The 71,117-nt window shown below is 49.7% G+C and overlaps 1 long non-coding RNA gene across 7 annotated transcripts; it reads left to right on the top strand.

The window, feature by feature from the left end:
• The first annotated feature begins 32,276 nt into the window (after positions 1-32,276).
• Positions 32,277-58,443, top strand: LOC147577755 (uncharacterized). 7 transcript variants are annotated; one of them, XR_015254442.1, is made up of 5 exons: positions 32,277-33,163; positions 35,446-35,534; positions 47,175-47,305; positions 47,995-49,427; positions 49,669-50,084. It is a non-coding gene; the product is annotated as an uncharacterized LOC147577755 (long non-coding RNA). The 7 variants fall into 7 exon arrangements; XR_015254437.1 differs by having other exon boundaries at positions 32,311-33,163; positions 47,995-50,084; XR_015254441.1 differs by lacking the exons at positions 47,175-47,305; positions 47,995-49,427; positions 49,669-50,084 and adding exons at positions 50,687-50,768; positions 54,072-54,779 and having other exon boundaries at positions 32,324-33,163.
• The last annotated feature ends 12,674 nt before the right edge of the window (positions 58,444-71,117 follow it).

A 71,117-nucleotide genomic window follows, 5' to 3' on the forward strand; every position in this document is an offset into this window, starting at 1 on the left:
TATGTCAAAACTTTTCTAATCGTGCACTTCTAAAATGTGCAGTATATCTTATGTTTGTTTTACTTTATGTCTCAATAAGGCTGTTTTCAAAAAACAATTATGGCGTACAATAATGCTAAAACCAGTTCTGTAGTTGGTAGCTGTGTCAACCTGGTGTTGGATTTTTTGTTTGGACTTGGAAATGGCTTGGGCCGGTCATTTATTTCCACCTGCTCTCGCTAGGACATGGGTGGCCTCAAGGATTTTAACCGCCTTAGATGAATTGTTTTTGTGGGGGCTGGTAATTAACCCACAGGGCTCCGTTGTGTGTGTTTAAATAGTCCTCGCATGCATTTGTTAGGGAAGAAAAACTTTTCCTCTACCCTCTTTTGTTCAGTCCCGAGGGCCTGCAAATTAAACTAAAAAAAAATTTCAAAAGACGGTTTTCTGCAAACCTGTTTTGGTGTCGCTGTCTGGTGATAAGGGCTCTCTCGTCTTCCTGGTATGGGGGTAGAGGAGGGATGGGATTTGGCAAGAGTTTGGGGTGGGGGGCAGGAGACACCTTCACAAAGGGAAATTTATGCCCTGCTTTTAGACAGTGGACCGGAGAGGAGAGATCTCTCCCTGCACTTGTTGAGTCTCGGTTGCCTTCTACTCAGAATAATCCTTATGCCAACGAAGCGTATGTGGGGGTGGTGTCTTCTGATCCCCTTCCCAGGGAAAACCAGCAGCAATTGAACATTTTAGAAGATGTTGTGCCTTTGCTCCCCACCCAACTGCCCAACCATTTTACTGTCAATTTCTTGTGGGACAAAGAGGTATGAGGACCTGGGGTCAGTCTGCCTGGAGGACTGAGCTGACTCTCCTCTAGGGGCTGGTGTTTTGCAGTCTGAATACCTCCTCATTATGTCTGCCAGCCCGCATGCACCTCCCTCTCTCTTGCCTTGGGCACCCCTCAGGTCAGCTGACTCTCCCACTTCCTCCCTCCCTGCTCTCTTATCCTGAGAGAGGGCACTCAGAATACCTTTTATCTCTTTTAAAACATCATGCAGTATTTTTCTTCTTTGACTTTGTTTCTGTTGGGTTTACGTGTTGTCTGGATTTGCTGACCTTAACACAGTTCATGAACACTGATCCTTTATTTTTCTAATACGAAATATTCCCTTCTGCTCACTATTGGCCATACAACGTTCCTCTACGTAAATAATCCCTTTAGAAAACAATTCCCATTTTAAGTAATCCTCACTGTCTTAAAAGACAGAGTTTGGCTCAAAAGCCTGAAGAAGCTGTGTGGCCACCAGCTGAAATCCTAAACTGACCCCAAAAGTGGAGCTGGGTGGGGAGTAGTATAAAATAAATCCTTTTCCAAGAAGCTTAGCCTTGGAGGAGAACATCGGCGCACAGAAGCACGGGCCCCGCCCCCTGCCACCTTCCCCGCTGTTGTACTGGCCGCACTCGGTCCTACACCATCATCTTCTGTCCTGGCCAAAACAATGCCTGAGAGAACGAGGATTTGTTTTAAGTTTATTTATTTATTTTGAGAGAGTGAGAGAGTGCACACAAGGATCCGAAGAGGGGTAGAGAGAGAGGGAGAGAGAGAATCCCAAGCAGGTTCCAAACTGCCATCAAGGAGCCCGATGTGGGGCTCGAACTCGCAAACCGTGAGATCATGACCTGAGCCGAAGTCGGACGCTTAACCTACCGAGCCACCCAGGCGCCCCAAGAATGAGGATTTTTACAGTTTTCCTATAAAAAAAAGTTCTATGTCTCAATTATATAGTTTAAAATGTCAATTTTGAAGGCACCTTTTAAAAAGTGCATATGTATGTCTGAAACCCTGTCCTCCAAACATCATTTTAAAAAGACCCAATAGGGGCGCCTGGGTGGCGCAGTCGGTTGAGCGTCCGACTTCAGCCAGGTCACGATCTCGCGGTCCGTGAGTTCGAGCCCCGCGTCAGGCTCTGGGCTGATGGCTCGGAGCCTGGAGCCTGTTTCAGATTCTGTGTCTCCCTCTCTCTCTGCCCCTCCCCCGTTCATGCTCTGTCTCTCTCTGTCCCAAAAATAAATAAAAAACGTTGAAAAAAAAATTTAAAAAGACCCAACAGCCTCTCAAATATAAACAAACATTAAAAAATTTAAAAAAAAAAACAAAAAACAACAACAACCAACAGCTCCCACCCAACTCAGGATCCCAAGGTCGCGGATTCTCTCCCCTTGTGGGTAAGCACACCAGGACCTGCTCACAAACGTTAAAATGTCTCACTCTGGGCTAAAAGTAATAGTGACACTTCATTGGTTCTCTTTCTTCTTCTGGGTGTGAGCGTGTTAATCAGGCTCCTGTCACCTCTAGACCTTCCTCCCTGTTTTTAGCCCACATGCTCTGGGAGCACTGAAGCACTGTCCTGTCTTCCTTCCTTCCCCTTATCTCACCTTGGGGCAGTTGTGCAATTTTGCCTGGTGCTCAATGGAGGCGGGGGTTTCTTGAGGGAGTCCTGAGGATCTTTGCATTTCCTCAACTGGCTCTTGCCTCCACCCTTTGCTTCTCGAACCCACACAAATGTGGCATCGCAGACACGTAGGGCATCTGGGGCAGTGGCCCTCCCCGTGCCCCCCTCCCAGCCTTCCCAACCCTTCCCATGCTCCATGCTGTTCAGGCATATCCTACAAAACCCAGCCTTTGTTTGTTTTTAAGCACTCCTTTACAGCCAGTCCTAGAACATTATTTTACCCATAAGTACTTCACTTTGTACCTATAACAGATGGAGACTTTCTCTCTTTTCTTTCTGAAAAAAATTTTTTTCTCCTTTTATTTATCTTAGAGAGCAGGTGCATGTGTGATCAGAGGAAGGGCAGAGAGAGAGGGAGAGAAAATCCCAAGCAGGCTCCACACTCAGAACAGAGCCCGACGCGGGGCTCGATCCCACAACTCTGGGTCATGTCCTGGGCTGAAATCAAGAGTTGGATGCTCAACCCGCTGAGCCACCCAGGTGCCCTGGGACCTTCTCTTTTTTCTGAGGGCAACGCCATCATCAACCTAACACAGTTCACAAAAATCCTTCCATAATGACCGCTTGGGTCACCATGGACCTGGGCCAAGCATCTGGGGATTGGCTCAGGGCTGCAGCTGGTCAGCAGAGCTGGTGGTCAGGGAGAAGGGCTGGGTGGGGACACACGGGAAGGAGGACAAGCTGGAACTCATCAACCCCTCTGTGTCTGTCTGTCCTGCCATAACACTCTTGGGAGAGTAACTGCCGTCTGCCCCCATCCCAATTCCTACGGGTCTTCCTCTCCTGGCTGCTGCTAGCTTAGAGTGACCCCGGGAAAGGGGTTTCGGGGAATCTAGCTCCAGCTTAGCCAAGATGACAAGACCACCATGATCATGTGATGCCAGCGCATGCTCAAATATTCCCCCAGTGCCTTGATGATGGGTTTGTGCAGCTGGTTCGTTCAAACCGGGGTCCTGAAAAGATCCACATGCTACATTTGACTGTTACTTCCCTTGAATCTCTTCTAATTTATAAGTGTCCCTTCCTTCTCTCTCTTTCTCTTTTTAATGACATTTATTTACTTCCATGACAAATCAACCCGGCTGTTGGCGGGTAGAAATTCCCCACATTCTGCATCTGGCCCTTTCTATCTTCCTGGTATAGTGGAAATTCCCTCCAGAGACTGGAGACGATTCCCGGTTTTGCTGTTGTTGCTTGTTTGCTTTGTTTTGGCAAGAACACCTGAGGGTCCTTAGCTCTTAACTCCCTCCCAGCCGCTGCTGAACCGAGGTCCCCACTCCTTAGGCTGATGGGGTTGGGAGGGAGGCAGAGAACAGCCTTTGGGCTAAGCCACCCTCACCTCACCTTTCTTAATCAGCGACGTGAATGTTTCAGGCAGGGAAACTGGATGGATTCCACTGATGCAACGCCTTCTAACCCCTGGCCTCACGCCAAGGGCTAGTCTGTGTCTCTCTCAGCAATACTTAGTTCGCTGCTTCTTCTTCCAGCTTACCGAGTATTGTAAGGACGGTAACGCCAATCTCACGTTTGACAACAGCTGTACTATGTCAGTTGGATAAACGACTAATCGGAAGAAGCCATACACCCCCCTCGCTGTAAGATTAAATTCCCTATTTATTTAGGCAAGGGTACCGAAACTTATAGGAGTAGGAAGAGGCATATAGGAAACAGATGCAACGCATCTCAGTGCAGCTCCCCCTGGACCAGCACTGGCCACCCCCCTGGCTTCCCCACCAGGGCTGATCATCACCATCCACGAGTATTGCTATGCCCTTGAACTTTTATATTCTGCATTTACGATCACAATTCAACAAGAGGAATTTGCTCGAGCAATCAATGGCTTTCGTTCAAGAGAATGTTTACCAGCATTGGGTTCTCCTGTTTCTTGAACCAAACTCAGCTTCAGCAAGGGCAGTTCCTTAGGGGGGAGAGAAATGGAAAATCTGGGCTTCCCTGAGCCCCATCTCTGCCTCCAGATCCCTACTGTTCTGGAAAGTCAATGTCCCTGCAATTGTCCCTCCAACTCTGCGTCAGTATCCATTAATATGAATGTTTTACCTAGAGTGCTGTGAGCACCATCATCCCCCCGGAAGATGATTGTGTTAATCCTTTGAAGTTTTTCATCGAAAAGAAAACCTGTAAAACACTGTTGTAAAGAACTCGTGGATCCTTGAGAATGCATCTACGGGCCAGAGTTCCACCAAGTCTGAGAAACTAGTCTGCACGTAACACATGTGTTTTGACCAAAGAATATACATTTGAGATACAACAAGGTCCTGCCCAGGAGGCTGGTTTGGAGCAGATGGGGTGGGCTCCTGTGACAGACACGAGGATTCTCAGGTAGAGTCTAGGTTAAGCAAAAGGGACTATATTGGAAGGGTTTCGGGAGCTCCTAGAAGAGATGTGAGGTTGAGGCACTCATGGGGTTTGGAAGCGGAAATAATCTGGCTCCGAAGAGCCTCTTCCACACCCCCCCAGTGGGAGGAGCATGCTGGGATTTTCATTCCATCAGATTTCCCCAAAGGGGAAGAGCTAATCCCATAAAAGGAAATTCAGGTGCTATCAGCCTGGAAGAATGGTCACAGGACAGCTGAAACCCAACACCCACCCCCAGTCTCTTTATGTAAAGGAAGAGGAACTTCCTCTCACTAACGAATTTACAGTTTCTCATTTAGAAAGTAAATAGGCCTAAAACCTCAAACCTAGAGGAATTCGTTTCGTAAAATCTAGCTCCGTGAACAATACTGTGGAAAGCCAGAAGGAAAGTTATCAGCTTGGGGTATTTGTGTTACGTTTCTCAATTTACCACATTCCAAGAGCAGGATTGATAGTCATTTGTAGGGAATGTTTGGGAGAACACCCCGGGTCAGGGAAATGTGGTCATTTGCGTTTTGAAACACAGAGCCGAATGTTTCTACAGCTGCCGACTTACCAGCTCCCCGGGGACGACGGCAGGCTTAGTTCATCTTGACCGAGGGCCAGCATGGCTGGATGCTTCTCTCTGGTCAGAAGTGACCGCTTTCCTTGCTCCGGACGTCTGACCCAGAGTTCAGCTGGGGAAGAGTCAGTCAGCTAGAAAGGATGACCCCTCAACTTGGGGATCTGAAGGATTAGTCAACAAAGACTTGGGGCAGAACGAAGTTTGTCAAAGTGGACCAAAGAGTTCGTATCATCGAAGCCAGAGAAGTGCTCCTGATTCCATTTTGTTTAAAGTAAAACAACTCTTAAAGTCTCTTAACCTTGAAGGTGGAGCGGTTAGTGGTGCTGAGCCCTCGGGCCCTCAAGCTGGATCTTCCGATCGCCCCTAGAGCAGCTAAGATACGCTGTGAAGCCATTTCCAGTTTAAAATTCATACCCATAATGCATCTCAGATTAAAGGCAAACTTAAGGAACATGATTATGCAAATAAGGGCTAGAGTGCCTGGGTGGCTCAGTCAGTTAAGTGTCTGACTGCAGCTCAGGTCATGATCTCACGGCTCATGAGTTCAAGCCCCGCGTCGGGCTCTGTGCTGACAGCTCGGAGCCTGGAACCTGCTTCTTCTGTGTCTCCCTCTCTCTCTCTCTGCCCCTCCCCCACTCATTCTCTGTCTCTCTCTCTCTCTGTCTCTCAAAAATAAAACGTTAAACAAATTTTTTTAATAAAAAAAAAAAGAAAAAGGAAGGGACTGACAAAGAGAACAGAATGATAAAATTTCTACAAATCGGCCATAACATGAATTTTCCCAGCTTTCTTAGTCTTTTTCATTGGATCAGCATTAAATTTGTCCAATATGAGAAGCTAAAAATGTAATGACTATGACGTCTAGCTTTGCTTGTCATCTGTTAGGAATAAAGATTACTCATGCCCACGTATATTTTGCTGAGGCGCTCTTACCACAAGCAGTCTGGAACCTTCTGTCTTAACCTTCTACCTTTCCTTCTACTTTTCACGTAGAAGCAAAATATGAGATCTATGTGTATAAAAAAGCCTCAGTTATTAAAACTCATTTTTTTAAGTTTATTCATTTATTTCGAGAGAAGGAGAGAAAGAGAGAGACAGACAGACAGACAGAGTTGGGAGGGAGGGGTAGAGAGAGAGAGAATTCCAAGCAGACTCCACAGTCAGCATCGAGTCGGATGTGGGGCTCAAACTCAGGAACCGTAAGATCATGACCTGAGCTTAAGTCAGATGCTTAGCCGACTGAGTCACTCAGGCACCCCCAAAACTGATTTTTCAAAGTGTAAAAATTCCAAGCAGTTCCTAGAATCAGTTTTTTTTTAATGTTGTATTACGTGCGTGACTTCTAATCCACATTTGAGCCTACATTTATCACAAAATATATCGCGTTAAAATTTGTTGGTAATTGGGGTGCCTGGGTGGCGCAGTCGGTTAAGCGTCCGACTTCAGCCAGGTCACAATCTCGCGGTCTGTGAGATCGAGCCCCGCGTCGGGCTCTGGGCTGATGGCTCAGAGCCTGGAGCCTGTTTCCGATTCTGTGTCTCCCTCTCTCTCTGCCCCTCCCCCGTTCATGCTCTGTCTCTCTCTGTCCCAAAAATAAATAAACGTTGAAAAAAAAATAAAATAAAATTTGTTGGTAAGTCATACTTTTCCTAACGTGATTAATTTTAAGTAAAACGGTATATGTCTCCCCTTAGATATGATAAAGTTGAAATAAATAATTGTTACATAAGTTGGGTTTGGGGGCTGCCGTAGAGATTGGCCAATCACAGCAGTAATGGACGGAGTGGGAATAGGACTTTGGTTCCTGACCCACACTCACCCTCGGACGACTCAAATAATCCATAATCTGAAAATGCCAGCACCTTGCTGTGCAAATCCTGCCGGAATACTGCCCCTTGGGCCCGTGGCGTGGAAAATTCGTGGCTGCCACTAAAACCAGCGCTGGCCGAGGAAAGAACAAAAGACCGTGTCAGGTGATCCTGAGGGACGGAAGAAGCCCAGTCACAGGTCTCAGCACAGCTCTGGCGATCTGGCAACTCAAAAGTTGCCAAATTACCTCCTAGAACAACTTCGGGAGCTTTGTTGTGTTTTGGTCCATTTGCCTCTTCCTTCTGTGGCTGCTCTAAGCAGGGCTCTCCGATGATCTCTTCTTGGCGGTCCGAGCCTTATCCCAGTTTCCACATATGGGTTGATCAGAACTTTGACCTTCTGGTAGCTTCTGGTGTGGACATAGTCACCCGGGCATGATTAATGGGCCATTCTGTCTCTTGTGTGACCCATTAGGCCTGAGACCAAGCCTTCCTAGGAGTCACTGCTCTTGACGTTTGTGTGTGGGAGGCACTGTTACTTGCCTACTTGAGAAACATTTTCCCCTTTTCCCTAATTATTAGAAGCCCAATTTTGTTCAGGGTAGCACCAGTGCCCACAAAAATACCTACATTTCCCAAGGCCTCTGCAGCTAGGGCTGGCCAGGTGACATGGCTCTGAGTTGTGTGGGGAATGTGCCAGAAATTTCTGGAAATTTCTTTGCTCTCATAAGCACCACCTTATCTTCCTTCCCTTTGTCTTCCTCTTCCTGTTTGGAATATGGACCTAAGGATGAGTCTGGAGCTGGAGCAGCCATCTTGAGGCCATGAGGTAAAAAACATGAGCTAAAAGTCTTATGCTCAGAGTAATGGAGCAGAAAGACAGAAAGAGCCTGAAATTTCATGTTGTAGTGGGTAGGCCTGCCCTGACCTTTGTGGGGCTTAAGCGAGAGTACAGGTGGAGGCCTCCACGTCGTGTCCAAGTTCAAAAAATTAACCATGCTAATGACCTTGTACCTTGACAACACACTCCACAATGATAAAATTTAAAAAGTATACATAAAGCCATTGTTTTTATATGACTTAAAGTTAGCAAACTATCAACGACAGCTAAATATTTTAGTGTATTTTTTCTGTATTCTACTGCGCAGTAGTCAATCGTGAATTATGATCCAGGATTTTACTGTTCCTTGGAATCAGCGTTAGTTTTGAGCATTAATTAGCACCGTGGGGGGGGGGGGTGTCGACAGAAAGAGGTTGGACGAGGCCTACTGAAGGAATAACCCAACTAACACCAGGACATAATCTGGATGTTTTGGTTGAAAGTCAATCTCAAATGAGCATGTTTCATTATGATTTATGTCCTTTTCAAGAAAAAAAAAATTACAGTACCTTTTTATTCTTGTGGGTTTGGAAGATATTTTTGGCCTGATCCTAGAGGATTACGGGTTTCCTCCGTTCGTACATCTTGTATACTGTTCCGGAAACCGAGCTCAACTAAATAATTACGAACACAGTTTCACAACATAAAGGTTAAAGAAGTTCTTTATGAAGACACACGATGGATGATAGCTTTCTCTTCTTAAATGGCAGTCCCACAGGTCAGGCGGAAGGCAGACTTAATAGGTAGCTATCATGTCAAACCGCAGAGAACTCTGAATTCTGTGGTGGCAGATTCTCTGACCTCACCACCAACACACAGAGCCTTCAATCCTCATGTGGTTTCAGAGTCAGAAAAGCGGTCTTTCTGTAGCCCTTTCTGACAGGCTTTCAAAGGGAAATGCTTCCAGAATCCTCGAATGAGGACAGCTATGCTGTAGGATCGCGGTTGAGAGTTTACGAGGGTTCAAACTCTACCCGAGAGCATTCATGTGCAGACAGCAGAGAGTGGGGCTCTTAGGAGACAGTGCTTACTGATGATGCCCCAGAGTCTAGAAAGCTCTCCAAGCCTGTGAGACCAGCCTGGCCTCAATCCATAGTCTTAATTATGCGAATTCCCGGTCATTTCGACTTCTGGTTTAGACTAGGCTTTTGTCTTAGCCCCAGAACATTATGATCTTCTAGCACTGCTCGTCCAGGGAGACGGAACTGATGTGTGGAAGGAGGCTGACTGCTGTGGCCCGAATTGTGTACCGCCCCCCCACCACGGCCCCCAAATTCCTTTGCTGAAGCCCTAACCCCCAGTGTGACTGTATGTGGAGACAGCCCTTTTAAGGAGGTGAAATGAGGTCATGAGGGTGGGGACCTGATCTGATAGGACTGGTGTCCTTGTAAGACACCACAGCTCACCTCTCTCCATCATGCGAGCACAGCCAGAAGGCGGCCTTCCGCAAGCCAGGAAGAGAGATCACACCAGAGCCTGACCACGCTTGATCTTGGACCTTCAGCTTCCAGAACGGAGATAATAAATCTCTGCTGTTGTGTGTGGTATTTCATCATGGCGGTCCCGGGCAGACTACCGCACAGTGGTTTACCCCCAGTTCATGTCTCACTGAAATCTAGTCCGTGCTTCCCCAAACTCTTCCTTCCCGAAATAGGTATAAGAATTTAGCTGCACAACTGGTTTAAATATACAGGGTATTTCATGTTTCATCTTTACGTTTTGTTTTCTCCTTACCCTGATGATTGTATTTGAATGTGAAAGTAGAGAAGACCCTCTCCCCCTCCTCTCCCCCTCCTCTCCCCCTCCTCTGTCCCTCCTCCCCCTCCTCTCCCTCCTCCATTCCCTCCACCCTCTCTCTCCTCCTCCCCTCCCCCTCCCCCTTCCTCATTTGGTCATGCAGAAGCATACACTCTGTGGGGAAACTGGCAGAGAGTTGAGATGACCTGTTTGGCCTGAAGGAAAAAATATTGGGCGGATTTTTCTAATGGCAACACCTCTGATTAACGCCTCCCAGTCCACAAACACACATTCATGTGTGATCACCTTGGTGCCTCTGGTCAGATGCCTCAGCCCAGGGGAGTGTCAGAGTCAGGACTCCCCTGCTCACATGGGGAATGGGAGGATGGTCATGCTGTGCGGTGCTGTGTAAAGGGGATATTTTTGGAAATTGCTGTAATAAACGGAATTATATCAAACGATTTAAAGAGGAGAGTGTCTGTTGGTGCCCCCCGCCTCCACCGCACCCACCCCATGTCTGCATGGGCAGGTCTGGGTCCCCCGGGGTCACGTGTGGGCTGAAGGCCATCTACACTTTGCCCTGGACTCCCATGACCCTTTATCTGTAACTCCTTTTTTCAAACAACAAATGTTTCCATAGAAAGAGACCCACTTGTTATCTCTCTGGGTCATTTCTCAAATGTTTAAGCAAAACGCTTGGTAAAAAAGACCATTCAGTTTGGCTTTGCTCAGTAGTTTGCTTCCGAGATGACAGAGGACACCTTTTTACCGCCAACTCTTGGAAATCCCTCTCACAACAAGAAGAACAAGAGACGGAAACACAAGCTCAGTCCTGGATGAAACTGGACAGAATCACACAACTGAACTGTCGCTGATGAGGAAGCAGGGCAGTGGAGGCAGGGAAGCATCCTACAGCCTGTGGAGCCGAGTGAGCGGGGCGAGGGGAGGGCTGACGACTGAGGGGATCTCATAAGCAGCCCTAGATCCTGCCTTCTCGTTTCTCTTGCTTACGCCCGATTCGCGGCCAGCTTCTTGCCCTAGCTGCATCGAATCACCTGAGCACCTTGAAAAATGCTGATGTTCAGACCAGCCCAAACCCCTCCATGCTGTGACTTGTGTGGCCGGGGACGTCGAGAAGGACCTGGGCTCCACCTCTGTGCCCTTCCTCCTCTGCTCTTTGGGCTCTGCTGGCCTGCAGAGAGCAGGTGTCCCGCCACTTGTGCCCATTGGGGAGGCTGCCATGTTCCGGCACAGCTGAGTGGGTGCATTTAATTCTAGGGTGCAGTGGGAGGACGCTTCCTTGGCCAGCGGACAAGAAGCCGCCTTCTCCAAACAGCCTCAGTGGTGAGAAAGCTGGTGTTTTGATCCCCATCTCTCTGGCTCCAACACCCATCTTTCGGCTAGCTCTGCATACTTTCTTAGGAAGCTACTGGAAGATGTGGTCCATCGGGATGCGGAGGGAACCAACAATAGCCAAGAACAAGGAAGACAGGAAATCCCAGAAAGGAGGGATTCAAGGCGCCCAGGGAATTTCCAGGGTGGTGGTGATGGAAAGTCCAAGGGCTAATTTATACAGCCGCGAAGAGTACAGACTAGCTGGGATGCGGGAGCCCAGCGCCCAAGAAAGAGTCTCTTGGAAACGAAAATGGAACCGACTGATTATCAGATAGGTTTAGCCCTGTAGCATGAGAAGGTGTTAAGGGGTGTGGGGAGACAGCACAGGTGCAAATAAAAGAAAGTAAGTCCAACTATAAGGCAACTATTAACTTTGGGACAAAAAAATGTTGTAAAAGAAAGGAAATATAATCATGGTTTATCGCTTGATTCGGCAACGGAGAGCATTTACATGCCTCTAATAGCATAAATCCTGAACACCGATCTAACCAAAAGTAATGCTGTGACTATGTTCGGAGGCAAGAGCACTAAATCCTGCGCTATCGTAATAGATGATTCTGAAATGGATTAATCCAGACAGAGTGGTATGGCTGTGCTTAAACATACGGAAGTAACAATCAGAACAAAGTGCGGAGCGTTAAATGTACCCAAAGAGGGGCGCCTGGGTGGCGCAGTCGGTTAAGCGTCCGACTTCAGCCAGGTCACGATCTCACAGTCTGTGAGTTCGAGCCCCGCGTCAGGCTCTGGGCTGATGGCTCAGAGCCTGGAGCCTGTTTCCGATTCTGTGTCTCCCTCTCTCTCTGCCCCTCCCCCGTTCATGCTCTGTCTCTCTCTGTCCCAAAAATAAATAAAAAAGTTGAAGAAAAGAAAAAAAAATTAAAAAAAAAAAAAAAAAAAGGTACCCAAAGAAATTGAGCCGGGCAATCGACGGCTCTTTTGTTCCGTTTCTCCTTTGTAAGAAGCCTTTTAATACTACTTGATAAAACAAGCATACAAAACCCCCCAAAGAACCAGGCACTCATGCTTTGCCTGGATAAAAATTAAAATTATAAAACCAGTTTGGGCTTGTACTCAACTCCCAACTGGGGCTCCGATCTTGCAGACGCAAGCCTAACCCAGTGTATGCCCCATGGAGATGTTCTGCTCTTTCTGTTTCTGGCATATTACCCAGGCTGTGCACACGCTAAGTGCCTAGTGCGGACATTTTGCTATTAAATGAAGATAATTAGTTACAGGCTAAGAATCTTGTAGTGTCGTTAATAGCAGGAAGTGCAGTTTTATCTGCTTGTTTCTGATAAACAACAATTTCAGTGATAGTCCAGCGAGGTAGCGAGAGAGAGTTCTGGCGTCGGAAATTTTCAGACGTCTTGAGGTCCCCCCCGAGGTCTTTTGTGCTCGGTCCACATCAGACTCAGCACAAGGGACGCCACGGTCTTCACACATGGTCAGTTCTCTTAGCCACGTCCGTGGGGAACTTGATTCAAATTAGCTGGCTTTCAAGAGGTATGATTTTAATAGATACATACATGTGAATGTGAATACATAGAAATATGTCATGTGAACCGCCTTTGAAGCACGTCGCACTCCTGATTTATACTCCCATCTACATCCATAAGGGCTTTGAGGTGGCTTACAATAAAATAATAGCAATGAAAATCAGTTGGTGCATAATTGCCAAAAATTAGAAGCAATCGAGATGTTCTTTGGTGGGGGAATAGACAAACATACCATGGCACATCTGTACAACACAATTATTCTGTGATAAAACGAAGTGAGGGGCACCTGGGTGGCTCAGCCGGTTAAGCATCCGACTTCGGCTCAGGTCATGATCTCGTGGTGCGTGGGTTCGAGCCCCACGTCGGGCTCTGTGCTGACAGCTCGGAGCCTGGAGCCCGCTTCGGATTCTGTGTTTCCCTCTCTCTCTGCCCCTCCCCTACTCACACTCTGTCTCTCTCCCAAAAATAAAATAAAAACATAAAAACATAAAAACATAAAAAAAAGAAGTGAGCTAGCAAGTCACAAAAACGACACAGAGGACACTCAGACGCATATTGGTCAGTGAAAGAGGCCAGGCTGAAAAGGCTACAAACATCCTGTTTGATTCCAGCTCCATGACATTCTGGAAAAGGCAAGAACTATGCAGGCAGCAGAAAGATCAGGGGTGCCTGGAGTTATGGGGGAGGGAGGGGAGATTTTTAGGGCACGGTCACTATTCTGGAGGATACTGAAATGGTGGGCACGTGGCACTATGTTTGTTAAAACACAACACCAAGAGTGAACCTGATGTAAACCATGGGCTTTTGTTAATAATAACGCATCAATGCTGGCTCATAACTAATCAGTGCACCTCACTAGTGCAAGATGTTAATAACCGGGGACACAATATACAAGAAGAAGGGAAATATGGGAAGTCTCTACTTCCTGTTCCATTTTTCTGTAAGTCTGCTTGATTGAATGACTGAAAGAAATAACTCATTTGAAACAATTCAGGGCCTCAGTAAAACCAAAAACCATGAAATCAAGAATGAAGTGTCAGGTACAATTACCGTGGAGAGAGCTCAAGGTAAGAAAAGGTACTCAGCGAAACCAGATCTTTGTTCTGAAATTCTCCGACAGGCAGGCCCGGGGAGGGATGGGTTACACAGAGCACATTGTCTGCGAAAGGAAACAGATCAGTTTTCACCAGGAGACACAGGCCAACTCAGAGATGAACTTGTCCCAAACTTTTCATTGAGAAGGGACAAACAGCATAATGGGTGATGGCCGGATTGGACTTCCACTAGACATTCTAGGATTACCATTTCTTTTCTGTTTTTTATTGTTTTATTTATTTTTTGAGAGAGAGAGAGAGAGAGAGAGAGAGAGAGAGAGCCCAAGTGGGGGAGGGGCAGAGAGAGGGGGTACAGAGCATCCGAAGCAGGCTCCATGATGACAGGCCGACAGCAGCGAGCCCAATGTGGGGCTTGAACCCACCAACCACGAGATCATGACCTGAGCTGACATCGGATGTTCAACTGACTGAGCCACCCAGGCACCCCTAGGTATCGCCATTTCTTAGCAATCCCCTGACTTAAAAAATCTGGGAAGGACGGACGGTACTTTGTGGTTAATAAAGACAGACCTGTGGGGGTAGAGCGGATGATGGAGACATCCCTTCTCTGGATGAGTGCTTGCCGTGGTCAGATTTTATGGATTTTGCTTTGTCCTTCAGCTTCCAAGCTGAGCCAAGGCTGGGCCAGATGTGTCTTGTATGTTTCTTTATCTCCTTATCTGTTCCATTTTTTTTTAAAGGGGTGCTTTATGGGGCACCTGGGTGGCTCAGTCGGTTAAACGTCCTCCTCTTGACTTTGGCTCAGGTCACGATTTCACTGTTTGTGAGATCGAGTCCCATGTCAGGCTCTGTGCTGACAGCTCGGCGCCTGCTTGGGCTTCTCTCTCTCTCCCTCTCCCTCTGCACCTCTCTCTCAAATTAAATAACTAAAACTTAAAAAATAAAAAAAATGAAAAGGGCTGCTTTAGAAATCAAAGCACAGTGTTCTTATTATGACTGATTCCGAGTTTTAGAGTATAATCTTCTCGCTCCTGTCTTTGCATCAGCAAAGGAAATCACGATACCATAGATGTGGGAATCGAAGGGACTTTGCAGGTCAGGGGACCAGACAGATGTGCAGGGTTTGCTTGTGGGCATATGGCTTGTTAACACCAGAGCTGGTTTTAGGACTCGGGGTGGTATCGGTTAAGTGCCTGACTCTTACGCCAGCATAAAATTACTGCCTTGGGTCAGGCCCACCAGCGGGTCGGGTCAAGGGCAGCACCCAGAAGTCTGTGCCGTCCTGCCCGCCACGGATCCTGCCCGGCTCCCAGAAGGACAAGTCCTATCTGGGCCCACAGGGTTTCAAGCAGCCCCGTAGGAAGAGTTTTTGCACGAGGCCAGCAGAACTACACGTGGACCGACCGGTGCGGGGCCACAGACGGCTCAGTGAAAAGGACCGGGAAATTCTGGTCTCCTGATGACCTTGACGCCCTCGACCTCCCAGCCAACACAGCCACGGCAGCTTTCTGTAAGGCAGCCTAAAAGGAGAATCTAGTCACGCTTCCGGCCGGTGTGAGTGCTGAGGGTCATGAGTGTGCGTTGAGGACCCGCCATGGCTTTGTCAGCAGAATCCTGGATGCCGAGGGCAGCTCTCGGGTAAACGAACACCCGGGCTTTCTTCATCCCTCGAGGACAAAGAGCTTGTTCATGAGCATCCCACCCCCCCCCCCCACTCCTCGGCTGCTGGCGGGCCGAGCTGCCCGAACGACGGGTGACTGGTGGCCCTGCGACAACTCACACGCCATCTCTGCCACCGCCTCCCTGTGGACTCAGTGGTCGGGGATCGCTGCTGGGGGCTTGCCCGCCCTCCGGACAGAGGGCCCGGGGTGAAGCAAGCCTCACATCAACACAAATGTCATCGTGAAAAGTACATCCACGCTAGGTGCGAAGTAATCCCGTTGCCAGAAGTCAGAAATGTAAATTGTATTTTAAAGGTATTTACTTACTTACTTACTTATTTACTTACTTAGAGTGAAAGTCGGGGAGGGGCAGAGAGAGAGAGAGAGAGAGGAAAGAGAATCCCAAGCAGGCTCCTCACTGTCAGCTCAGAGCTCGACACAGAGCTCGATCCCACCACCCTGGGATCATGACCCTAGCTGAAATCAAGAGTGAGACGCTCAACCAGCTGAGCCACCCAGGTGCCCCTAGATCTCCCACTTCTTTAGAGGAGGAAGGAAAACATTTCTTTGTGCTACATCTTGGAAAAAGATAAGTCTTCTTAAAAGAGAAGATGTAGGCTATATGCAAAGGGTTTCCCCCCCCCCCAAATTATAGATTTATGGAAAAATAGAAATGTTTTTGAAATAATAGTAAGTAAAAGAAAAAAAGGAACATAGAGTAAAAAGGGAAAAAGTAATGAAATGACATAATCCTTGGTTTTCAGAAAGAGGGAAACCATATCCTCTGACCCTGATCCCAGGACAACAAGGGTAAGAGAAATCTGCCACCCAGGCACTGACGAGGATCAAAGGGTCCTCAATGCAATTCAACGTATCATGTATGTATGTACTCATTCTCATTCCAATGATCTTAAAGAGCCCACCCAGGCATCCCCCAGTGGAACTTATTATGTTCAGGTGGTTTAAAAAAAAAAAATGTGAAAGTAATGTGGTTTCTGCAATGAGATTTACGAGTAATTAACTCATGAGTCGCTTCTTTTGTGTTCTGCTCTGCCTCTGCTCTGTTCACCCAGCCAGGCCTTTGTGGTTTCTGGAAGACCCTGAAGAACCAGAAGCTGGAGGCCAAGACCCTACTTTGCCCAGTCCCGGCAGGAAAAATTGGTTTCAGTCTCCGCCTCCCTGGGAACGCGGTTTGTGGAGGAGGAGGGGGGAGGCGGGCGGGCTCTGAAGCACCACAAGGCAGTGCAGTCGGGTTCTCAGGAGCTGGAGGGCCTGAGGCCTGGGCTGCCCCCACACGTCCCTCCTGGCTGGCCCTACCGCGGCCCTGATCCCTTACGCCCAGGCCTCCAACCACGACCATTGATGTTGATTTATTTTGCTCTAAACACGTCAACTACGTTGTGAAAAAACTCTCAGGGGTGGGGTGGGGGGGGCGGTTAATACTTGAGGAATCTTCTCAGGGGGTTGGGTTCATCTCGTCTCTAGTGAAAGGGGGCTCCTTCTCTTATTCCACCCCCATGATGCTCTCCCATGGGTCCCATACCTACATCCCGTTGGATGACTGGGTTAGATTTTGCTGTTGGCCAAGGAGGTGTTGACCGCTTAACACAAATATGCAGTATTATATACTTGGTGTGGTACCGCGGGAAATAAATCTTCGGCCTTTGTCCGTTCCTGGTGCACAGCTCCCACAACCCTTGGAATCTCTGGAGTGATGAGGGTCTTTTATATGTTAATGAGAGGCCCGATGGCTGGGGAGCCCAAAGACAGCTCTCAGAATTGAGGCTGGTCACCAAGAAGACCGAGGCGGGGATTAGAGGGCTGGGGATCGAGCTAATAGCCATCGGCCGAAGATGTCATCCGTCACCCCTGTGTACTGAAACCTCCATAAAACCCCCCAGATCAAGGGGCTGGGGGAGCTTTGGGGGTTGACGGCCATATCCCGGTGCCATAAGGTGACGTGAGAAGGCACAGAAGCTCCATGCCCTCTCAACCTACTTTGCCCTATCCATCTCTTCCGTTTCGCTGTTCCTGAGTCGGTCCCCTTTGTAGGGAACCAGTAATAGCCGTAAGTGAAGGTCTTTCTTCGGTTCTGTGAGCTGCAAGTTGTCCAACCTGAGGACGGGGGTGTGGGAACCCCTGATTCATGGCCACTGGAGCAGAAGTGCCGGTGATCCAGGCATCTGAAGTGAGGATGGTCGTGCACACTGAGCCCTTCACCTGTGGGCTTGGCTCTAACCCGGGGTAAGGTCAGAACCGAACTGAACTCGTGGACGCCCAGCTGGTGTCGGTGTGGGGTAACAAACTCACGCACCTGATGTCGGAGGGGGTGTGAATAAAAACAGTTCACGTTGCGGCGCCTGGGTGGCTCAGTCTGTTAAGCGTCCGACTTCGGCTCAGGTCACGATCTCGCGGTCCGTGAGTTCGAGCCCCGCGTCGGGCTCTGGGCTGATGGCTCAGAGCCTGGAGCCTGCTTCCGATTCTGTGTCTCCCTCTCTCTCTGCCCCTCCCCCGTTCATGCTCTGTCTCTCTCTGTCTCAAAAATAAATAAAAAACAATAAAAAAAAATTAAAAAAAAAAACAGTTCACGTGACAGCATCAGTATAGTCATTCCGGTTTGGTAATTTGTAATTTGTTTTCTGTGAGTGATATTCATGGGAATCTAGAAAAGGACTTTCTGAGCGCACGCGGGCCGCATCCCGGGACCCTTGAGCTCTCCCCAGGGGACGCCAGATGATGCCCACCCTGCAACAGCTGACAGCTCCCCCCTATCCTTCTCCCTGTTACGTTGGGGTGGAAATCAAGACACAAGACAATTAAGGAATTTGCCCCAAATCATGTAGGGTTATGGTACCGCTGAGATGAACACCCAGGTCCCTGATTTGTTAATTCTATGCTGTTTGCCCGCGTTGTTTCTCAAAACAAAGCTCTCGGGAGAGGCCAGAAAGGACAGAAGGTCAAGGACGTCTCTGTCTGTGACATTCAGGTGCCGGGTAAAACTCCCCTGAATCCAGGTGCCACCCAGGATAAGGACAGAAGAAGGGGGTGAGGGTGGGGAACAGCCCAAACTGACCAGAGTAGCTGCTTATGAACTTAAACTAGGAACCCAACTGATTTTGAATTGCAATGTTAGATTTTGGGGGGTTACCAAAGTGCTAAAAGGTTTAGTTCACCTGTAAACTGGACAACGTTATTGGGACGGTCGGGGTTCTCCCGAAGCAATCTCATAGATACAGGAAGAAATGCATTTCCAGGCACTGGCTCACGTGGGGGCTGGCAAGTCCGAGATCCAGAGGGCAGGCCGGTAGGATGGAAACATTTAAAAAATGGAGATGTAATTCACATCCATGGAATTCACACTCCGAGTATACAACTCAGTGCATTTTAGCGTATTTACACGGAGCTGTGCAACCGTCCTAATTCGGGAACATTTTTATCGCCCCAGAAAGAAACTCTGTACCCACTACCAGTCATTCCCCATTTTCTCCCCCAACCACTGATCTATTTTCTGTCTCTGTGGATTTGCCTGTTTGGGACATTTCGTATCAACGGAGCCCGACAGCAGGGGGTTTCCCGCATCGGGCTTCTTTAACTTTGCGTGTTTTCAAAGTTTTCCGCGTTGTAGCGTGTCAACCCTTCAACCCTTTGCGTTGCCGGGTAATATCCCATCGTGCAGATGGAACACGTCTCACCCGCCCGTTCACCAGCTGATGGACATTTGGGCTGTTTCTGCTCTTAGGCTGTCACGAATAATGTGGCGTGAGCATTCGGGTACAAGTTGGCTGTGGACATAGGTTTTCAGTTTTTCGGGTCTTTTCCTTGGAGTGGAATCACTGAGTCACGCAGTGGGTGACTCTGTGTCTAACCTGGTATTTTTCTAAAGTTTATTTAATTATTTAGAGAGAGAGAAACAGAGAGATGGGCAGAGACACACAGAAAGAGAGAGAGAGAGAGAGAGAGAGAGACTCTCAAGCAGGCTTCTCGCATGCAGTCAGCACACAGAGCCCAACGCGGGGCTCGAACCCACGAACCGTGAGATCGTGACCTGAGCCGAAGTCGGATGCTCAACCGACTGAGCCACCCGGGCGCCCTTATGCTTAACCTTTTGAGGAAGTGCCACCCTGTTTTCCATGGTGGCCACGCCACTGTGTGCCCTGACCAGCGCTGTATGAGGCTCCCATTTCTCCACATCCTCGTCGATACTTGTCATTATCTGTCTTTTCGATTGTAAGCCTTCTATCTTAGTGGGTGTGCCCTGGCCTGTTTGTGTTTGTGTGCAAGCTGCAAGCTAAGAATAGCTTCTAGGGGCGCCTGGGTGGCGCAGTCGGTTAAGCGTCCGACTTCAGCCAGGTCACGATCTCGCGGTCCGGGAGTTCGAGCCCCGCGTCGGGCTCTGGGCTGATGGCTCGGAGCCTGGAGCCTGTTTCCGATTCTGTGTCTCCCTCTCTCTCTGCCCCTCCCCCGTTCATGCTCTGTCTCTCTCTGTCCCAAAAATAAAAAAAAAAAAAAAAAAAAAAGAATAGCTTTTATATTTTTAAAGCGTTATAAAACACACACACACACACACACACACACACACACACACACACAGAAAATGTGGCTCACAAAGCCTAGAACATTCACTCTCCGCCCTTGGAGTTTGGCTGGCCACCCCGGCGGCCATCCCTAACCCTTCCGATGGGGAGAAAAAGCACTTCTGGCTCTCTGTGTTCTTCCTCACTGGTCTCTCGGGAGAAGACAGAACCCTGTCCTGGCCCCTTCTTGCTCCCACGTGCACCTGCCCGGGGCCCTGTGAAGACGTCTGTGGCGTGGGATCACCGCATTCAGCACGTCGATCACGTGTTTCACAGTAGGGTCTGTCTGAGACCCTCGAAGACAGAGACTGGGCTTTGTTTCCTCTTCCTATTCTGAGTCTAGTGCCCAGCACATGCTACCGAATCAACGAAGGCACAGAGGATAAGACAAGCCCCTGTCCTCAGGAAGCCGAAGGCGTAAGAGGGGTGGCACGTCTTGTATCCCAGGACCGTGCTGAGCCCAGAGGCACCGGTTACCGTGCTGGGTCGGCGGAGCAGCCCCCGGCACAGGCCCTGGGCAGGCAGCTGGGGCCCAACCACCCCGAGAACGAGGCCTTTGTTCTCATGCAGAACTGGACACTCTGCATGGATCTGATAGCCTGGGCTGGCCAAGTGGGCCTCCCCTGCCTCCGGCCTGGGGCTCTTTGCTATGACATTTGCACAGACGTGGACCCCTGTGCCAAGCTGGCACCTCATGTGGTGATCTGGGCCCCGTGGAAGTCACTAGAGTTCTTTACCAGACCTTCGTGGCTCTTCCTTTCCGGGGTCCTGTACGAGGGCACTGCCCATCCACTCTGTGGCCATTTGACTCAGTGGAACCTCGAAAGGTCAGTGTGCATTTTGCCCTGTTTCCTTCTGCACGTGCCCTGACCTCAGGTACACGTGACCGATGGAGCCCACGTCCATTTGGGTGACTCTGACGACCGGAGCCTTAGAGGCCAGGTAGGACGTGCCATGTAGGATCTGAGGTCGTACAGGGTCGTGGCCTGACCTGGATTGTCCTAACCTATACATCCCACGTCCCATGGGAGTTCACCCAAGGGAGGGGCTGGGTGGCCGCTGTAGGAGGCAGGGTTGACCCAGGCCCTCAAGGATGGGAACGGCAGTGGTGGGCAGAGGGCCAGGGGAGCGAGAATTCTGGAAAAGACCCACGTGGGGGGTGTGCTGCCCCCCGACACATTTCAACGGCCCTTTGCAAAGGCCACGTTCCTGCTCTGATTTTCTCCCAGGGCTGAAGCTGCTTCTGGATATACCTTCTGAGGAAGAGTTTCCGTGACTGAGCATCGTACTGTAGGTAGTTCCCGGGTGAACACGTCTTGATCGCTCATTCTGCGGCTTATTTTATTCTGCAGTGGATCCAGCAGTAAAACAGGTTCTGCTTTCTTCGGATTATAAAATTATCCAGCCCGGCTATGCAGAGAAGGGAAAAGGAAAACAGCGCAGCCCCAGGGCAGCAGTGGTCGGGGGGGGGCCTCGCAAAGCGAATCACGCTCTTGCCCAAAGAGCCACCCCTGGGCCGGGGTGAGAGCAGTGCATGCTCTGTTCTGTGCATGAAGCCAAGGGCTCCCCGGGGAAGCCGGGGCTGGAATTCTTACCCCAAGCTTAAAGGGGTATTTCATGTTCCTTTCCTGGTACAGGTCACAGGCCACCGTTTTCTCTTTTATTAGCTTGATCCTTTAGGAATAATGACAGGGGCGCCTGGGTGGCTCAGTTTGTTGAGCGTCTGTCTCTTGGTTTCAGCTCAGGTCACGATCTCATGGTCTGTGAGTTTGAGCCCCACGTCAGTGCAGAGCCTACTTGGGATTCTCTGTCTCCCTCTCTCTCTCTCTCTCTGCCCACTCGTGCTCTCTTTTCTCTCTCAAAAATAAATATATAACTAAACTTTAAAGAAAAAAAGAAATAAGGACACAAATTATTTTGGTGCCGGTATGGGTCCATCTACCAAAACTGAGATTGCACAGAGGCGTTGATGGATTTCAGGAAAAGCCCGTGGTCAGCATCACTCGCTGCTTGTCCAGCCTGACACATTCGGCAGAGGAGCACGTATCCCCTCAGGGTCCCCTGCCGCTGTCCACTCCTGGAGTGGGGTTGCTTTCCTTCAACGACAAAGGGACAGGAGGAACAATGGTTGCACTTGACTCACGAAGTGACTAACGACCTTCTGGGCCAAGAAGTGCAGGTGCACATGTTTTCTCGGCAGGGAGTATGCGAGCTGGGTTTTATGGGCTGCAAACTCCTATCAGAAGTTGATAAGAGAGGTTCTGGGTTATTGGTTCTCTGCTGATTGGAAAAGTATTTCATAAGCTCCAAGTGTGAAACACCTAAGGATGAATCATCCACATGGGCCACGTTCCCCACAAAACAATCTATCTGTTGGCATAAACACACACGCACACACGCACACACATGAATACAAACACATGCACACAAACCTTAAACCTTATCATCTGGGCCCCTGAGGAAGTGGTGAAATCAGACAGCGCGTCTCACCCCTCCCCCCCCAATTACAGCCAGAAAGTGAAATCTGCTCCAAGAGCAGGGAAAGAGCGGCCCCGAGGGAGTTGTTGTCATAAGGAAGAAGCCAAGAGACCCAGGGATATGTGCACAAGGAGTCATTGTTGACAGGTGCATCGTTGGGATTCCATGCCTATGAGCATCCCAGGCTTTTAAATGCCAGTGGGTTGGGCCATCTTCTGGTATCCTCCCCACAGACTCCCCGGTGCTCTGGGCACCTGGTCCCTTCGGAAGGGCACTCCCGGAGCTTCTCTCCTTATCGCACAGTGTCACACAGCGACTGAAGCAGAGTTGCTCAGGGCAGACAGACTTTGGAGTGTCCAAGTTCTGAATGTTTTACGGATACTATTTTGTGGCCGTACAACCGTCACACAAATCCCAGGTTCCTCGAGGTCAGTGGTGGGGTCTCAGTCATGGCTGCATTCCCTACACCTACACCTGCGTGTGGGAAGCGACATGCAGAGCAACCTGGCCCCTCTCTCTCTCTCTCTCTCTTTCTCTCTCTCTCTGGGTTCAAGAGCCATGGAGCTTCCCATAAGAGGGTCAAAAGCTGTGCTTCTGTTACTTTTTCCCTTTTTAAAGTTTATTTATTTATTTTGAGAGAGAGAGAGAGAGACCATGCACAGGAGAGGCAGAGATAAAGCATGAGAGCAGGGGAGGGGCAGAGGGAGGGAGAGAGAGAGAATCCCAAGCAGGCTCCGCACTGTCAGTGCAGAGCCCGTTGCGGGGTTCGAACTCACAAACCCGTGAGATCACAACCTGAGCCGAAATCAAGAGACGGACGCCTAACCGACTGAGCCGCCCAGGCGCCCCTGCTTTTTCTCTTTGAGGGCCAGTCTTCGTTGAAAGGAATAAAGCTCTTAAAAACTACCCCACTGCAGCCTCTTCAGGGATCGAATCCAGCTGTCGTGTAAGAAGAGCTTATTGTCCTGAGTGTTGTAGGTAAAGATGAGTCGGTGACGCTCCGCGGTGAGGGCAGAGGGCAGCTGCAGCCTCTGCTGCCCCAGGGTTGTAAGCGGATTTCTCTGCAGCCTGGGTGGGCAGCACGGCCCTCCAGTGTCCGCCGTGGGCTCTCCCCCTGTTGTCCGAGCTTGTCTGCACCTCATCTGTCCGCACTGGCACCTATCAGAGGTCAGGCCCGAAAACTGCAACAGGAAAGGGGCAGGTGGGTGGCTGGGGTAATAATACAAATTCTGCCCACCAATCTGGGGTCAACAGCTGATCTTAAAATGGGTGAGATAGGGCGCCTGGGTGGCGCAGTCGGTTAAGCGTCCGACTTCAGCCAGGTCACGATCTCGCGGTCCGTGAGTTTGAGCCCCGCGTCAGGCTCTGGGCTGATGGCTCGGAGCCTGGAGCCTGTTTCCGATTCTGTGTCTCCCTCTCTCTCTGCCCCTCCCCCGTTCATGCTCTGTCTCTCTCTGTCCCAAAAATAAATAAAAACGTTGAAAAGAAAAAAATAAAAAATAAAATGGGTGAGATAGAGGGGGAAGGTGGGGAAGAAGGAGGAAGGGAGGAGAGAGAAGGAAGGAAGGAAGGGAGGGAGGGAGCGAGGAGAGGAAGAAAGAAAGAAAGAAAGGGAAAAGAAAAAAGAAGGAAGGAGTAAAGAAAGAAAAGAAGGAAGGAAGGAATAAAGGAAGGGAAGGGAAAGGAAGAGAAGAGAAGAGCAGAAAAGAAAAAAATAAAAAGAAAAGAAAAGAAAAAAGAGAGGAGAGGGGAGGGGAGGGAAGGGGAGGAGAGGGGAGGGGAGGCAGAGAGAAGACTTTCTGGCACTCTTCCCAAGCATTTCACTCACAAACTGGTTTAGGCCAGTGAGACAGGATGTTCTGCAGAGCAAAGATCATGTGACCGCACAGTGTGAACAAACAGATGGTGTATCATTAACAAAATGCAAGGCTGCTTTTCAGAGTCTCTGCAGGGTGTCGGTGACCCAAGCGATTTAATTAAAAACATTAAAAAAAAAAAAAAGTGGCCGAGGCCAAAGTTTCATCCGGTTCAGCCTCTGTTCAGGCTCAGAGGGGCTGCGCCTGAGCGCAGGTCACGTATCTGCCCCTAGGTGAAGTGTGACCGATTGGTGGCCCTCCGTGGTGTCATCCCGTCTGGGGTCTTGCGGCCCACGGTGGGCGGGGGGGAAGCTCCAGCAGGGAGACCATCCCCCCTCCCTTCCTCACGAGGAAAAAGCAGAGGGAGTTTAGGGGCCGTGAGGACCAGGCCCTCGCACAGAGAGTCCTGAGCGTGCACCAACAGGTGGCCGGTGTCGCCTTGGTCCTAAGGAGGCCCCTGCCGGGGCTGCGGGGAGCCCCGGCGGGAGCGAGAGCTCCAATGACACAGGGGCCACCCGGAGCCCCGCTCTGCTATCAACAGCATAAGACGATGGTCAGGGCTGTGCGCTTGGGCCTCAAAGGCCTTTATCCGAACCCCTGTCTCCCCATCCCCCGGGCGTAGACACCTACTGAAGTCGGCCTTGGTGTCCCCGCCCGGAGGCTCATGACAGCGCTTCCCTCTTGGGAGGAAGCCATGGTGAGGGGAGGTAAAGGCAGCGACCACCGACGGGGCCTGTAATGCAGGTGACCGCTCTTGCTGCCCTGAACCGGGCTCCTTCCCCAGGACACCCCCGCCTCACTGGAGGGGCTGCTGGGCCACAGATCACAGCAGAAAAGGAAGGAAAGGGACCAGCGCAGGGTGGGGGGGGTGGGGAGGGAAACAGCCCAAGAGCAGGGGCAATGAGGCGGTGGTGGCACAGTGGGGCGGGGGCGGGGGGGGCGTCAGGGCTGGCTGGCAGAGCACCGTGACATCCAGGGATGTCACCACCTGCAGAGAGGGGCCCCTGGAATATCAAGCAGGGAACCGATCTCAGGAGATACTTGGTTTCAAAGGCTCCTCGGCCGTGGTGTGGATGGAAGGGGCTGCGGAGGGAGGGTTTGCACCAGGCAAGACGGACCCTGGGGAGCGAGGGTGGGGAGGTTGAAGGGAGTTGGGGATAGTGCCAGGATCTGTGAAGAAGCATACAGAGGACGCGGGGTTTTTGCCTGCTTATTCTATTTAGGAATTTATAGACTCACGGGCGTTTGAGCCCAGAGCGGAGAGAATCCTCGTTAACCCTAAGCATCACGCGTGAGAATCGAGAGGACTTTTTTGCACTCCAACGTCCGTGGACAGCGGCAGCGTCCTTGACTCTGGAAATCCTAAATAAAGTGTACCTCGGCGAGCGATGCGTCTAGCAGACGCCCAAATCCGGCGTCGCAGGCTTTCGAGAGACGTGTGCATCCCGGACCCGGAAGGCTTTTTTGATCAGCTGGGAAGGAGAGCGGCGCGTCTATGTGTTGCTCCAGCGACACGAGCGGCGACCGGCCCCTCTAAGGCGACTTTCCTGTCGACGCGTGTTCATCATTGGCTAGTGGTACTTGAGGCCCCACTGCGTGCTGCGCTCCCGACGCAGGGAGGATGGAAAGGACCCTGTGGCCCCTGCCCCGTTAGTTTCTAGTGGGGGAGGCAGACAGAAATGCTCATAGCTACATTGTGTCGGGTCTAGTTACTTTATTTATTAAAAAAATTTTTTTTAATGTTTATTTATTTTTGACAGAGAAAGAGAGAGAGAGAGAGACAGAGCATGAGCAGGGGAGGGGCAGAGAGAGAAGGAGACACAGAATCGGAAGCAGGCTCCAGGCTCCAAGCTGTCGCACAGAGCCCGACGCGGGGCTCGAACCCACAGACCGCGAGATCGTGACCTGAGCTGAAGTCGGACGCTCAACCGACTGAACCACCCAGGCGCCCCCCCTCGTTACTTTAGATTAGACCGGCAGAAGGTTCTCTGTGTTGTTTCAACTGTGATCTGAATGACAAGAAGAATCCAGCTCCGCAGAGTTGAGGAGAGCCTTCTAGGCAGGCAGGAACAGCTTGTGCAAAGGGCCTGAGGTGGAAACAAACCTTGGTGTATTTCGGGGAAAAAGGTCAACGTGGCCGAGTGTGGGGAGCAGCCGTTCTGGGAACCATGTGATGAGTGGCGAGGGAGGTTGAAAGGAGCTGGGTCAGACAGGGCTTTTAACCCTGCATAGAGGGTCTGACTTTTCCTCCAGGTTCATGAGGGGTTGGAGCAGGGAAGCAGTGGAATCCGATTTGTGCTTGAAGAGAGCGCCCTGGGTACTGGGGGAGAAAGGCCTGTGGCTGTGGGTGGAGGCAGTGAGACCAGGGAGGGGGCTACTGTGGAATCCGGTCATGAGACCCTGGGGACTCCGACTGGAGCGTGGTCAAGGAGATGGACAGCAGTGGCTGGCCTCGGTCACACTCTGGGGACAGGACTCCATATCAAGGAGGGAGAGGAATCAGGGACGATTTCCAGGTGGGTGGCACATTGGAGCAGAAAGAAGGCTGAGTGTGCCTGGGAGTGATTCCGGGCGCGGCAAGGAAGGTTCACTTCTGGTTTTGTTTTTTGTTTTTTTCAGCGAAGTAAGAGGAACTGAAAGGGACAGAGAGTTCGGAGCGGAGAACAGTGGTTCCCAAACGCGAGCATGCGTCAGGATCATGAGGAGATTGTGTTAAATTACACAGCTGGGCCCCACCTCCTTCTGAATCAGCAGGTCTGGGGTGCGGCCTGAGGATGTGTGTTTCTAGAACGGTCGCAGGTGATGCTGGGCTGCTTTCCAGGGCTCCCGTGTGGAGAGGCCCGGGTGTTCACGACTAAGGAGAGGGTGGGAAGGAAAGCAAACATGTGATAACCAGGTGACGCGGACTTTCCAGACATGCTGAGTGCCACTGGAGATGTATGGCTGTCGTGGACCCCTGTGGACGACGTGGCCTTGGGGACCCGCGCAAAACCCACCTCCCCTCCAGTCAGCAGACCTGCGTGTGAAAGTACTCGGTTTAAGTGGTAATAACACGTGTAGGGGGTCTCTATTTCACTTTTCTTTCATTCTTTTTTTTAATAGTTTTTTTCTTTTAGTGTTTATTTTTGAGAGAGAGAGAGAGAGAGAGAGAGACAGAGCATGAGTGGGGGAGGGGCAGAGAGAGAGGGAGACGCAGCATCCGAAGCGGGCTCCAGGCTCCGAGCTGTCAGCACAGAGCCCGACGCGGGGCTCGAACTCACGAACCGCGGGATCATGACCTGAGCCGAAGTCGGACGCTTAAATGACTGAGCCACCAGACACCCCGGTCCATTTCACTTTCCATGATCACTTGCTTTGACCCAAATTTTCGATTAGCCAACCAATCGAAGGTCCTACTCACTTTAGATTCTGGGATTTCTACTGTTCTTGACTATTTTGTAGCAAATCACAACAGCTTTCAGTAATTCCACGTGCTCATCAAAAGAAGCAGTATTCTTTGAGCCAATACCGTGTGCCCGACACACGCGAGCATACGCACGTGCGCACAAACATCACTGAAAACGCTACCTCATCAACTTGGCAAAATAAGTTTAATTCACTAATAACCCGAGGGGCGCCTGGGTGGCTCGGTTGGCTAAGCATCTGACTCATTCTTGATTTCGGCTCGTCATTATCTCATGGTTGGTAGGATCGAGCCCCACGTGGGGCTCTGTGCTGACAATTCAGAGCCTGCTTGGGATCCTCTCTCTTACTCTTTCTCTGTCCCTCCCCTGCTCACACACACTCTCTCTCCAAAAATAAATAAATAAACTTAAAACAAAAAACGGAGAAAGAAAGTACCTAAAGTTTTAGCATTTTGTTAACCGATTGCAGACTCTGGTCAGATACCACACACATTTATTAAACAACTACTTACTATGTAAATGTCTGACTCTTTGAGAGATGCTAAAAAATAATACATTACCTGGTCCATATGCTCAATGAAGTTCTTCTTGTTGGTGACATAAGACCTCTGTTCTAGAAGTTAGAACAATGTAAAATAGTCTATAGTCAAGTGCTCTAGTCATTCAAAAAGAACTTGCTCTGTATTACCTCTGTGAGCTTCCCAATTCAAAACTTGGCATTCTAGGGGTGCCTGGGTGGCTCAGTTGGTTAAGTGTCTGACTTTGACTCAGATCATGATCTTGTGGTTCGTGAGTTCAAGCCCCGCGTCTGGCTCTGTGCTGACAGCTCGGAGTCTGGAGCCTGCTTCGGATTCTGTGTCTCCCTCTCTCTGCCTCTCCCCTGCTCATGCTCTGTCTCTGTCTCCCAATAACAAATAAACATTAAAAAAAAATTAAGGGAATATCTCAAACATTTTTGTATTTATACTCTTTGTTTATAGTCTTTGTCAGGTTAAGGAAATTTTATTCTAATCCTAGTTTGCTAACAGTTTTTTTTTTTAATCGAAACGAAGAGGAATTTTATCAGGTTTTTTTTTTTTTTTTTTTTTGCACCCATTGAAATTATCAAGTTTTTTCTCACTCAGTCTGTTACTGTGGAGGATGGTAACCCAGAGTTGTCCAAACTCAAGGTGAAGGGCACAGTCCTCCAGACTGTCAAGTTGTCAAGTCTGCCCAAGACTTATGATGCCAGGTGCAAGTTCAGGAGTCCTCAACGTCCCTGTGTCCCAGACCAGCTGGCTACACAGTTGGGGGTCTGGATTCCCTTGGTTCACTACAATGATTCACACACTCAAGAAAGTGCTATACTTATTACTACAGTCTTATCTTAGCAAAAAGATACAAAACAGAGCCCGCCAAGGGAAGAGTTACCTAAGGCAGAATTTGTAACTGGGAGAGTTTCAGACACAAAGCTTTTGTGTCCTCAGGGAGGCATTACCTTCCCAGCATCAAAGTGTGGCAATAAGTAAAGTTTGCCAACCCAGGAAGCTTTGGTGTCCAGACTTGTGCTCAAGATTTCATTACATAGGTATGATTGACTGAATTATTTTCAATCAATGTGGATTTGACTTCCGTTTCCAGCAACACCCCTGCTCCCCACCCCACCCAAGGCAGGCTGATTTTAAGTGGCCCAAAGCCCCAGCTCTCTGATCACATAACTGGTCTTTCTGGCACAGGCAGTCCCCACCCTGAGTCATCTTATCAGGATAAACTCTGAAGGGTGGTCCAGGGGGCCCATCATGAATAACAAAAACGCTCCTCTTACTCAGGAAATTTCAAGAATTTGGAGGATACCTCCCAGGAGCTGGAACAAAGACCAGATCTCTCTTTGGATAAAGTGAATTCTTCATGATGCAATGCCACTCATAGGTCTCCTGAGGTCAACCCAACCTTGCACTCCTGGAGAAATATAACATGATCTTTTAAGAACCTGAATACATCTGGGGCACCTGGTGGCACAGGTGGTTGAGCATCCGACTCTTGATTTCAGCTCAGATCAGGATCCCAGGTCATGGCATGGGATCAAGCCCTGTGTTGGACTCTGTGCTGAGTGTGGAGTCTGCTTGGGATTCTCTCTCTCTCTCCCTCTAACCCTCTCTCCTGCTCATGCTCTCTCTCTCTCTCTCTCAAAAAAAATGACTATTTTACTAATTTTTAAAAGAATTCTGCACCAATATTTATATGATTATAATTTTCATTCTCTTCCTGACCTAGTCTGCTTTTGTAAATTAAGATTACACTGAGCTCATAGAATGAGTTAGAGAGTGTTGTCTTTGTTCGTGAATCCAAGAAGAATCTTCGTTGGATTGGAATGATAGGTTCCATGAAAATGTGGGGGCACTTACCTGTGAAACTATCCGAACCTGGTGTTTTACTTTGGCAGGTCTTTTAAGACCGTTTCAATTATTAAAATAATTATAGGACTATTCAAACTTTCTATTTCTTCTTGAGTCAGCATTGAGAAATTGCACTTTTCTTTAAAACATTTTTTAATGTTTATTTATTAAACAAAAATTTTATTAATGTTTATTCATTTTTTTGAGAGAGAGAGAGTGGGGGAGGGGCAGAGAGGGAGGGAGACACAGTATCTGAAGCAGGCTCCAGGCCCTGAGCTGTCAGCACAGAGCCTGACTTGGGGCTCAAACCCACAAACCGGGAGATCATGACCTGAGCCTAAGTTAGATGGTTAACCAACTGAGTCACCCAGGCACCCCAATGTTTATTTATTTTTAAGAGAGAGAGAGAGAGAGGGAGGGAGGCACAGAACGTGCATGGGGGAGGGGCAGAGAGGGAGGGAGACACAGAATCCGAAGCAGGCTCCAGGCTCTGAACTGTCAGCACAGAGCCTGATGTGGGGCTTGAACTCCCGAACTGTGAGATCATGACCTGAGCCAAAGTCAATGCTTAACTGATTGAGCCACCCAGGCACCCCTCGAGTCTCTATTCTTTGCAAATGCAGTAAAACCTTGGATTGCGAGTAACTTGTTCTGAGAGTGTCCTGCAAGACGAGCAAACATTTCTAATAGATTTTAACTTGATAAACGAGCGATGTCTTGCAGGATGAGTCCTATGTGACGCGGAATGTCACATGATCGCAACTGAGCCAACGGTTCTTGAAATTCGCTTTGATATACAAGTGCTCTGGATTACAAGCATGTTTCTGGAATGAATTATGCTCACAAACTAAGGTTTTACCGTGTAAGTATTTAGGACCACGCATTTGCCTCTGAGTAGCCCTTTTGCCATGACACACAAGTGTGTTTTTTTCATTATTGTTCTAAGTATTTCTAAATTTTCGTAATAATTTCTTTTTGGAGTCATCAATTACCTAGAATTCTATTTTTTAAATTCCAATATATGAAAACTTCCTATCTTTTTGTTATTGACCTCTATTTAATTATATTGTGTTTAAAGAATGTGATGGATGCGATACTTATTTTTTGAAATTTGTTGAGATGGACTCATGATCTAGTATGTGACTAATTGCTCTAACCCTTCCGTGTATGTTTAAGGAAAATGGATATTCTCCAATAGTTACATTTAGGATGTTACACATGGCCACTAGATCAAAACTGTCCAGATATATTTGTTGAGTATTTTTTGCTGCTTGACTGAGCAATAATCGCGAGAGAACTATTGGTAGATATGTTAATTTCTCCCTATATTTCTATCAATTTTTTATTTATATGGAGTGAGACTCTTTTATTGGGTGCGTATACACCTGGAATTCTTACGTCTCCCTGGTGAGTTGAAAATTACATCATGACATAGTAACATATTCTGTCTTAGAGTGTATTTTTTTGTGATAGTGATACAGTTATGCTGATTCTCCTCTGATTAATATTTTCCTGGTACATCTTTTTCCATGTGTTTTTGCTTAGGTGTATCCCAAACAGGATTTCTCCCCATATAGTAATGTCTGCCTTTTAACAGATAGATTCAATCCATTTATATTTGGGTGGGGATCATGAATACTGTGATATAGCTGTTAATGAGGCAACACTGGAGAATATGAGTCCCAAGATGACATATCTTTGCCAGTAATGAAAGCCAGTGATCTGAAACTCAGGCATGTTGACTGTCTTTGGCTTTTCCTCCATGGTGCTTCCATTAAGTTGTGCATCTTAAGAAAATGTCATTTTCTGCTTAGGTGTAGGGTTGAAACCAAATCTTTGGGAAATGAATGAAGCCACATAATGTCTCAAAGTTTCTCTCAGGAAACTCTAAGGGGCAGCAGAATGCTTGTGCGAATGCATGGGCTTTAGCGCTGGGCAGAACCGTCCCCTAACCTTTGCTCTGCCACTTTCTAGCTATGGGATCTGGGGTGCGTTCCTTAATCTCTCTGAGTCTGTTTCTTCATCTAGAAATCAAGAATAACCATACCTGCCTCCCCATGATATTTACCAGGCAAATGGAACAGCCTGGCTTACGGCAGGTGCTCAGTGAATGTCCACACTTTTTCTTCCTCCCTCCCCTCTCAGGCCCACGGCCTTGATGATGTCAAGAACGTTTTGTAAATATTACAAATATGATGCGTCACTGTGATTATTACTTATTAAAATCACTTTGTTTCCTGATTTGGGTGATTCATCTCAACCAAAAGAAAGATTTGTGCTGTTCTGGCTAACAAAAACTTTGCAAAACAACGAGTGCTTCATTTCTGCAGCCTATTGTGTGCCGGTCATGATGTCTGTCTACACTGGCATCAATTTCAGGTAATCACTGAGCTTTCTGAAACGTTTTTGTTTACGTATTTGTTTTAGGGCAGATCGAGTGTGACTTAGGTAATATGATTGCATTCTCAGGAATTCACAGAGATGAAAACACAGATCTGAGATCGTGCCAGAACGAATAAGAAGTTCCCAATGCATAAGAGTAGAGCACGAGAACGCTAAAACGTTCAGTCTGCATCTTGTGTCGATGAGGAACTCAGAAGTGTTCTCCTTTCTGGGCTTTTTGACCCAATCAAGACGATAAAGCAGGTTCTCAATCATCTCTCCCCGATCTTATCTTGCTTCTTTTGCCTCCTTTTTATCATCACCAAATACTTTGAGCAGCTGTAGGTGTTATGGGTTAAATAGTTTCTGGGTGGTTGGCCATTTGGCCAGAGGGCATCTGAGCATCACCTGTGGTCAGCACTTTTTGGCTCATGCGCGTTAGCAGTTTGGGACGTCATAGGGCATCTCCGAGGACAGATGAGGTGGGGGAAGAGGCCATACATTTGGGCTTTCGTGCATGTCATGGTGGGGCTAAGTTGGAAACGTGGTAATGAGGGAAGATTTCCTAGAGAGACCGATAGTGCCCAGGATCCTGTGCCGGCAATGGCTGCCACTTTCTGGCTGTGTGATCATGGGTAAGTGGCTTCAGCTCTCTGTGCTTCAGTGTTTTTGACTGTGAATAGAGGATGATGGTGCCTTCTTTGCAGGGGAATTGTAAGGATTAAGTAAGTCAGTATATATCAAGCACTAACTGCAGCGAACAGCTTCCCAACCGTCATGCAAGGCACACAGGCTTCCCATGGCTGATAGACCTGTTGACTCTGGGCACCTGGCTGCCAGCATCCCCATCTGCTCACCCTTAAATGTGCCTAAAACATTTTCTAAGGAGGCCGGGATATGACCAAGTCTGAAGGGCGCTATGGGGACCGGTTCCCTAGGCCGGAGGGTGTGGGTGACTTGGCAGATGAATGCATTGATGCAGCCAGATGAGGCCACCATTAAGAGTCTGTGTTTGGTCCATTGACATCGGAGTGTTTTGAGCTTTTGTTTGATCTGCGGGCCGCAGAAGTATTTGACACTTGTGAGCACACCTAAGACCAAAATCAGCTGAAGTGATTTGAGCCTCTTCTATTATCAAGAGTTGGAACAGAATGTGAATCAACAGTGTGAAAAATGATTCTTTAGCGTAAACACTTGGACCAGGGGCTAAATTCCTACTCCCTCCTTCCTTCCATCTCTCAGATAAGTTAAAAGCCATCACACCTTAGATGGTGTGATTTTGTGGAACAGCTGGCTCCGCGCTGCCCTGTCTGGCACGCGACCAGTGATGCTAGGGATTTGGGGATTCTGATCAAATGCGCCCAGTGAAACAGGAAGCCGGGGGGTCACTCATCGTGGAAGTTGGGGGTGGGCACATGTGGTTCCTTACACTGATCTATCTTCGCGTAGGTTTGACAGTTCCCATAATTAAGTTATTAAACATTTGTTCAGTTAACTAAAAACCCTTATATAGGGTAAAGGATGAGAGAGAATTGTGATGAACTCTGTTATTTATACTCTTACAAAATTTTCCAAATGACACAGAAGGTCTCTGTGCTCCAGTCACTTGTTTCTTGTTGCCTGATTTCTCTCTTTTCTTTCCTTTTGAGAATAGTTTACCGGAGGCAACAAATCATGAGTTAAGGTTCACTGATACCAGTTAGTAATAAGAACGGCAGCAGCGAATACTTATACGCTTACACTAACTATATGACAGGCACTCTTTCAAGCACCACAATCTATTATCCCCGTTTTATGGATGGGGAGACAGAGGAACTCATCCAAGTCCACACCGCCGGTAAGTGGCAGAATCAGGAGGCAAACCCAGGCCATCTGTTTCCACAGTCCACACTCTTTGACGATACAGGGTTGCACCAAAATTTAGCGTTGGCTCTAGTATTTGCCCCAAATCTGCACTGTGGCTTTGACTTTGACAGGGGAGCCACACGCCTGCCCTCCACACATCATTTCTGACATCCCTGACCTTGTGTGTAATCACAAAGGTGGCCACCGTAACCCATGAGCTTAATGTCAGGAATATAAGTAAAATAATTAGAATGCTGTGTTAGTATTGATACACTCCCTTTCAAAATATGCGTATTTTTAAAAAAATTTTTTAACGTTTTTTATTTATTTTTGAGACAGGGAGAGACAGAGCATGAACAGGGGAGGGTCAGAGAGAGGGAGACACAGAATCCAAAACAGGCTCCAGGCTCTGAGCTGTCAGCACAGAGCCCGACACGGGGCTCGAACTCACGGACCGCGAGATCATGACCTGAGCCGAAGTCGGCTGCTTAACCGACTGAGCCACCCAGGCGCCCCAAAACATGCGTATTTTAGATGCTCCTTGGGGAAAATATCTTCTAGGTGCTCTTTATCTTAAAATTCTGTCAGCTGAACCATCAATGCATAATGGTTATTGCAAGAAAAAGATGCTGTAGTAATTGATGACGTGAGATGTTAATTTTATGCGCAAAAATGATGACACTCGAAAAATAAAAAAATAGGGAGGTAGGTCGACACTGAACGTGAACAGGAGACGTGTGTTGGCTAGATAACTTTAAAAAGAGCATTGTGGCAACAAGGTCTATAAAAACGTAAATAACTGTACAAAACAGAGCAAGAGAGATTAGATTGTTTTGCGATTCTCATCGTGGGATCGCTTTGGTGACTTGCATTCATAACATTAAGCAAAATATTTAAGGACCATAATTTACAGTAAAATCCATCTAGGTGATGAGGCTTTCAAGAGAAGCCCCACTTGGGAAGTCTCCACGTCTTGTAGAGTGAATTACCAACGTAACAGCCAAGTTTCACCAGGAGAAAAAGTCTCTAAACTCATGTATAATATATTAATGATAACTTATCTTCTCTCCAGGCATAGCTGAGAATATAAAAAGTGTGAATAAATGAACACAGTGTTGGAGAGAAGAGAAACATTATGTGCTATTCCATCGGCATCGGGAGGTGAGCACTTTATTTATTTATTTATTTATTCATTTATTTATTTATTTATATTTGACAGAGAGAGAGAGAGAACACACATGAGCAGGGGAGAAGGGCAGAAGGAGAAAGAGAGAATCCCAAGCAGGCTCCACGTCCAATGCAGAGCTCAGTGTGGGGCTTGATCCCGTGAACCCGGGACCATGACGCGAGCTGAAACCAAAAGTCAGAGGCTCGACCGACTGAGCCACCCAAGCACCCGTGAGCACCTTTTTTAATATTGTGACTGTGCCTATGAGAGAGATACCGTTGGCATCCCTGAGAGACTTTTCCACACTGTAATGTTAAACCTTTAAAATATGGCTATCAAATTTTAAAAGCTCTCATTCTTGAATGTTTGAAGTAAAGTTTCAGATATTCTGTTATATCCTCGAAGTTTATTTTATGGAAGTTATTTATGCCAGGTCAAATATTGGTTTTAATGACCGGACCCTCAAGATCTGGCCAAATTGTATTCACTGAACCTTTAGGAGCAAACATTTCTGTAAAACAAGAATGAGATTTAACATTATCTTAAAAATTATGAAACTTAGTGGAGAATTGCAAGACAAAAGTTATAGAAGAAAATGTACTCATTAAAATAGCAAATAGGGAATAACTAAATCCAAGGTACGAAGGTAAAGAGCATGGGCCCATGGATGACCACAACATGAGTAACAGTTGACATTACAAACAGTAACAACCAGTATGATTTGGAGAGTAATCGTATTACCCGTGTATTGCGTCAAACACTTATGAAATGTGATACCCAGCGAGAGTTGACAATGACATATAGACACTGGGCAGAGTGTAGATTGACCATAGATTTTTTTTTCTTTTCTTTTCTTCCTTTTTTTTTTTTTTTTTTTTTGTGAGTAGTTAAGCGAACCAGAGTGGTTTCATTAATAAAACAGTTGACTAAGAGGCATCTTGATTACTTTATCAAGAATGTGAAGGGTTTTTAATGGAAGAATGCAAACATATGACCTCCATATCTATGGAGGTCTGAAAAAGAAGAAAGACTTTTGAGTAAAATTATGCTTCTTGGGGCGCCTGGGTGGCTCAGTCAGTTAAGCATTCCAACCTTGGTTTTGGCTCAGGTCACAATATCACGGTTCGTGAGTTCGAGCCCCACATCAGGCTCCATGCTGGCTCCCTCCCTCTCTCTCTGCTACTACCCCTGCTCTCTCTCTCCCAAAATAAATAAACTAATTAATAAAAGTATGCCTCTTAAGGAAGTTTTGAAGGTTCAAAGCCTCCAGAAATCGATTAATCTGAAGATAGTGAGTTTAGATTATTTGTCAGACACTGTGTTAGGGACTGGGGGCACATGGGCAAGTGGACATAACACTTGGTGAGAACACAAAGAGGATTCTTGTCCTCACCATCAGCGCAAAGCCCGATGCAAGGATTGAACCCACAAGCCATGAGATCATGACCTGAGCCAAAATCAGGAGTTAGACCCGAAGAGCCACCCAGTTGCCCCCCTCTCTTTCTAAGATCTTTGATAAATATTGCCAAGTATCTTTCCAGAAATATCCTGCCAGTGTGTTTCCTCCCATATCCTTATCCACAAGGGCTCTTATATTTAAACATTGTAAATAGGATTGTCCAAAAAAAAAAATCTTATCTTAATTTGAATATTTTTGATCATTAATGTGATAAAACACATCTTGGTAGCCTATCAGTCATTTTTAGAAAGCTACCTAGGGGCGCCTGGGTGGTGCAGTCGGTTAAGCGTCCGACTTCAGCCAGGTCACGATCTCGTGGTCCGTGAGTTCGAGCCCCGCGTCAGGCTCTGGGCTGATGGCTCGGAGCCTGGAGCCTGTTTCCGATTCTGTGTCTCCCTCTCTCTCTGCCCCTCCCCCACTCGTGCTCTGTCTCTCTCTGTCCCAAAAATAAAATAAAAAACGTTGAAAAAAAATTTTTTTTAGAAAGCTACCTAGCCACAGTCTTTGTCTGTTTTTCTATTGGAGAATTCATCTTTTTTTTATTGATTTAAAAGGCCTCTTTATATAATTTAACCTATAACTTTTTTTAATGTTTGCAGAAAATATGCTTGTTATCAGTCTTTTAACTTTGATTACGGCATTTTTGCATTCAGAAGTATAAATACTTACATATGCAAACCTCAGGATGTTTAAATTTTATTTATTTTTTTCAAATCTCAGGATTTTAAAAATTATGGTTCTTGCTATGCTATAGAAAGCTCTTTCTCTAGGGGTGGCTGGGTGGCTCAGTCAGTTGAGCACCCAACTTCAGCTCAGGTCATGATCTCACACTCCATGAGTTTGAGCCCCGCGTCGGGTTCTGTGCTGACAGCTCGGAACGTGGAACCTGTTTCCGATTCTGTGTCTCCCTCTCTCTCTGCCCCTCCCCTGCTCGTGCTCTGTCTCTCTCTGTCTCAAAAATAAATAAAAACATTAAAAAATTTAAAAAAATCTCTTTCTCATGCTGATATGATGACAATATTTACTTATGCATTCATCAAATATTATAATATATTTTTAAACATTAACTTTTTTATGCTTTTACTGTTTGTGTGTGTGTGTGTGTGTGTGTGTGTGTGTGTGTGTGTGTAAAATATGAGGTAGGGATCTAGCTTTTTTTCCTCTCCTCTTTTTCTGAATCATGAACGAGTTGTCTCAAAACTATTGATTGAATAATATTTTTAAGAAGATTTAGCATGCTATCTTTTCTCGTCTACTCAATTCCCATGTTTACTTGGGTCTGCTTCTGAGCCTTCTCTTCTGTGTTACCTGTTATTTACTGTGGCTTAACCCCAGGTTTTAAAACCCCAAGCTTTAAAAATTAAGAGGACAAATTCCCTCTTAATATTACTTTCCATAAAATAAAAATTAAAAAAGTTTTGGCTATTCTTCCTACTTTTGCTCCAAACAAGTTTTATAATCGTTTCATCAATTTTTTTAAAAAAATTTTTTTTTTTTCCAAACGTTTATTTATTTTTGGGACAGAGAGAGACAGAGCATGAACGGGGGAGGGGCAGAGAGAGAGGGAGACACAGAATCGGAAACAGGCTCCAGGCTCTGAGCCATCAGCCCAGAGCCTGACGCGGGGCTCGAACTCACGGACCGCGAGATCGTGACCTGGCTGAAGTCGGACGCTTAACCGACTGCGCCACCCAGGCACCCCCCATCAATTTTTAAAAACAAAACAAAACAAAACAATAAATCCTAATGGGACTTTGGGTTACTTGTGTTGTGTTTGTAGGCTAATTTGCGCAAGAAACGACAGGTGTTATTAGTGTAGTCAGGAAGTGGGTCCCTCAACTATAGCGGGAAATTTCAGCAGGATTTATCTGCCATGGGGACGTGCACCGGGGCTAGGTGCTGAAGCAGGGTGGTGGGAGGGGAGGGCTGGCTGAGGCCACCGCAGGCTCTAAAGAGACAATAGCTGTGCGAAGAAGCCAGAAGCCCCCAGGCAGGAGCTGTAACCTTTGGTCACTCGTCTCCTGCACATACTGCCCTCTGGCCAAACCCAACAGAAGCCAGAGGGCAAAGGATCAGCAGGATGGGGAACCGGGGAGACGGAGCCTTAGAGGCAAAGAACACACGACCAGTCTTGCAATGTCAGGCCATTTGCACATATTTAAAAGTGAGGGGAGAATGTTAAAAACAAAAGATTGTTAAAAGAATGTTAAAAACAATAAGATTTACCCATTGTAAGGGAGACTGGATTCCCAGGATCCCACAACTTAGCCTTGGGCTGGGGGCTCTCGTCTGGGCTTTTCTCTCCTAATCATGTCTACCTTCCCTGCTTAGGGTGGCCAATTTAACACATGGAAAAGCAGGACACCCAGTTAAATGTGGATCTCAGATGAACTCTGCATAGTTCCTTAGTAGAAGAATATTCTTTGCAATATTTTATCTGGCAGTCCGGTCCCTCCTGGACTGGGCTCATGAGAGCAGGTACCTTGTCCCTACTCCCAGGACAGAACCCAGGACATACTGGGCCTTCAAGTGAATGGAATCTTGAACAAAGTTTCAAAGCCACAAGGTTGGGTTACTGGGCATTTAATTAAGATCCAGTCAAAAATGGGGGCAGGGGATATTTTAAAGCTGCATTGTCATTTTTCTTTAGCAGTCCAGGGGGATGATGGGAGAAGGGGTGCGAGGGGTGGAAGCAATCTCTCCAGGAAGACTGAAGCCACCTGGGACCCGACCCTGCTTCCCGCAGCCACAGTCGATGCCCCTTCTGCTGAGCCCGTCTGACTCCCCGAAAGGCCCCGAGTGGCCCTTCTCTGCTAGTCACCTGCATCCTGGACAGCTTCCGTGCCAGGGGACTCCAGGGCTGCGTGGGGGTTTAGAGGGGTCTAGCATCGCCCCAGATACATTTGTTGGATTATTTCAGCAGAAAGTCAGGAGGAGGGGGAGTCCATAGGTGGGTAATTCTGGATGTGCCTCTCACCTGTGTCCTTAAAAACCATCACCGTGGATGACTAGGGCCTCCACGGAAGCCCACGCAGCGGAAGGCTGGACCTGAGAATCCCTGAGGTTTCTTCCTCCTGTGATTACTATCTTGGAAGAGAGACAGCACGGGGTTCACCCCGCCGGTTGTTTTGAATATAGCATCTGATGGGCCTAAATCACAGTTCGAACACCCTTCTGTGGCCAAGACACGGCTCTTCCCTCTGGATCTGTGAATAGCCAGGATGTGTTCTAATTTCCAAAGAAAACAGAGAACTTGGTTGGGAATTAGGGAGAAAAACGCATCACACCTCGACAAACAACTCAGAGCAGATGGTCCACGGAGAGCCAAGCCCCATCACGCTATGCTCATATGAAAAAGCCAAAACGTTGTGCAGAGAATTATGACGAACCGGTAGACCGGCTCCCCTGAGAACTGGACGAGAGGAAATCAGTGAAAATCGCAACAGGAAGTTTACATTATAGTAAAAAAAGAATCCATTCACAGGAAGTGGTCCTTGATATCATTGGCCCTGGGAGGACGTACCTGTTTTGGTACCTGCTCCCCCAGTGACATAGACATCCTAGCGAGCCCATCTTGTGTGGGGTCAAACCACCAGGCTTTGAAGTCCAGATAGATCAAAACCTCTTCGAACCCTGTTTGTGAAGCCGCCTCTCCGATGAAACATGACGACAGATACCTGAACCCTTGCCTGAACAAACTTGGCTCAGGCACCCTGCCTGGTGTTGCTTCTCGAAAAGGCTACTCTGGCATTTATTAGGCATTACATCATGGTCTCTTTTATGAGCTGAAATTATGAAATATCAAGAAACAAGGAATTAAATATATGGACTGGGGTTGGTGAGACATTTAGCTAGTGACTTGACTTCCGATGATGACAGAAGCGGGCTTACCCCCCCCCCCCCCCCCCCGGCCCCTTCCTTGTTTGGACAGTGACTGGGCCATTAGAGTTGTTTTTGAAGCAAACCAGAAACAGAATCCATTGCTGTTTGTGGCCATACCAAAAAGCATAGGTCTTGGGCTGGGAAACGAGGCATCTCAGAGGCAGCACCCGATTTGGGAGTGTGTTTTAAGTTGGGGTAAGCTTTGGAACAGTCACAAAAATAAATGTATATTCTAAAAGCCACACCGTAAGTTTTTCGGCCCTTTCCATCAGGAACGTGGAAATACAGAGCTGTTCAGAACCGGACTCTAGTTCCCCAGAGGGGCAGGTTTTTAGCAGAGCCTTAGGAGAGATCCTGAGGGCCTTTGCCTCTGACATTGGGGCACCCGGAGGAGGGACCCCAAACTGCCCTAGGGTCCTGATCATGTCCTTTCTCGTCTTCTGCTGTTATTCCAAATATGGGAGATGAGCATCAGAATGTCTTTTGGAATAACTGAATTACTCAGAAATGAGGAAAAACCCTTTAATGGACTAGGCGTCTATTATATTCCCCTGCCAGGCATCCAGTCACACGCAAGGCACCACAAGGGGGAAAATCGATGTCCAGGTAGGACAGGCGCCTGCTTCCAAGGACTTTCGATAAAGCTGGAGGTTGAGACAAATACTTGTGAAAAAATCAGAGACGGGAGAGAGTGGATTGAGGTAGAGCGTATTCTTGGATTACATGCGGGAGAGTGGCCATGTTACAGGGACGCGGGGCGGGCCGCAAATGTCTCTGAACAGCAGGTGCACAGACTGGGGGTGGGGGGATCAGCCCAGGCAGGAGGCCACCCGGTGAGGTTCTGAGCGCTGGAACAGAAAAGGAGATGGAGAGGAACAGGTCAAAGGAAGACAGAGTGAGACCTGGCTGCAGCTTGGATGAGGGAAGAAGACAGGGACCCGGAGCCTGGGGGAGCCATGCTGCCCACCCCCCCCCCCCCCCGGCAAAGTAGGGCCACTGGGAAGGAGGGGGAGGGGTGACTGGGGCTGGGCATCATAGTTAACAGTGGGAGTGTCCTGTGCCAAGCAATTCTGCCTGCAGGACTGGCATGCTTGACCCGGGCAGAGAGGAGGACTTGGGAGCCATCCTCTGGAGATGAAAAGAGGAAGTCTGGAGAAGGAAGGGGCTCCAAGGACCCAGGCTTTCTCCTTCTTCTCTCTGATTCTCCTTCCCTTCCTCCTTCCTTCTTCTTTCCTTCCTTCCTCCCTTCCTCCCTTCCTTCCTCTCTCCCTCTCTCTCTCCCTCCATCCCTCTCTCTCTCCCTTCTTTCATTTGGTGCCCTCCATTCTCATCCCTTTTCCCCCTGCACCCTCTCCTTCCTGCAGGCAATCCTTCTAACGTATTTGATGGGGATTGTTTGGCTTTTATAGTTTGCTGTACTGCTGTTTACGTTCATATGTTCGTGGTAACTTTGAATTTTTGAATAATTTCAAATTTGCCGAAAAGTTACAAGAAGACTACAAGGAACTCTCATATACCCTTTACCCAGATTCACTTTTCACCCTTTGCCTGTTTGCCGTACCATCGTCTGTCTCTCTTTCCAGCTCTCTCCACTCACACAGCCACACATACACGCGTATATACACACGCACAGACGCACAGGTGCACGTTGTCTCTGAACCCTCTGAGAGTCGGTGGGAGGCACTGTGCCCCGTATACTTGAGTGTGTGTTTCCTAATAACTGAAGCATTCTCGCACACAACCACAGCACGATGATCAAAATCAAGAAACTTGACATACACAGAAAGCTAGTATCCAATCCACAGTCCGTATTCGAATTTCATCCATTGTCCCCATATCGTCCCTTGTAGCTTCCTGTGTCTGGGACTGAACCGAGGACGGAGAACGGCCCTGGGTCCTCTCGCTCACCTTGCACGCACACCTTGCTCGCCCGGCCTCCTTCTGTCCGGCGGTCACCTCCCCACCGCCCCTCCTGCGCTGGGCCGGGGGCCCTTCTCACACGCTTCCTTCTGTAACCCCATAGGGCCACCAGTTTGTCCACAACCCCCTTCACCGCCCTGCCCTCTGCTAGACGTGCTCTGCAGGGACACGGGCTGGAGGCTGGCGACCTCGGGCACTTCTGTTCATCTGTTCATCTGGGAAACCCGATGATGCAGGCACCCATTTCACGGGGCTTTCTGAGGACCAGCCGGGTCTGTGTTGAGGATCAGATGAGTCCAAATCTGCACGCAGGACGCTGCGTGGCACCCAGGGGGGAGCTCGGTGACCTCCGTCCCCTTTCTATTTCAGCGTCACCAGGGTGACCGCCGTCTAGCCCAGCACCCGGCACATAGCAGGTAGTCAATAAAATACTTGCTGGAGACTGAGTCCAGGCTGGGGAAACAACGCCAGGGAGTTGCCCAGGTGGTGGAAGCACCCAGAGAAAAGGGAAGGCTCCCCAGAGAGCGTTTGGAGCTGACCTGGCGCCTCGCCAAGCCCCTGGGTTCTGCAATCCCACAGTTAGGGGTGCACGGCACCCTCGAGGGGAGTCCCCCCGTGGGTTCGACTTCCCTGTCAATGTTTTCTGACAGCAGGTGGGGAGGGGCGCTGGGGGCCCGCGTAAAAGGCTCTGGTCGTGGCAGCTGCAGGTTTCTCACCCAAGAAAGTGACAGGTGGGTAAAAGAATGACTTGGAGGGGCAGACAGCCCTGTGTCCCCCTGGGGCTCCCGTGACTTAGGAGCTGGGAGCTGGGTGAGTGAGGAGGGGACCCCGGGGCCGACACGGGCAGCGAGATGGCGGAGCCAGGGCTCCGGGTGGAGGGAGGGTCCGGGACGGCCGTCTGGACGCTGAGTCAGTCAGTGTCCCTTGGTGACTCAGGAAGGAGTTCGTGCCCTTGTTAAACTAGCAGCTGTGACCCCGGAAGGGCAGAGCACAGAGGTTCGAGGCCAGAACCTTTGGCCCCTCCGCCAGGTGCAGGGAGGAAGGGAGCAGCAGGTGAGCCGGACGCTGCTATCCTCCAGAAGCTTTGGGAGGTCGGCTCTAGAGGCGGTGGCCCCCGGAGCCATGTCAGGAGGCCTCAGGGACCCCGCTTTTTGGGTTGCCTGATTGCAAGGGATGTAGGACCCACCTAGAGGGAGGCATCGGGGCCGGCTCATATTGAAAACACACGGTTGTCTGAAAACACAAGGTTTTCTTTCTGAGCCCCGAAGAATCCAGGCGGGGGCGGGGGGGGGGGGGGGTGGGGGCCTGCCCGCCAGGCCCGGGCCCAGCTCCCACCCCAGGCCTGACTCCGTGGGGCACCGCTGGGAGCCGGCCTGCCCGGGAGGCGTGCTCTGGGCCGTCCCTGGAGACCCGGAGAGGGAGAGAGCACGTGGCCTCCTGAGCCCTGAGGGTCTTAGCTGCTGTGACCTGGTGAGGATTAAGTCCAGACCCACCGCCTGGGTGTTTGCCTACCCGGGCTCCATCCTGGCAGCATCGCAGAGAAAGGCAGACCGTTTCCTTCCCAAACCCCTGGTTGATCTTGAGAGGTCTGAGCCTCATCCAGCCAGTACCCCTGAGGAGGGTGGGGCTAAGAAGCTTTTTTGTTTTAGGCTCGAGGAGGGAGACGAATTGGATTGTCCCACGGTGAGGGAAGGGGGCTCAGCCCAAGGGACAGCGCGAGGTGGCAGGAGGCTCCCACGGGCATGGGGACTTGGCGGGCTCTGGGAGTGGTACTCCCACTGGCACCTGCCCGGCCAGATGACGTTTGGCTTCCAAACATAATGTGACGGTTCTACCAAGAGCTGTGGACCCAAGTCACCCACGGGGAGTCCCAGCCCGTGCCCTGAGTTTTCACTGATTTATGCTTGAAATGCTCAAGTCATTTTTTTCGAGCATTTTATTTTTTTTAATTTTTTTTTTTTTTAATTTTTTTTTTTCAACGTTTATTTATTTTTGGGACAGAGAGAGACAGAGCATGAACGGGGGAGGGGCAGAGAGAGAGGGAGACACAGAATCGGAAACAGGCTCCAGGCTCTGAGCCATCAGCCCAGAGCCCGACGCGGGGCTCGAACTCACAGACCGCGAGATCGTGACCTGGCTGAAGTCGGACGCTCAACCGACTGCGCCACCCAGGCGCCCCTTTTTTCTAGCATTTTAAATGTTCTGTGCGTTTCATTCTTTCTTTCTTTTTTTTTTTTTTTATGAAAAACTACAAACACACAGGCATAGACCCAGTGCCCACCCAACTTCTGCAGGTGCCAGCCTATGGATGAACTTGTTCCCACTATGGCCCCTTTGCATCCTTCTCCTCTGTTATCATTTCTTGTATGGACGCTTTTCCAAGTTTTTAAATGTTTGTTTATTTTTAAGACACACACACACACACACACACACAGAATCCGAAGCAGGCTCCAGGCTGAGCCATCAGCACAGAGCCCGACGCGGGGCTCGAACTCACGAACCACGACATCATGACCTGAGCCGAAGTCGGCCGCTTAACCGACTGAGCCCCCCAGGGACCCCGTGTATGTACACTTTCCAACGAGGTCTAATGTCACAGAAAAGTGCACAAGTCGTACATCTACAGCGTGATGAACTTTTGTCTCCTCTGGTACCGTTTTGAAGCCACCTTGTCATATGATTTCATCTGTATATTTCGCCCTGAATACACCTTTTTCTTGTGGTGGAAAGCACGTAGCCTTGGACTTACCATCTGAGTCATTCCTAAGTCTGTGGTTCAGTAAGCGTTCGGTGTACTCACGGGCTTGTGCAACAGGTCTCCGGAACTTTCGCATCCTGCAATACTAAAAAGCTCTATTTCAAATCATTTGAAATGGTTTGAATCATTCAGTCGCTGGAGAGCTGAGCTGTCAAATCTGCAGGGGAAAAGATGTCTGCATTCGTCTGCCTTCCTGGCGCATGCCACTAAGGCGGGAAAGGGACACGCGGGTCGTGATCGCACAACTGACGCCAGAAAGTCTCTGCAAACAGGAGGTCTGCCACGAATCACCTGCTCCTGGGGCACACCTCCTTGGACGCACAGTGATTACGGGGTGGACGGCACGTATTAAGTGAGGTCAGGTCACGTCTCCGCAGCAGCCCTTGTGATTATCATCTTTGCACATTCGGTCTCACGGCAGTCTGACAGCACATTCTGGGTCTGAAAAAAAAAATGGAGAAAGAGGTTGTTTTCGTGCATTTCTAAAGGAAGCACAGAGGAGCGAGGCACTTTTTGCCGGTTTTCAAATTCAACTGGAAGGTCTGACTCCCCCCACCCCCCCCACCCCGTCTGTGCTTAGCTGTGGGAATGGCTGGGGGAGGCGGGGGCGGTGGCTGTAATGCCTCAACCCGATTCTTCCATTATTATTTACATTCTATGTCCTCTCTTTCAAGAATATTTTTTTGACATTTGCCTTCTGGCAAGCCGGGACCAGTGAGTGGGAGTTGCAGGGAGGTGGACGGGGCTGAACATAAGGAAGAATGTTCTTAGTCAGAGCAGTCCAAAAATGGAATGGCCTGACTCAGAAGGCAGCGTGTCCTCAGCCTGGATGAGGTCCTGGTGAGGTCCCTTCAGGGGAGCGCCGCCCGGGGCTGGGAGGGATGTGTGCAGGAGCCAGTGACAACCACCCGGTGTGGGCACCTGAGCACCTACTATGTGCCAGCTCCGTGCCAGGTGCTTCCATGTGGACGGACTCGTTTCGTCTGCAAATGGCCCGATGGGACGGGTACAGCTATCACCTAGTACCTCTTCCACTTACAGACGAGGAAGATGAGACACCCAGAGGCTCCGGGACCTGCCCAAGTGGATGTGGCTAGGAAGTGAGGGAGGCAGCCTCAGAGCCAGGCGGGCACGAGTCTTTCAGATGCCCAGGGGGTTACATGCCCCGGCTCAGTGACCAGCTGTTGTGTGCTAAAAGGAGCTTGCGAGGCGGTTGAGTCAGCCTAAAACATTCTGGTAGAAGTCAGGAGGGCCGCTAGATCCCAGAGTCAAGGCCCCATCAGTCATCAAGTAACCGACGCTAGGTTTGCTCGGGACAGAGGGCCAGGGGAACGTGTCGCTCCGGGGCCCAGGTTCCCAGCCTTGGCCTCCACTTGGATCTGCCTCCCTTGGGCCCGCCCCCGTCTCTGAACTGGCTCCTTGCTTGTTCCTTCTAGCCTACCCTCCAGTTTCAGGAGTCCATTCCAGACTTTCAAGGCTTTGCCTTGGTCTCCAGCCCAGGACAATGTCTTAGGGACAGCGGCAAGAAGGCGAGCCTTGGAACCCGGGGTTGGGAGAATCTTGGGAATGGCCACCCTTGGGAGAAGTTGTTTGCATTCTCTGCATTTTCCGTAGATGCCTGTTTCCTGAGATTGCGGTGCAGGTCACAAAATGCTAACTCGGGAAATCACAGACGACGGTTGTCCGACTTTCCCACCCGCGGACCGAGGGTCCCACCCCGCGCATGGCCCTCTGGCATTCCGCCAGTAAGGCTGCCTTCTGCAAAAAGACACATCGCAGCCAAGTCCGAAGAAGAATGTTCTTTCATTTGCCCCGTGGTGGGAATAGTGACCAGGGCTGATGCACCGGGCTGTAGATGGGTGGAGCTAAGCGATTCCTGTGAACAGTGCTCCGAGTCGGAAAACGTGGTACCGCTCAGCTCGGGGGCCCGCTGTTTGTAAAACGAGGAACACCTAGAACATCCCTGAAACTCCTTCTAGCTGTAGAACATTCTGATCCATGATCGAGGGAAAGAGGAAAGCCTCTGGGTGTCTCGTTTTCCTCATCTGTAAGATGGAGGAAATACTAGGTGATAACTGTACCCGGCCCATCGGGCCATTTGCAGGTGAAATGTGTCTGTAAAAAACCGAAAAGACTTTATAATGGGCCAAGGAAGCACACAGAAGTACTTGCTTCCTTATTCAGCCCCAAATTGCGGGAAGTTCAGTCTCTAGCAATCACAGTGCACATTTCTAGTTCCCATATACTTTTATGTCTCGAAGGCTCCCACAAGGGACATTTGCTAATGCCCGACAAGAGATTCCAAACAGGTGAACTGGCCTAGAGGCTGCAACTTTACCCCAGGGGCCTGGCAGTCTTAGGCATTTACGTAATAATTAGCTACGAGTGAAATCTTTCTCGAATGATACACACGGTTGTGCTTTCCTTGCAACAGTTCTATGAAACAGGTCGAGATCTTTTCTTCTGACTTTGCGCCTGGGAAAACTCGTGGACCAGAAGGTTTAGTTGCTTTTCCAGAATGTGTCAATAGGGAGAGCAGCTTGGGCCTGGAACTGGCTAGATCCTGGCTAAGTAGACCTTGGGGTCTCTACCACTCGCACCTTTGAGAAGAGAGTCGCCTCTTGCTTTCCGTCAAGTATTTGCCCCAGACTGCTGTACCTGCTATGAGATTGCAGGTTAATGAAGGCCAGACGGGAAGCCTCTGTCTTCCTTTCTTTCAAGAGACCCTGGACCTGTATCCCAGCTTTGTTCGGAGTCAAGGAGGAAATTCCTTCATCGCTAACTTCACTGTCTGAGCCTGAACCAGAAGGAATAACAACATGTGCGATTTTAACTGTTTTCAGCATCTGTTATGACACAATCCGTGAAGCCTTTTGTTAATTTTCCTGACGATTACCTCCCGCTCATATACTTTCCCCACAGCTGTCTGGCCCTTTTCCTGGGCCAGCCCGACACTCTAAAGTAACAGGATTTCTGAAATCCCAACTGCGCTCCGTCGCCAAAGACGACTTTGCTCACTGGGACCCGGCGAGTTGTTTTAAAACACCGGCCCGTGCCAGGTAACAAGGCAAAGAGCTACGACTCTCTCATAACCGAGGGTAATTCATCAACTTGGAGGGCGCCAGATAGAAACGGCGAGATCCTCAACTTCCTCAAAACCCCTTTCTAGCCCTCCAAACAAAAGTCTCAAGTGCAGAAACATATTTGTCACAACGTGGAAATCTCGCGAGCCATCACCGCGGATCCCCGTGTGGATACTAACTTTCTGTCCCAAATTGTAAAATGTATCGGCACGTGCAGTAAGGCGATACCACGGTTTCTTAGAACCCGCGTCCCGCTTTAGGGAGAAATAAAAGTAAGGCAGGGAATTTTGAGTATGAGTCTCCTTCTTATGGGTGGAAAACCGTCTGCCACAGATTTGGGTAGATGGAAAAGGTCCCTGACGTTTGGATGGACCGAGTTCCTCATCTGCAGCCCGGAAGAGGTTTTCCCCGGACGGCGGTGGGGATGTAGTTAGTGTTCCCAAGAACTCCTTGGTGGAGATTTTTACGTCTGGGACACGCCTCTCCCAGGTGACTGTGTACTTACGTGCTGATCTGGAGGAGGACACGTCAGCCACCGATCCGGAACCTCCTTATGCCCTTTCTAGACATACTTCTGTGGTATTTTGGAGAACAGTAACTATGTAGGCTCCGCCGTGCACCCCTGGTGTAGCTGTGCGTCAGCAGCCCACGGTAGGCTCTGGGGTCAACGTGATGTTGGCCTATTTGGGATACGATGGCACGTGAAGCTTTATGTTTCGATCCACCTCTCCACGAGAAAGCTTTCTAAAGAGAGCAACAGTTATGGCACGTTGTCACAGAGAGGGTCTCAGTAGTTTTTATGTTTCTTTTTTTTTTTAATTTTTTTTAATATTTATTTATTTTTGAGACAGGGAGAGACAGAGCATGAACGGAGGAGGGTCAGAGAGAGAGAGGGAGACACAGAATCTGAAACAGGCTCCAGGCTCTGAGCTGTCAGCACAGAGCCCGACGCGGGGCTCGAACTCACGAACCGTGAGATCATGACCTGAGCCGAAGTCGGATGCTTAACCGACTGAGCCACCCAGGCGCCCCTAATTTTTATGTTTCTGATTTGACTTTGCCTTCACCGTCCACCAAGCCCAGGATCCGAGATGCCGTGAAATTTCTCACACGGTAAAGCTGAATCATGGAATGGCACGTCAAACCTAAGTCCTTTTCCATTGTTTTTCCACCACCGAGAATTATTTAAAAAGATCTCTGTGGCCACAACAGTAGGGATCCTGCATTATCTATCGCAAGGTCAGGAAGAAAATTATTAAGAAGTTCAAGCCCAGGGGCGCCTGGGTGGCTCCGTTGGTTAAGCGCCCAACTCTCGGTTTCCACTCGGGTCATGATCTCGAGGTTCGTGAGTTCAAGCACCATGTCGGGCTCCCTGCTGACAGTGCAGAGCCTGCTTGGGATTCTCTCTCTCTCTCTCTCTCTCTCTCTCCCCCCCCCGCCTTTCCCCCGCTTGCTTTCTCTCTCTCTCTCTCAAAATAAATAAATAAACTTTAAAAAAAGTTCAAGATCATGATCACGGAAAAGTAAACCCCATGCACAGGTCCCCTCTGAGCACAGGGCCCTGTGTGTTTCACTGCCACATGACCAGGAAGCAGGACGTGGCCAGAGGTGCAATGGCCCTGGGGGGTGACAGGCTCAGGTCAGGTGGGGATGCCTTGAGTGTCTGCCTTTCTTCCCGAAAGCCTTTGGCTACAGCTTTTCCTGGAGGACCTCCAGCTCCTGTCCATCACAACCCGGGCCGTGACAGATTTGGGGTGGACTCTGTCTCAGCCATCCTTGGTCTGTCTAGCCCCAAGCCCTTGGCCTCTGGCTTCCACGCCACTGCCTCGTATTCATATCCAAGGGGCTTTAAGGCCCCCACCACGAGGGTGGGTGATCCAGAAGGGCCGCATGGGCAAGAATCGTGGCGTCACGGAGCAGGGAGAGTTTCTGTGATCGTCAGCTTAGGAGACGTTGGGATACGCTGGGGACACAAGGTGGCACCCACCTGCCTCCTCCCTGGATCCGCATCACTAACTAGGTTTTGTTCGGTGGAATCTTAAGGATTCTTTGGAGCCAGTGTTGCCTTGGTGGGTGTGAGGTTCTTATCTGCAACCTTGGGAAATCCGAGTTTTCTCTCTTCCAGGTGAGTAAATATATGTTTGGACATATAAGTTTGCAAAGCTAAATACTGTGGGAGGTGTCCACGGCTCAGCATTGCTTTTGGCTATTGGCCTTGGACCAGTGACTACCGACGGGCTGGCAGGATGCGGGTGGGGCGCCTGTGGACTGTGGGTCAGAGGAGGCCCCTGAAAAACTCAGAGCCTGTGCAGGAAAGGCTGGCAACTGGTCCCGTCTCATGGCTCATTAGCCCCGTAGCCAGGCGCCCGGAGGTGGGTGGGAAGGAACAGGTGGCTGCCCTTCTGGAAGGTCATAAAACCCCTGCAAAGCATGTGCTTCGTTTTCAGGGACAGTTGCCAAATTCTTGCCCTTGAAATAATTTTCCAGGTCTCTCTGCTAGAAAAAGGCTTAATCTGGAGAATGAAGGAGGGAGGAACCAAGTGAGAATAAACCTTCACGTTTTCCAAAAAAAAAAAAAAAGGAGAGGGATCATTTACAGGAACCTGTTCTAAGGACAGACTCCCCCCCCCACACACACACATACACAAACCCCCAGTTCTGCAAAGCAAATAATCAGAACCATGACTGAATTCACGGGGGTTTGGTCAGGCACATCCAGATAGCTCAGAGCTCACAGGAACGCGATGTGGACCCAGGGTCACCCATTCCAGGTTTGAGAAAACTATACGGTGTTTACTGGGTTCCCACACGGCTGGGGACCACAGCAGCCCCCCCCCTCCCCCGCCCCCATGCGGGGATGCGCCCTCTCGGCAATCACTTTCCACCAGCCCGTCCCCAGGAGCACCACTCGGGCTCCGCAGTTAATCTGTCGACAGCCAGGGGAACGAACACACTGAGTCATCTGCCTCCTTTTCAACCAAGACGGATTTCTGGGAATGTGAAGAACACTGAAGCGACGTGACATTCCTTAGCTTGTAGCAGGAAGGCAACTCCCCGCTTCCTTTCTAGACGGGTTGCCTCATCTTTCTGAACAGGACGAAACAGATTTCCTTGAAACTTACATGCCTCTGGGAAAGAAAGGCAGGAGAGCGCGGCCCGGCCCCACCCCTCCCTTTGTGGGGCCGCTCGGTTACCCTGCCCCAGAGGAAGGGTGGGCAAGCACTGTCACCTCCGCCGTCCCGCCTTCCCCTGGGTGAGAAAGACGCACACGATGTGCACCCCGTGCCCACCGCGTGCACGGTCACGGGCACTGGTCACAGCACAGTCGCTACACGTGTGCGGGGCATCTAGGGACACATCAGCCTTGGTGAGGGGCATGGCAGCCGGTTCCAGGCTCTGTCCTTTTCAGAATAAGTCACAGGACAGGTAAATGATCACCTTTGGCCCGTGGGTGAACTTGTGTACATCCAAATCCCAGAGGAATGTTATTTATTAACAGTGCCGTTAACAAACAAATATTGTGGGTTTGTGGCGGGAGCCCGGCGGGGGGGACAGGGGTGGTGGGCGCAGAGGTGAGCAGAGAAGGGCATCTGTTGTCCCAAAGGGCTCAGCGTTGGGGTGGACTGCACCGTCCACGTCATGAAGTGGAGGGCACACCACGTGTGGGGCTCAGGGGAGGGGAGTAGAATGTTCCAGGAGTGGGTCAGAGGAGACTGATTCCAGGAGGCACGTTTGAGCCAGGCTGGGGGCGCTGGGGACCGGTGTCTGTCCCAGCGGTGGGGCCACCGCAGAGAAGTGGGCAAGGGAGAGGACAGATAGACGGAAGATGGACCCAGAGGCGGGCGCTGGAAGCCAGGCTGGGGTGGGGTGCAGGCAGGGTTTGCCCAGGCTGCAAACAGACACGGGACAGTGGAAACCGGCTTAGAACAATTCAGGATTTAGTGGGCGGAGGAACTTGTGACTAGTTTGGTTGGGACCCAATGAAAACCCGACACTGGGGTTGCCTGGGTGGCTCCATCGGTTAAGCATCCGACTCTCGATTTTGCCTCAGGTCACGACCTCGCGGTTTCTGAGTTCGAGGTTGGCATCGGATTCTGCACTGACTGTGTCGAACCTGCTTGGAATTCTCTCTCTCTCTCTCTCTCTCTCTCAAAATAAATAACCTTGGGGCGCCTGGGTGGCGCAGTCGGTTAAGCGTCCGACTTCAGCCAGGTCATGATCTCGCGGTCCGTGAGTTCGAGCCCCGCGTCGGACTCTGGGCTGACGGCTCGGAGCCTGGAGCCTGTTTCCGATTCTGTGTCTCCCTCTCTCTCTGCCCCTCCCCCGTTCATGCTCTGTCTCTCTCTGTCCCAAAAATAAATAAAAACGTTGAAAAAAAAATTTAAAAAAAAAATAAATAACCTTAAAAAATTTTTTAAAAAGACCATCAAAGAAGCAGGCAGAGACTTATATATAAAGATGTCGAAAGCAGGAGATTAGAGAAAAACTGGAAATACTTCAATTGTCCCATAACAAGGGATTGAGATAAATTTGGGCTCAGCCATACAGCTAAATTCAACACCAGGTAGCAGCAAAAGGGCTCTTGCAGATTGACAGGAACCTGCGAAGACTATTCATGACGCATTCGTGCACATGGAAAATACACTGCACAACATTACCTACCAACTGATCTCCTTTCGGTAAAAACGCGTTTATGTGAGTACATTCATTAACTACTCAGCTTTTTAGAGAAGGGACAATCCAAAGAATTATTCCATTTTTTTTTTAATTTTTTTTTTCAACGTTTATTTATTTTTGGGATAGAGAGAGACAGAGCATGAAGGGGGGAGGGGCAGAGAGAGAGGGAGACACAGAATCAGAAACAGGCTCCAGGCTCCGAGCCGTCAGCCCAGAGCCCGACGTGGGGCTCGAACTCACGGACCGCGAGATCGTGACCTGGCTGAAGTCGGACGCTTAACCGACTGCGCCACCCAGGCGCCCCAGAATTATTCCATTTTAATTGTGATGAGCGATCACTGGAAGAGTGTGTGTGTGCTCAGTGTGTGTGATGGGGAAGAGACCCGACCAATTAGCACTTACGGGGTAAGTAAGAATACACAGCAAAATGCTTTGTGACTTTAATTTTTCTTTTTTTTTTTTAATTTTTTTTAACATTTATTTATTTATGAGAGACCAAGAGTGCAAGCAGGGTAGGGGCAAACAGAGAGAGAGACACAAAATTGAAGCAGGCTCCAGGCTCCGAGCTGTCAGCACAGAGCCCGACGCGGGGCTCGAACTGACAGACTGTGAGATCGTGACCTGAGCTGAAGTCGGACGCCCAGCCGACTGAGCCCCCCAGGTGCCCCTAATTTTTCTTTTTAATTAGCTGTGTGTCCTAGGTTACTTGGGGGAGAAATATTTACTTTTCAATAATTTTTAAAATGAAAAGGAAAGAAGCAAGTGTGAAAGTAAGAAAAAGGAAGGAATGTGTGTGTTCAAGGACTCACGGAAGAGAGACCTTCCAGAAGACAGTCAACTGCATCGGCTACTCTGAAAGACCCAACAGGATGAAGACCAAGAGAAAGAAAGGAGGAAGCCACCGATGACCTCGCCTTTCTTTGGGGAAACGTTTATTTATCACCGTTTATCTCCAGCCACCTTTGTCTCTCAGCCCAGACCCACATTTTCCATGGCCTCCTCCTGAACATCATTGCCTTGCTATTCCTTGGCTAGTTCAAGCTTAGCATACCCCAAACAGAGCTCCACCCCTTCACTCCAGCCCCCCCCAGCCCCTGATCAGACAGATAGACACCAGACTCATTCACCTGTTTTCTCCATCCTCCTTGGTTACGTCACCATCCACCCTCATCCACTGAGTAGCATTCCAGAATCTTCCCTTCCTCTCCCAGTGCACGTTTAGATGACCCTTTAAATATCTCTTTGGCTAATCTCTCCTCTCTAACCTTGAGGCTACAGCCTTAGGCCTTCCTCATCTCTTATCTAGACCAGCTCACCACCACCTTACCCCCGGTCCTCCCACTCTTAACCCGCCCTCCACACCTTCAGAGACTCTGAATGCCTTTGGACCATTTGACTGACACATAACACCCCATTCCCATTCTCCCCAGAAAAAAAGTCTTACTTCTTTAAAATATCGCAAATAGGGGGCGCCTGGGTGGCGCAGTCGGTTAAGCGTCCAACTTCAGCCAGGTCACGATCTCGCGGTCCGGGAGTTCGAGCCCCGCGTCGGGCTCTGGGCTGACGGCTCAGAGCCTGGAGCCTGTTTCCGATTCTGTGTCTCCCTCTCTCTCTGCCCCTCCCCCGTTCATGCTCTGTCTCTCTCTGTCCCAAAAATAATAAATAAACGTTAAAAAAAAAAAAAAAACTTTAAAAAAAAATATCGCAAATAACAAGACAGTGAACATCTGTGTCGATATGACTCACTTTAATCATTCAGATTATTTCCTAGAGATAAATTCCCAGGGTTGAAGGCTATGGGATATTGGTCTCTATCAACACTTTCACACATCTGAAACTGAACACGAATATACCTCCCACCTGCCTGCCCCCCCTTTCGTCTCCATCTTACGTGTCTTTTTTTAAAAAAACTTAATTTTTGTGCCATGACTCTGCTTGGATTTTTTCTTCTCTTTTAAATCAGGTCCCAGTGATCTTTTTATCGAGACAAATTATTTTGGTTTTAAAGCAGTATGTGTCGAGGCCCCTTCCTCCCCCCTTTCTTTGTTTGTGTTTTGGTTTTGCTTTTACACACACACTGCTTCGGGTTAGAAGAACTTTTTTCTAACTGGCAGGCATCTCACGACTTCTGTCATGTGGCAACTTCTCCCCAGGGAGCTCTTTTAAAAAGCAGGGCAGGAGTGGGTGGGAAGTTGGGCCTACTTTCTTCCAGGTGCTCCAAGGTGATGGTAAAAGAAAAACAAAATGAAGAGAAGGCCATCTGTGCTGTGGTGGGCACTTCATTCTCATCAGTCCCAATGAGCTATTTTCTTTCTTTCTTTTTTTTTTTTTTTAAGGTTTATTTATTCTTGAGAGAGAGACAGAGACAGAGACAATGCAAGCGGGGGAGGGACAGAAAGAGAGAGAGAGAGAGGGAGTCACAGAATCCGAAGCAGGCTCCAGGCTCCGAGCTGTCAGCACAGAGTCCGACAAGGGGCTGGAACTCACAACCGCAGGATCATGACGTGAGCTGAAGTCAGACGCTTAACCGACTGAGCCACGCAGGCGCCCCATCCATTTTTTCTTTCTTTCTTTCCTTCTTTCTTTCTTTCTTTCTTTCTTTCTTTCTTTCTTTCTTTCCTCTTTCTCTCCTTCTTTCTTTCTTTCTTTCTTTCTTTCTTTCTTTCTTTCTCTCTTTTTTCTTTCTTTCTTTCCTTCTTTCTTTTTTCTTTCTTTCTCTCTCTCTTTCTTTCTCTCTTTCTCTCTTTCCTTCTTTCTTTCTTTCTTTCTTTCTTTCTTTCTTTCTTTCCTTCTTTCTTTCTTCTTTCTTTCTTTCTCTCTTTCTTTCTTTCTTTCTTTCTCTCTTTCTTTCCTTCTTTCTTTCTTCTTTCTTTCTTTCTCTTTCTCTCTTTCTTTCCTTCTTTCTTTCTTTCTTTCTTTCTTTCTTCTTTCTTTCTCTCTTTCTCTCCTTTCTTTCTTTCTTCTTTCTTTCCTTCTTTCTTTCTTCTTTCTTTCTTTCTTTCTTTCTTCTTTCTTTCTCTCTTTCTTTCTCTCTTCTTTCTCTCTTCTTTCTTTCTTTCCTTCTTTCTTTCTTTCTTTCTTCTTTCTTTCTCTCTTTCTCTCTTTTTTTCTTTCTTTCTCTCTTTCTTTCTTTCCTTCTTTCTTTCTCTCTTCTTTCTTTCCTTCTTTCTTTCTTTCTTTCTTTCTCTCTTTCTCTCTTTCTTTCTTTCTCTCTTCTTTCTTTCTTTCCTTCTTTCTTCTTTCTTTCTCTCTTTCTTTCTTTCTTTCTCTCTTTCTTTCCTTCTTTCTTTCTTTCCTTCTTTCTTTCTCTCTTTCCTTCTTTCTTTCTTTCATAAAGAAAAATTTAGTAGGCAAGGTCTCTGGATCTGGAGATACGGAAGCTCTCCCTTGAATAGTTTGGGGCAGCCTTTGGACTGCCCTGGAATTTGCACAAGGATAAAACAATAGCTGAATAACTGGTTTCCTCTCCTTTTGTGGGATTGATTCGCATTACTCAGGAATCTTATCCAAGGATATCAGTGCCATGGGTGCTTATAAATGCTAGACCGATCCTACATGCTCTCTTAATTTTGGGCTAGCAGAGAGATTCCAAAAGAACTTGGGTCATTCGTATAAACCACTGGCTTCTAATAGGACTCACCACCTCTAAGTTAAATAGGCATTTTTAGCAATACAAGTTGCCCTCAAATCAGGAATAGTCTGGGAATGTTGCTCGAATGCCTTTACCAACTCCTTTCTGTTTTCCAAGTCTCTGACCTGCTTCCTCATCCGCACAGATGACCCAGAGATGGTAAAGGAATGTCTCCGACTTCGGATACAAACACTCTTGTCCCCTCCTAGTTACCTTGTCATCTGCTCAGTAAAGGTTCTTGGAAGGAACTCTGACCCTCATGCCCCAGAGCTTTTGCACATGCTACTGACTCTGTCCATGTGCTCTCCACCCCCACCCCTTCCTTCCTTCCAGTTTCAGTTCCTGTAGTCCCTTCCTCAAAGCCTTCCTTTACTGCTCCCGGTGGGTCAAAGCCCCCCTTGTGGGTCTTCTTCACATACCCTGTGTACCTCTTCTCCCCCTGTGTACCTCTCCACATATGTGCCACGTCAGACTTGTGTATTTACTTGTTCACTGTCGGTCTCTTCAACGGGACTGGGTGTGAAGGAAGCAGGGCCAGTGTCCATGATTCTTTCCGGGAATTATTATTACCCAAAGAGTGATGAAGGCCAACGTGATGAGCCCCACCATGAGCGTTATCTGCAAAGCCAAAGACAAGACGTAGCTTTAGAGCACCTGGGAGGTAGGAGGTCACACTGATCACCAGACAGGTCCTGTGTTGTGATTCCTCTATTCCAGGGGTGTAACGACTGAGTATTGATACGTAAGAGAAAAGGAGACGGCAGCTACGTACAGAGAAGCACTCTCAGCAAGGCCTGTGGGCCACCCACGAAACACAGACCCACCACTTCTGGCTCCGTGACCATCACCCCGCTCGAGGCCCCTGTCGGTTCTCCGGAGGAAGACCGTTCAAAGATCTTCTCATCATGTGCCTCGTTTCCACTCTGGCTCTACCAAACCCACCTCCTATGCAGCGGCTGGAACAATCGTCTCACAATCTAAGTAGAATTGCATCACTGCCCCACTCACAGCAGAGTGAGACCTATCTATCTGCCCGTTGGAACGGGCCCCAGCCCCTGGCTATGTCACCTGCCTTGACTTGCCTTCTTACCTCTCTCCAGCCCCAGCCGCTCCGCCTCCCTGGCTGCTTTGGGAACCTCAGACACTCCAGCCCTGGGCTCGGTCTTCCGGGCTGCCCCTTTCCTTGTAGAGGTCTCCACTGAATGGTCACCTGCTCAGAGAGGCTTTCCCTGGTCCTCAGGCATGCGCTCGTCCTATTTATTTCATGCCGTTCCTAGCTTTCGTCTCGGTCTGCGCTGTTGTTGACTTGCGTGTTGATGTGTTTCCTACCCGTCTCTTCCTCCCAGGACGACATTGCAAGAGCCCTCTTAGGACATGCCGATGTGCTAGGTACCTGAACAAGGGAACAGGTTTGCCGCCTGGAAGCACAAACACACTCTGAATTATCGGGATTGAGTGGCAGAGAAATACAGCATGTTAGGGTTGCCAGGGTTTCAGGACTCATCTGATCCCATGTAATCTTCCTGAGGTGGGCATCCAGACTCTGCCTGACCTCTTACAGGGCTTGAGAGCTACTTATCACACAGTGGACCCAGGGGGATAACCGAGCACTGCCAACGAGGTGACATTATGTCATTTTCACGAGCTCCCTTAAAACTCCCACTCTGCCTGACCACTTAGCATAACATTGATCAAGCCTGTACTGGGGAGATCGCGGAGGGGAGAGACAGACACGCAAAGAAAATAATCTAAGTCCGGGCCCCAAGTGTGAGGACTTTGGTAGAACATTCCTTAGAAGGTCTCCATTCTACCTAAGCCCCTTCCCAGCCGTCTCCATGTTGCTGAGACACCTGTGCAGATTAAAAGGATTGATGTTGGGACAATGGCCATCATAGAGCCTGGCACACACTAAGTGCCCAATAAATGTTTGCCTCGGGTCTCTCACAGAGCAGGTGACTATGGGGGAGGAGGGCACGGGCCTACCTGGCTCAAAACTACATTTCCCAGCCTGCCCGGCAGCCAGTGGGGCTGTCTGACCAAGCTCCTGCCAGTGTCAGCTGGGGTCAGATATGCACTTACTGGTAGGGCCTTAAAACACCGGCGTGGCCCCTCACCTCCCCTTCCCCCTTCTCTGGGCTGACAAGCTTGTCAGGGACCCAGCTGCAACCAGTGATGAGTCCAATGTCCTGGAACGGGACAGGAAGGCAAGGAGTGAGACAGGGGAGCTGAGCCTCCTTGCCACTCGTCCTGGCTGTTGTAGGAAAGGCTGAGAGATCCGTCTCTCAGTTAAGCCCGTGCATCGGAGGCCTATTTGTTACAACAGCCTTGTCCACATCCGTGCTGAGACAATGGGTAGGTGAGGGGGTCTGGGAAGTGGAGTCTGCGGGAAGGGAGGAGGGAGGGGGTGGGGGGAGGCCACAGAATTCAAAGGTGAGGGGGATTCTGTTGGAGCGCCCAGCGGAGGGAGGTAGGAGAGGGCGTGGGACAGAGGCCATGACTCCGGTTTTATGACTTGTCTAGTGCACAGCAGTGAGTGGGAGAACGGTATTCGGGCATCACTTCCTGGAAAGCCGTGGACATTCTGGTAGAAGGGGGACCCAGGCTGAAGATTCGGTGACAGCTGACTTCCGGGGAGCCCATGGCCTCCTCCAGAGATAGTCTGCAAAATGACACAGAAAGCTGGACCCTGGAGAGACCCACCTCTGAGAAGTGAGAGACAGAGAGGCAGAGGCAGAGACCAAGAGGCAGAAAGGTCAAGCCCAATGAACCCTGCCAGGCCACCGGACTGGGCATCTCCTGCGAGGTCACTGGGCATCCCCCAAAAGTCTTTCTTTTGTTAGCTCTGCCTTTAATGTCCTTGGCCTTGGTGAAAACACAGCCAAGTATTTAGGGAGAGGGAGACACGATGTCTGCAATTTACTTGCGAATGGCTTGGAAAAAAACATCTATAGAGACGGATGAAGGAAATGCTACCACATGGTCAGGAGAGGGGAATCTGGTCGAAGGGCTGGGGGGGGGGTTCTTTGTAATATTCTTGAGGCTTCTTTAAGTTTAAAATGATATAAAGATCTCCTTGTTTTAAAAAGAACACGTTGAGGAGAGAGCAGGGCGCAAGCGGACCGAGCTTCAGAGAGTGTGCCCAGGAGGGGTCGGAAAAGGGGGGCGGCCCACCCCTGGAGGGTGGGACTTTGTGGAAGATGGGGAGGGGGAGAAGGAGTAGGTGTTTGAGCATATTTTATGGCTGAAACAACTGTCTGGACACGGAAGGCGAGGGCTGGGATGGAAGGGAGGGGGACCGACAGGGGGAGGGGCAGAGTGGGGGCAGGGAGGGGAAGGGGAGAGGGGAGGAGGGGGAGGGGTGGATGAAGAAGGAGGGAAGGGGGAGAGGGGCCAAAGGGGGCAGGGGCTCAAACCCCGTGAAAATTTGGATCAGGCCTGGAGGTCAGCCTTGGGGTGGAGTGGGGCCACTCTTGGGAGAGAGTCTGCCCCCTTGACCATGCCCTCCCCCCTCCCGGAAGAAGCCAGGGCCCTTTTAAGTCGCAGCCCCGCGGTGAGTCATGGCCCCCCCCCCCAACGTCCCCCTTTCCCCCCTCCCTCCCCTCCACCCCCGCACCACTTCCCAGGCTGCACCCCACTGAGCGCCCCCCCATAGGCCCATCCACTCCCCCTCCCCCAGCAGCGCCCCCCTCCCCTGCCCCGCCTCTCCCCCTCCCTGCAGCGCACGGCTGGGGGCCCGCGGCGGGCCCATTCCTTTCCCCTGAGCCAGGCGTCTTCGCGCGGTTATCAAAGTTATTTTTACGCGTTGAGAATTTTTCAAGTGAGCACTTGTGCGGTGGCACCTTCTCCTTGTCGCGCTTGGGCCTTGAAGAAATTCAGCGGCTTATTTATAGCGGGTGTTTATTTTCACTCCGCGCCCGAACTTGAGCCTCCTGTTAAGTGCTCGCAGATCCAGATCGGGAGTGAACCCTGGCTTTCTTGCCACCTGACCCGGTGACAGGGTTTGGTTGACCTTCCAGCAGTGTCTGTGACCTGGGGGCGGGGCGGGAGGGGGGGTGTCCCTGGGGGCCCGGAAAGAAACACCGACCCGAGTTCAATCCTGGGCTTGGTGGAGGGGGGCGGGCGACGAGCGATGTCATGGCTGGCACTTAATTTCTACAAGGCGTCCTCCCCCTGGACCCCCACTGGGGGTGCGGAGCACGCCCACCTTCATCCGCCCTTAGGTGATGTACCCCCGTGAGGTCAGAGCAATATTCGACTCCGGGAAAGATTTCGCTTTTGAGTCACCCTCAGGCTCAGACTTTCGCATCCACTAAACTTGTCCTGTTTTGGGGGGGGCGTCAGGGCGACGACAGGGATCCCCACTTGACAGAGACAGAGTCCAGTCGTTTGCTAAGTGGCACCCAGGTAACCCCCAGTAAGGTGGGATGCTGGGACGGGGCCCCACAAGGAGCGGCTCCTTCTGCCCCTGACGTTTGAGGGGCCTCCGTGTCCGCCCGGGGAAGAAGCCACTTTAGAAACAGAAAAAAAAACCCCAAGGTGTGACAAAAGAATGGGTTTCAGAGCCACCACTGGCTGGCCCTCTCTGTGTAGTAATCACGGTGACTTACAGAAATTTCCCCGGGGGGTTGCCCAGAGAGGGCCTGGAGTCCCGGAAGACGGTTCTGGCAAAAAAAAAAAAAACAAAAAAAAAAAACACCACCTCTGGACTCGAGTTTGAGCGCTCAGATGCCTCCAACCATGTAACCGGCCTGCTTGGGCCTGATGGACACTTTCATGGTAATTTTTGGAGCTCTGGGGCTTGAGGCACAACTCAGAGCTGAATAAACCCCATCTTGGTTCTCTTACGTTTGCCCGAAGCGGCTAGCCGGTCCATTATCTCTGAGCCAGGGTCATTTGAATTTATTTTACATCTATTCCGAAACAAGCCGGATTTGGCTGAAGTCACCCGCATTCAGCTCTAAACTGTAAAACCCCCATTTGCCTAGCAGTTGAGTTCAAAAAGAAAGGATCAGAGTATGATGTGCTTTTGTTTGATTTTGCTCTTACTCTCCAGAAAATGGGTCTGTGGTGGGAGTGGAGGGTTTACAAGCTCATGGTCCCAGGCGGAGATTCTGCGGCTCCTGGGGACGGCTGGGACCCCTGTTTCTGGCTGAGCAGCCGGAGGGGAGGGGGGCAGGGAGGGCGCCCTCTGTGTGTTCTATTTTCGGGGAGAGGGATGATTGGCAAAGGGCAAGAATCTTAAAAGAGAGACTTGAGGCAGAAAAGACTGTCTATACTGCAGGGGTCAAGAGGGCTCCCACTAGGACCACCCTCAGGCTGAACATCTTCAACACCTTCTGATTCTAGACCTTCCCAGCATCCTCCTGGGCGACCCCTGGAGCTCGCAGATTGCTAGCTTTGGGGGTTTAATCTTCCCTTCTTAATTTCTACCCTGAAGGAGAATGGCTGCCTCAGTCAGCTGGTTACTTACTAGAAGCTTCCTCTCTGGGGGCTCCTGGTCATGATCAGAGATAGCGACCCATCCTCAAGAGCATAGGCAACACCCATTCTAAAATCTGACTTGAACGTTGGGTTATTTAAAACAATGCTTTCTTCTCTTGGTGTCACTCCTTGATGCTTTCTTAATTTAAAGAGTTATTTATTGGGGCGCCTGGGTGGCTCAGTCAGTCAAGCGTCCGACTCTTGGTTTCGGCTCAGCCCGCGATCTCACAGTTTGTGAGTTCGAGCCCCGCATCGGGCTCCACGCTGACCCTGCGGAGTCTGCTTGGAATTCTCTCTCTTCCCTTCTCTCTCTGCCCCTCTCTCGCTTGCTCTCTCTGTCTCTGTCTCAAAATAAAGACATAAACTTAAAAAACATTTTAGCGTTATTTATTGGTTAGGAAAATTATAAGGCTTCTAAGAGCAAAAAATTACTTTTGATGTTATCGTAAATATAACTCTTGACTTTAACTCTACGGTCTTCTGTGATGTTGCCCATGTATAAGGAAATTGATTCCATTTTCTTAGCTTTATACTTCAGGAGATGGGAAGAATATGTTTAAAATGTAATTTGGGGCGCGCCTGGGTGGCTCAGTCGGTAAAGCATCCGACTCTTGATTTCAGCTCAGGTTATGATCTCATAGTCGTGAGATCAAGTCCGGAGTTGGGCTCCGAGTTGGGCATGGACCCTGCTTAAGTTTCTCTCTCTCCCTCTGCCTCTGCCTCTCCCTTTCTCGCTCTCTCTCAAATAAGTAAAATAAAACAAAATGTAATTTTGTGGAACAGTGGGCTTTTGGGAGGAAACATTCTAAATAGGATGGCTCCCCCTGATCCTGGATGGGGACGAGTGTCAGTCTTAGCTTCCACTGAAATTTATGAATGACCGCAGAAAGTGGCCAGATCCAAAGTTCATCCTCTCTGCCCAAAGCACTAACTACCTTCAGTGTTATGCATAATTCAAGAGAGAAAGGCAGGCCTGGGCATTCGGGCTCAAGCTGGCGAGAGCCCAGGCGTCCTACCCTGGGGCAGAGCAGAGGCACGTTGTGGTGCGGGCGCCTGGGGGCTTCGGGAACCGTCCTCTCCATTCACAGGTGTCCGAAGACCAAGCTTTTTAGGAAAACTACAAATAAGATACTCTTCCTCTTGAATGATTTACCCTCTTCTAAATAATGAGTGACATCAACCATAATCTATTTCAACCTCACTAGTTTAAAGACTATAATCATTTACATGGATGTTGTAAAAAAAAAAAAAAAGTTTTGCTGAACAAGAAAAATCAGAGGGAAAACATTTTTTTTAAGTTTACTTATTTTGGGAGAGAGAAAGAGAGCAGATGGAGGAGGGGCAGAGAGAGAAGGGGAGAGAGAGAGAGAGAGAGAGAGGGAGAGAGAGAGACTCCCAAGCAGGCTCCACACCATTAGTGTAGAGTCTGATGTGGGACTCGAACTCACAAACCATGAGGTCACGACCTGAGCCGAAGTCGGACGCTTAACCGACTGAGCCACCCAGGTGCCCCCCAGAGAGAAAACATTTAATTTATGTAAGAGAAAAACATACCTGTAGTGATTTTAGCAGCCCTCCTTTGTCTATGAGTACCTTAATGCTGATTGAAATGATCCTTCTCTGTTCCCTAAATAAATCTTCTATGTCTCCAGGGGGCAAGATTCTATTTTCCTTTCTTTTGGGTTTCTAAGAAGTTTTGAGGGTGACATAACTAAAGTTCTTTTAAAATATTGAAGGGGATTATGGGGCTCTTGGGCGGCTCAGTCGGTTAAGCATCCGACTTTGGCTCAGGTCACGGTTTCGGAGTCCGTGAGTTCGGGCCCCGCGTCAGGCTCTGTGCTAACAGCTCAGAACTTGGGACCTGCTTCGGATTCTGTGTCTCCCCCTCTCTCTCTCTGCCCCTCCCCCATTTGCACTCTCTCTCTCTCTCTTTCTCTCAAAAAATGAGTGAACATTAAAAGCAATGCATACTTTGGCATGAGGATTATTTTGAGCTGAAGGCAAACGAGAAAAAAACGGACTCAGGAAATGCATTCTGTGCTATTATCTGGCCTCAAGTAGAGCCTATGTTTTCCTTTGAAGATGTTTCCCCCTCCTTCATACCAGGAAGGGAAGAAGGCAAATCACCAGAGATGCGGAGGGTGCCCGACTTGAGTCTGCGTAAACAACACTTTACTCAGGACCCCTTGTCTTCATTAGTTTCCCCCATACATTTATCTTCCCACATCCCTTTTCCTTTGTCTTCTCACTTCTCCATAATTTATCCTCTTCGTTAAAATGGTGTCTAAGCTCCCCAAGTTGAACTGCTCCTCTGGGTCTTTCTTTCTTTTCTATGAAGACCTCTGCTCACATGAAAATTAAAATATCGATGGCAAGTAAAGTTTGTATGCCTACTTCCTGTTGATCTGGCTTTTGTCGGCTTAGTTCACAGGCCCAGGCATGGAACCTAAGAGGGAAGAGGAAAGTGTTTTCCTCGCCTACCTACCGTGTTTTCTATTGAGATTAATTAAAATGGGTGGTTCTATCATTTAATCGGATCCATAAGATTTTATTACATGATCGGGGCACCTGGGTGGCTCCGTCAGTTAAGCGTCCGACTTCATCTCAGGTCATGATTTCACAGTTCCCACATCGGGCTCTGTGCAGACAGCTCAGAGCCTGAAGCCTGCTTTAGATTCTGCGTCTCCTCCGTCTGCCCTTCCCCCACTCGTGCTCTGGCTCTCTTTTCTTTCTCTCAAAAAATGAATAAGCATTAAACGTTTTTGTTTTAAAAAGATTTTATTATATGATAAATAATTTTGGGAAAGAAACATGCAATGGATCACCGTTGCATGGAACTCTTTGAAGATTCTCTCCAGACCTATTTGCGTCCATCCCAGAATCCCAAGAATATCCACTTCCTGAGTTTGGAGACAAACAAGATAAGAGCTCCCGGGACCGCAGAGATTTGCAAATTTGAAACAAAAGAAATGTGAATGCTTTTTTTTTTTTTTTTTTTTTTTTGCCCTGGAGGGTTTTCCTCCCATTTGCCAGGTGATTCACTGCCCGCCTGCTCTCGCTGGCCGCGCTGATGGGTCATCATTTGCTGAGAGTCGCCAAGCCTTTATTCCTGATCCTGGGTGGGAGAAAATATATGTGTGCGAAGGAAGTGGCTTAAAGCTTCCTCAGGATGGGGTGGGGACGAACTACAGCCTGGGGAAGAGACGTGGTTCAGTTCCGTAGTCAGCCAGGGAGGATCCTCATCACCACCTTGGTCATCACTGATGCCTTTGTCCTCCTCCTCCTCCTCCTCCCCACTGTGTAGTCATGGTACCTGCCTGTATTTGCCATGCCCAGCGCCGAAACGGAGGCTTAACACACATCCTCTCACAGCCACGGGCGATCACAGCCGTGGTGGGGATTCCGTTCCCATCCGAGACACGGAGACGGCAGTCCCAGGGACACGCGGTGAGCCGTGTGCACCTTTCTGGGTGACAGCAGCAGCAGGTGCAAGCTGGTTAGCAGGTCTAGAGGAAAACAACGCTGTTCAGGATGAGTCTGGTGTCCCCGGCAAGATGAAGGGCTCCCGGATGTAGTCTCTTCCTTCCTTCAAAAAGATCAGAGCGCCCGCACTGCGTGGGGAGTATGCGTGGGGCTTGGGGTTAGGAGGGCGCATGGGGCAGAGGTGGTCCCGACCTCAGGCTTTGGCTTCTAAGTGGAACCTGCAGTCCAGTAGGAACCGAGGAAGCAAGCAGTCGATCCCTGTAAAACCCAGGCCAAGATCAAAGAAAGCAGGAGATTGCAGCACGGAAGACGGAAGAAAGCCTAGCTGTGCTGCCTGGGGCTCCGCGGAGAGCCGGCCGAGAGCCGGCCCGGTGTGGCGAGCCTGGGCCTTCCGCGGGGAGCAGCGGTGGGCCACACGTGCTCACGGAACCACAGGGCCGTTCGAGGAGTCAACACCCAAGTCAAGGGTGCGGGTGGGAAAGCCCCATAGAGGAAGGAGATCAGGAGGCCCAGGGAGAAACCATGTCTTCCGGAGAAGCAGGCAAGTTCTCTGGGAGAGCAGAATGAGTCACCGGGGTGGGGTACTCTCAGCGAAGGGGAGTGGTGGGGTCCACCGGACCTGACGTGGCCACGGGAGATGCGTGGTCGAGTGTTACCCAGCGTGGCTCCCTCAGGAGACTGGGGTCCCTGGCCCCCCACTGAAGGAGGCAGAAGAGAGGTTTCCCAACCTCTGCCGTGGAATGGTTGAAGAAGAAACTGAGGCAGGTGAATGGTTGGCTGCTTGAATTTTGACTTCCTGGGACTTGCATATATATGTCTTAAGATCCCAGAACACAGAGGCTCCTAGCTAGAAGCGGAAGGCACGGGCCGGGGGCGGAATGTGTTTGCCCAAAGACGGGCTGCACGCCAAGCAAGCTTTACGCTGAATATTGCGGAGGCGGGGGAAAAACTCCCAAGAATCTGTGATTTGGGTTGCTGTGGAGGACAGCGGGGTGATGGAGAAAGAACAGGAGACAGGAAGTGCCTGGGGAACAGTGAGGACGGCAGAAATGATACTCGTGGCCCAGAAGGAGGCAGGGTCTCGCGGAATGAAGTAAGGAGTGCTCCATCCACAACAGAGAGACCTGGCTGTAAGTCCGAGGGTCGTAGGATGAAGAGGAGCTCCCTGTAAAGATCAGAGGGAGACAGACATTAGCTGCTGTCACGGCATGCCGTGGGCCACCTGGACCCAGGAGAAATTCCATCCTGTTTCCAACAGACCTCCGCAAATGGGCACAGAGCAGAGTCCAGGAGTGAGACATCTACGGGAAGCCACTTGACAAAAATCAGATCCTTTCACCGTTGGCAACCCCGCCCCCCAAAGTTAACTGAGCATTAGCCATTGGCCAGGCACTGGGATAGAGGTGCTGGGGACACAATGGTGAATGAGACAGGACGTCATAGTGCCTGCCCTCCTAAACCTGGCCTTCCAATGGCAGTAAGCAAGCAAAAACCCACACCAAAAAAATATAAATATAAATATATAAATATAAATATAAATATAATGCAAGTTAACCTAGGCACTCAATACAAGGGGCTGAGATGGAAAATAACTGAGAGGGACCTAAGGAGGGAAGGGTAATCAGAGAAAACCTCCTGGAGCGTGTGAAATCACCCTGAGGCGTGAAGGAAGAGAAGGAGCTAGTTAAGCAAAGGAGAGAGGACACCGCAGGTGCAAAGGTCCTGGGGCAGGAAAGGCTTGGGGATAATCAAAGAGTGGGGAGAATACAATAGGAGTGGTACAGGTTGGGTTTGGTGAGGAGGGCAGGGGCTTCTGGGGGTTCAACAAGGGGGGGGTGACATGATCTGCTTCGTGTTTCAAGAAAGTCATTTTTGCTGCTGTGTGGAAACTAGATCGTGAGGCTTCTGACAAATTCCCGACTTAACAATTTCACGTCTCAAAGGGACTACTCCCACCATATGGAGGGACTGTTGGCCAGGTAGACAGGCTAGAAATCTGGAAGTAGCCAACTGTGGAGCCTTAGCATTTACGGTGTCTGAGAAGGACAACAGAGTCAGGCGTAGTTTCTAATCTTCAGCATGGGAGATTTCAAAAGGTGTCGAAGAGGCTCGTGATTCTAAGACGTGCATCTCAAAAGGGGAGATGGGCTCAGAGTCATAGACGTCTTCGGGCGGGGAGGGAGCTGAGGTTTTTAGGAGCAGGTACCTAAAAAGAAAAGACAAATCCAAGACTGGTAGGGACCTCTCAGAGCAATCGCAGGGATGCTCCTCCCTGAGAAAAGGAAAGGCAAAATGAAAAATGATGAGGGCAGGACTGGGTGGGGGGGGGGCGGATTCGTGCCTGCACCTTGCTGGCTGCGGTACCCCCCCCCCCCCACATCTGGCCCCAGGGAGGCGCTCGTTAATGTTTGTTGAATGAATGATTGCACAGGTGTCATAGGGCCACTGTGATAAAGATATGCAAACGATCCAGGCTTGGGGCTTGGGGGCCGCAGACTTGCCCTGACGAGGACTTCGCCCTTCTCCGTGGCATCGATTTCGGCTGCCCAGTTCGGAGCCTGGGTGGGGAGGTGGGGAACAGACCTCACTTGCCGAGACAGAAGCGTGAGGGGAGGGGACTCTCTCCTCCCCGGTGGCCAGGGATCTGACACCTGGATGTGGCCGATGGGATGCTCTTGAATGGCTCGCGTGGAAGCAGGGACCGTTGAGAGATTTTGCCAGATTAGCCCAGGCAGCAGCAACAGCGTCCTTACCCTGCCCTGCCCTGTCCCTGCCCGGCTTGTCTTTCTTTCTTTAAAACTTTTTGCTTTGGGGGCGCCTGGGTGGCGCAGTCGGTTAAGCGTCCGACTTCAGCCAGGTCACGATCTCGCGGTCCGTGAGTTTGAGCCCCGCGTCAGGCTCTGGGCTGACGGCTCGGAGCCTGGAGCCTGTTTCCGATTCTGTGTCTTCCTCTCTCTCTGCCCCTCGCCCGTTCATGCTCTGTCTCTCTCTGTCCCAAAAATAAATAAACGTTGAAAAAAAAAATTAAAAAAAAAAACAAAAACTTTTTGCTTTGAAAGACGTATAGAGCCACAGCTAGTCACAGGGACTGTAGAGAGGTCCCGGGTCCCCTTCCCCCGCTGTGGTCGGGTCTCACGCGACCCTAGCATGACCCCGGGACCGGGCAAATGACACAGTGTGTGTGGGCCTCTTCCTGGCTGTTCGCAGGTCTGGTTCTGAGCCTTCTTACCGGCCGCTGCTCAGTTCAATACCCTTCCAAAATTGTCCTTCTGCCTCAATTACCCCGGGTCTGTTTTGCCGTTTCTAACTAAGAATGTGGACTGGTCCTTTGAAAGGGTGATAGGACGGTAGAAGTCTGGCGAGGGCACAGCCAGAAAGAAGGCTCGTGTGTCCCCCCCCCCCACCTCCGCCCCCCTCGTGCTTGAGGGGCTCAAGGGAGGCAGAGAAGAGGCTGCCCCGGAGCTGGGGAGGGATGTATGGACTTCATCCTGTGAGCAGTGGAAGCTGTCAGGGGTTTCCAAGTTGGGGATGACGAGAACAAGGAGGCCTCTGGCTGCGAGTGGGGGAGGGGCGGCTGGGAGCCCTGGGGCTGGGGGCTGGTAATACATCGTCCAGAGACCTACCGTCAGGAGCAGTGGGTGGAGGGGACAGTTGAGGAAACATTCGGAGGCAGAGCTGGCAGGTCTGGGATCTGGTTGGGAGGAGGGGGGAGAAACAGGAACTAGCAGGGGAAGGTAGGGGGAGAAGATGAGGGGAGGGGGAGAGGAGGAGCGGGGAGAGGGTGGAAGAGGAAGAAGAGGAGGGGAAGGGTGGAGGAGGGGGAGAGGAGGAGGAAGAAGAGGAAGGGAGGAGGAAAGGGAGGAAGGCGATGGGAAGGGGGACGGGGGAAGGAGGAGGAGGAGGAAGGAGAATGAGAAGAAAGGAGGAGGGGGAGGGGAAGGAAGGAGACGTTAATCGGAAGATGACGGGGCTTTGAGTCACAGCCCCAGCAAGCGAGCGAGCTTTGGCCTCAGTGCAGATTAAGTGGGTTGCAGGGTGCACGGAAGGAAAACAGCCCACGCAGAGCCTGGGCACCGGGTCCTCAGCAGCGCCCCTCTGGTTTGAGGGATCTGGTCTGGGGCTTGCTCGTGGAGCCCCGCTCTCTCCCTCCCAGGCGTGCGCGGGGGTGGGGGGGGGGGGCGCAGCTTTGCTTTGGATGAGCGCCTCCCCCAGCTTGGGGGTGGCGGGGGCTGATGACAATCCCCTTCCCCATCAAGTTTATGTTTCATAGCATTTCTGAAGCACTTCTGTGCCAGACGCTTTCCGAAGTGCTTCTCACTTAACGTTCCCCGTTGGGGGGGGCGGAGGTAGACGCTAGGAAGGGGTGCTTGGGACAGGAGTGGGTAGGTGGAGACCAAAGTGTCATTTTTATCCCCGAACGAAGAACGAGCACAGTGTGGCCTTGCTGATTTCCCAGCCAAGCGGACCTCCAATTCTCCCCGAAGCGAGAAAGCCGAGGCACCAAGGAGCAGGGCGTCGCCGGCTTGGAGGGGGGTTGGTCCCTTCTCCCCAACACACTGGTGGGGGGGGAGGGGTGAATGGGGCAGTAGGATGGCGCTCCCACCAGCGGCAAAGAAAGGAGCGACGCTGTCACTCTGTCATGGGGAAGTTAGGAAGGGTGCTTTGCTGGCACCGCTGGAAGGGGGACGCATGGAGATCAGAGGCTACAAAGGCAACTGGGTGTGAGGCCTGAGGGTTGAACAAAACCTTCAGAGTTGTAAGGGCAGAAAGTTCGGCGCAGAAATGCGAGTTATTAAGGAGACAGAATGGACGAGACTTGGCCGGACTCTTTGGATATGGGGGTGATGGTGGCCCCCAGGGTCGTGGGGCTGCTCGCTGAGACCCAGGTTACACAAGGAGAAACAGATTGCGGAGAGAGACAATGAGGTGTGGGTTTTGAATAGTTAGAGCTGCCTGGCCCCATGGGCCACCAGGGGAGAGACTGGCGGGAAATGTGCCCTTGAATCATCAGCGTGGTCACCGAGCAGATACTCACCAACCACCTACTATGTGCCAAGAGCTTTCTTGGTGTCAGGAATGACATGGGAGAAAGATAACCGACCAGACCCCTGCCTGCATGGACTTGAGACTCTAGTTGTGGGGACAGGCATACCACAAAAATACGTATACGTAAATACTCATATATACATATACATATACATA

Source organism: Puma concolor, chromosome C1, assembly GCF_028749965.1.
Source record: "Puma concolor isolate L17-30 chromosome C1, mPumCon1.1.hap2, whole genome shotgun sequence".
NCBI classification, from domain to species: domain Eukaryota; kingdom Metazoa; phylum Chordata; class Mammalia; order Carnivora; family Felidae; genus Puma; species Puma concolor.